At 40.6% G+C, this 72,089-nt stretch overlaps 1 pseudogene; it reads left to right on the top strand.

The window, feature by feature from the left end:
• Positions 1-22,562: 22,562 nt before the first annotated feature.
• LOC132403737 (alpha-1,4-N-acetylglucosaminyltransferase-like) lies at positions 22,563-62,024 on the top strand (annotated as a pseudogene).
• The last annotated feature ends 10,065 nt before the right edge of the window (positions 62,025-72,089 follow it).

Genomic DNA, 72,089 nt, shown 5'->3' with positions numbered 1-72,089 from the left:
CTTTGGAAGCAGGAACAAGAGGGCAGAGTATTGTCTGAACAGTGTAGAGTTAGGTAAGGGAGAAATGCAAAGAGACCTAGGAGTCCTAGTTCATCCGTCAATGAAGGTGAATGAGCAAGTACAATAGGCAGGTAAGAGGGCAAATGGAATGTTGGCATTTATTACAAGGGAAATTGAGTACAAGAGCAAGGATGTCCTTTTGCATTTGTACAGGGCCCTGGTGAGACCACACCTGGAATATTGTGTACAGTTTTTGTCTCCAGGTTTAAGGAAGGACATTCTGGCAATTGAGGAAGTGCAGCGTAGATTCACTAGGTTGATTCCTGGGATAGCAGGGCTGTCTTACGTAGAGAGATTGGAGAGATTGGGCTTGTACACGCTGGAATTGAGGAGATTGAGAGGGGATCTGATTGAAACGTTTAAGATAATTAAAGGATTTGATAGGATTGAGGCAGGAAATATGTTCCAGATGTTGGGAGAGTCCAGTACCAGAGGGCATGGATTGAGAATTAGAGGTCAGTTATTTAAAACAGAGTTGAGGAAGAGCTTCTTCTCGCAGAGAGTTGTGGAGGTGTGGAATGCACTGCCTCGGAAGACGGTGGAGGCCAATTCTCTGGATGCTTTCAAGAAGGAGCTGGATAGATATCTGATGGCTAGGGGAATCAAGGGATATGGGGACAAGGCAGGGACTGGGTATTGATAGTGAATGATCAGCCATGATCTCAGAATGGTGGTGCAGACTCGAGGGGCCGAATGGTCTACTTCTGCACCTATTGTCTATTGTCTATCTATTGTCTATTGTCTATTAATGATGGACACTAACTTTCTGAGGTACCACTCCTTGAAGATGTCCTGGATACTACGGAGGCTAGTACTCGTGGTGGAGCTGACTAATTTTATAACTTTCAGTAGCTTCTTTCAATCCTGTGCTGTAGCCACCCCCCATCGCCCCCCATACCAGACAGTGATGCAGCCTGTGAGTAAGTTCCCATGTAGAGTTTTTGAGTGTTTTAGGGGACAAATCAAATCCCCTCAAACTCTTTATGAAATACAGCCGCTGTCTTGCTTTCTTTATAGCTGTATCATTATGTTGGAACCAGGTTAGATCCTCGGAGATAATGACACCAGGAACTTGAAATTGTTCACTCTCTCCACTTCTGATCCCTCTATAAGAATTGATTTATGTTCTCTTATCTTACTCACCTACTCAGGTAGAGAGACTAATAAGTCATAAATGTAACTGAGTCCTCTTGCACCTTTATGACATATTTAATGGCACTATGTATCTATTTATCACTTCACTAGAACATTGCATGGTAGTAACCCTGAGATTACAACCCTGCTATTTATCTTTTTACCTAGCTCCCCAAAATCATTTTTTAGGGCCCCATCCATACTCTTGCCTATGTCATTGGTACCGAAAGGGATCACAGCTCCCAGGTGCTCTCCCTCTTTTCTCAGAATGTTCTGTAGCCCCTGTGTGACCTGACACCAGGGAGGCAACACACCGTTCTGGTGTCTTGACTGAAATCCTCTGACTGGCAGTTATGCACATGCTTCAAGTAGTAAGTTGGATGTAGGGGACCTCATACCCCAGGAGACAGAAAAGGCATATAGGAATGCAATGTCACAATGATCATAGGGAACTTCAATACACAAGTAGATTAGTGATAGAAAATCTACAGCACAATACGGGCCCTTCGGCCCACAAAGTTGTGCTATCAGGTCTGTAGCAGAACACAGGATAATGAACTTGTGGGATGGGCTGGCTTTTAAGAGAAGCTCGTGGTAGAGACCAGTAGGGAACAGACATTTCTGGATTTGTTGTTGTGAAGTAAGACAGACATGAATAGAAAGATTTAGGTAAAGGAAATGTCTCATCCTGTTTATCATCCATATCCTTCCATTCCTTTCATGTTCTCTACTTATCCAGAATCTTCTTCAACTCAGTTGAATTGCCTGATTTCATTACTAACCCTGGCAACCCCTTCCAGACAACGCTCACTCTCTATGTAAACAACTTGCCCCTACATCCCCTCAAATCTCTCCCTTTTAACCTGAAATGTACGTCCTCTGATGTTTGAAATTTCTACCACTCAGGAAGAGTTTCAAACCTCTACCCTAGCTCTATCTCTCATAAGTTTAAAAACCTCATTCAGATATCTACTTAGCCTTATCATTTCCAGGAAAACAACACTAGTTGTCCAAATTCTCTTTATATGATATAATGCCATCTAATTCCCTTTCATCCAGGCAGCATCCTGTCAACCTTTTTGAAACCTTTTCCACAATCTCCACATCCTCCCTATAAAGGAGTAAGCAGATCTGTACACAATACTCCAAGTGAGGTATGACTACAATTTATAAACCTTCAGCATTACTCCTTTACTTTTATACTCAGCACCCTGCCAATGAAGATATGCATGCCTTACATCCTCTTTACTGCCTTATCCGCTTTTGTAGTTACTTTCAGTGAACCCCCAAGATTCTTCTGTTCTTCAGTGCTATTAAGGGGTCTAGCAGTAAGTGTGTGCTTTCTCCTTTCATTTGATCTTCCAAAGTAGAAGACTTCATATTCACTGGGATTAAACTCATCTGCCACTTCTCTGCCTGTAACTATAACTGATATATATCCTGCTATATTATCTGATGGTCCTTTACATGTCCACAATGTCACCTTGATTCCATCCCAGATTTCCAAATCTATCCATTTACACTTTCATCCAAATCATCGATAATTATCACAAGTAACAGGATCCTTGTAGAACACCACTGGTTGCTGACTTCCAGTCAGAAAAGCAAACTTCCACCCCTACCCACTGTCCACTGTGGCCAGACCTGCTCTGAACTCAAAGGTGCAATTTATTCTGGATCCCAGTTGTCTTTAATTTCTGAATCTACCTGCCATGAGGAACCTTGTCAAAAGCCCTATGAACGTTCATGTAGATAACATCCACTGCTTTAAATTCATTGAGTGTCTTTATCATGAATGCTAATGCTACGAGACTAATGCTATGTGTAGACTATCACCGGTAAATCAGCATTCAAGAACTTGATCATTTTGCCATGTTCATGTTTTTTGTGTCTGACCCTTGTTTCTTTTGAGATTTTGCCTTCTGTATGTGTTTTTTTTAAATGTTTAAACCACTGGGCTAACTCTCTCCATGAAACCTTTGTAAATTTTTTTCCCACACAATTCCACAATATGATCTGATTCCCTTCCCCCACCATCAACATTGCCCTCAGCTGCAACTCTTCCATTTCACATAGGCTGATTGTGCTGCCTCTATGGCAGTTGTTTAGTTTATAATATTTTCACTTAGTAATTCATTTGTTAGCATTCTAGTTAAAGTTAGGATTGTTTAAGTTGTCTGTGAGATATCGCGGCATGTGATGACGTCACATCCGGTTTCGCTGCGTCCTGTGGGAAGATACCAGTTTGGGAAAAACGGAAAGGTGGGGGTCGAGACATGTGCGAGCGCAGCAGCGCCAGCAAAGTTTTCTCTCTACGCACCAGAAACATTGCGAAAGCAACGCTGTGAGTTATGAGATAATTGATATGTTGAATTAAAATGTTAACGCCGAAGCAATGACGGTCGATAATGTTTATGTTTTCGTTAGTTAAAGAGTTGTGGATAGCTTGCGTTGAAGTGTATTTAAAGCAGTCAATGGCGTAGGTAGACTCTGACTGTATGCTGCACTTTAATGTAATGTAGTTGTTGTAGTTTTACCTTGCAAGTATTTACGATGTAATTGTAATATCAAGAAGGAAACAAATGCTGTACAAATCTTGTATTGTTTTGTCAACAGTTTTCACCATACATCAATGTGGAAGAGTGAATGGTAAACGGTTAATCTTACTGTGATCCTGTCGTTATTGACAAAGATTTATCTCGGTGTTTAGTTCGGTGCTCTGTTACACCCGAGTGAGAACATTACACTGATCTTACCCCATCCTTCTGCCGCTCTGTGTTCCTCTTGTCATCACCTACCACTCCACCAGTCTCCAGATCCAGCACATAATTCTCCAAAACTTCCGCCACCTCCAATGGGATCCCACTCCCAATCATATCTTTCTCTCCCTGCAACTTTCTGCTTTCCCTACGCGACTCCCTTGTCCATTTGTCTCTCCCCACTGATCTCCCTCTTTGCACTTGCAAGCAGAAGAAGTGTTATACCTGTCCCTACACCTCCTCACTACCACTTAGGACCCAAAACAATCCTTCCAGGCAAGGCGACATTTCACCTGTGAGTCTGTGGGGGTCATGCACTGTGTTCGGTGCTCCCAATGTGGCCTCCTGTATATCAGTGAGACCTGAAGTAGGTTGGGAGACTACTATTCAAACACTTATGCTCTGTCTGCAAGAAAATGTGGGATCTTCCAGTGGCCATCCATTTTAATTCCACTTCCCATTCCCACTCTGATATGTCCATCCATGGCCTCCTCCACTGTCATGATGAGGCCAGACTTAAGTTAGAGGAACAACACCTTATATTCCGTTTGGGTAGCCTCCAATCTGATGGCATGGACATTGACTTCTCAAACTTCCAGTAATGCCCCAACTACCCCTTCACCATTTTCCATCCCTTTTCCCTCCCTTACTTTATCTCCTTACCACCTTCCTCTGTTGCTCCTCCCCTCTATTCTTTCTTCCATGGCCTTATGTCTCTTTCACTAATCAACTTCTCAGCTCTTTACTTCATCACTTCCCCTCCTGGTTTCACCTGTCACCCTATGTTTCTGTATCCCCTGCCCCCACCTTTTAAATCTACTCTTCAGATTTTTTTTTCCAGTTCTGCTGAAGGGTTTTGATGAAAAGGAATATTTATTATTGAGGGGAATGGTCACAGGCCATTGCCACAATCTGTCCACAAATCTCATCGTTGTCACATCTTCCATTCATGAAGCTGATCATCGTAGATGTTCTTGATCTTGGAAGTATCAATGTTCTTGCATTGATTGATATTGGATGTGTCAGTGCTCAGATAATTATGTTATGCCCTGTTCAGGTTAAATTTGTGAACTTGTTATAAAACAGACCTGTGAAGCATTTGCTAAGTACTGATAATGCATTTACCTTATGAATCCTGACAAATCAGATCTCACTGGATTGCTTTGCTTAAGGCTCTAAGGAGGCAATCAGGTAGTGCGACATTACTCGATTGTCTAAACTGTTGGGTCAATATCCAGTTAAGGACTTAATGTCCAAGTCATTGCCGCAGACCACTACTCACTTGGGTGTCTTGCACAAACTCCTAAGTCACTCTGCACCTCTGATGTTTGAACCTTCTACCTGTGACGAGATCTGAAGGATTATTAAGTATGGACTGTTCCTTTAAAAAGAGAGAGAGAGAACATGTGTGCTATTTCAGAGATGAGAGAGAGAAATGAAAGCCTGTGAGTTGCCTTGGAAATGGCAAGGCAGAGTTATATAAAGGACAACTGGTGTTCAGCAGTTGTGGAATATATACAAGGTCAACTGGCTTTGTAATCAGACACACCAGAGACACACAGAAGACATGGATACTGGTTGAGCTTTGAGTGCCCACGACAAAGGTGGGGTTTTTGCTCACAGTGTGGACAAAGGGGGTGACCGGTGGAAAGCTATTGGTATGTTTAACCCTTGCTTGGGTTGATAGCTTTACTGGGTGAAAATAGCATTCTCTTTTGTGTGGTTACAGTCAGTGACTTTAACAAGTTTCGGGAGCAGGAAGATGAAGTGGAAGATTCGACGGCATCGACACTGGGAAGACAAAACAACTCTCTCTCTCTCTCTCTCCAATCTACTCAATTCAATATCCAGAACTGAACAGACATCATACCTATACCATCGTAGAACTGTATCATTTATCACCTGAGCTGGGAGAAGTTTGGGAACTTTATTTACTCACTTATGCATATACTCTGTTAACTTGCTTGCCTTACCTTGCTTTATATTACTTTAGCACATAGTTACTAATAAAATAGTGATTATAACGGAAGAATCAGACTCCAGGTGTGTCCATTTCTGCTGGTTCTTTTTAACCCATCACAGGGTACGTAACATACCCATATTGATAATAGTCTGTACTATTGTTCCTTTTACCAAGATACATTATCATATATTTCCCAACTCTGTGTTACATCTGCCACATTTTTTCCCTTTCTTCCCACCTGTCCTGCTGTAATTGTTGTAACTGCTGCAATTGCATTGCTTCCTCAGCGCTGCCTACCCCTCCACCGATCCTCACATAATTTGCAAACGTTGCCACAAAGCTATCCATTCCATCATACAAATGACTGATGAATAACGTGAAAAGTAGCGGTCCCAATTCTGAACCCTGAGGGAAAACATTGGTCACTGGCGGCCAACCAGGAAAGATCCACTTTATTCCCACTCGCTGCCTCCTGCCTGGCAGCCATTCCTCTATCCATGCCAGTACCTTTCCTGTAACATCAGAGACTTTTATCTTGTTAAGCAGCCTCATGTGTGGCACCTTATCAAATGCCTTTTGAAATTCCAAGTAAATGACATCCACTGCCTCTCTTTTGCCCACCCTGCTGGTTACTTCCTTGAAGAACTCTAACAGTTGTGTCAGGCAGGTTTTCCCTTTACAGAAACCGTGCTGACTTGGAATTATTTTACCATTCGTCTCCAAGTACCTCGAAACCTCAACCTTAATAATAGAATCCAACACTTTCCCAACCACTGAGGGTAGGCTAATTGGCCTATAATTTCCTTTCTTTTGCCTTCCTCCCTTCTTAAAGAGTAGAGTGACATTTGCAATATTCCAGTCCTCTGGGACCATGCCAGAATTAAGTGATTCTTGAAAGTTCGTAACCAATGCATCCATTATCTTTTCAGCAACTTCTCTCAGGACTCTGGGATGTAGTCCATCTGGTGCCGGTGACTTATCCAACTTAAGACCTTTGAGTTTGCTCAGCACCTTTTCCTTTGTAATAGCAATGACACTCACTCCTGCTCCCAGACACTCATGGACCTCTTGCACACAGACAGTGTCTTCCCAGTGAAGACTAATGCAAAATACCCATTAAGTTTATCTGCCATTTCTTTGTCCCCCATTTGTCCCCCTCACCAGCATCATTTTCCAGTGATCTAATGTCAACTCTCACGTCCCTTTTACTCATTATATAGCTGAAAAAACGTTTCGTATCCTGCTTTATATTATTGGCTAGTTTGCCCTCATATTTCATTCTTCTCCCTTCTTATAGCTTTTCAGTTGCCTTTTGTTGGATTTTAAAAGCTTTACATCGTTCAATTTCCCACTCACTTTTTGTTACCTTATCTGTCCTTTCCTTGGCTTTTACAGTCTTTAACTTCCCTTGTTGTATACTCCTGCCTTTTGAGAACTTCTTTTTCCGTGATAAGTATCTATCCTGCACATTGTGAATTATCCCCGAAACTTTAGCTGTTTCTACTCTGTCGTCACCACCACCACCACACCCCCCCCTCCCCCCACAGGCTCGTCCTTCATTCCACCTGAGCAAGCTCTTCTCTCATGCCTCTGTAATTCCCTTTATTCCATTGTGATACTGATATATTTGAGCTATGCTTCTCCGCCTCAAATTGCAGTATGAATTCAATCATATTATGGTCACTACCTCCTAAGGGTTCCTTTATGTTAAGCTCCCAAATAAGATCTGTGTTATTACACAACACCCAAACTAAGATAGCCTTTCTCCTCTTTGCCTCAAGCAGAAGTTGCTCTAAAAAGCTATCTCATAGGCATTCAATAAATTCCCCCTGTTGATATCTGACATCAACTTGATTTTCCCAATCCCCTTGTATGTTGAAGTCCCCCATTACAATTGTGTCATTACCTTTATTACATGCCTTTTCCAGCTCCCTTTGCAATCTCAACCCCACATCTTGGCTATTACTTGAAGGTCTATATATGATTCCCATAATGATTTTTTACACTTGCAGGATCTTAACTCCACGCACAAAGATTCAATGTTCTCTGATCCTTTGTCACCTCTTTCTAAAGATTCCATCTCTTACCTAGAGAGAGAGACACCTATGATTTCTTACCTCTCCTTTTGTCACAAAGCATATTCTTTGATGTTAAGCTCCCAACTACGACCTTCTTTCAGATACTGTACTCACTAATTACTAATTGCGCCACAAGTTCGTCCACCTTATTCCAATGCTACACACATTTAAATATACTACCTTTAGTTCTGCATTCTTCGCGCTTTTGCATTTTTACTCTGTAGTACAATTCAACTCTTTGCTCTGTCTGCATTTGTACCCAAGCATTGACTTGTCCTTCCTTACAGTCATGTTACACCCATCATCTACTTGTAAACCTGCTGGCTGATCCTCAATTCAATCAGACTTGCTCCCATCCCCTCTGCCATTTTAGTTTAAACCACTCCCAACAGCTCTAGGATATCTGCCTGCAAGAATATTGGTCCCCCTCGGATTCAAGTGCACCCTGTCCCTTTGGTACAGGTCCCATCTGCCCCAGAAGAGGTCCCAATTATTCAGAAATCTGAATCCCTGTCCCCTGCTCCAATTCTTCAGCCACACATTTATCTGCCACCTCATTGTATTCCTATCCTCACTGTTGCATGGCACAGGAAACAATTCTGAGATGACTACACTTGAGGTCCTGCTTCTCAGCTTCCTTCCTAACTTCCTGTATTCGGTTTTCAGGATCTCCTCTATTTTTCTTTATATGTCGTTGGTATTAATATGTACCATGACTTCTGGCTGCTCACCCCCCCCCTTTTCGGTTTACGGTGGGTGCATTCAGAAACATCCTGGACCTTACACCTGGGAGGCAAACTACCATCTGTGTTTCTCTTTTGTGTCCACAGACTTGCCTATCTATATAGTGCTCTATTATTGCTGCCATTCTCTTCGGTTCCGTACCCTTCTGGGCCACAAGGCCAGACAGTGCCAGGGACATGGCCACAGTTGCTTCCGTTGTCCTCCCAACAGAACTCAAAATGGAATATTTACTGTTGAAGGGAAGGGCCACAGGCCGTAGCCACAAACTGTCTCCGAATCTCATCATTGTCTCATCTTCCACTCATGAAGTTGATCATCGTAGATATTCCTGACCTCAGAACAGTTGATGTTCTTGCATTGATTCATATCAGTTTTGTGAGTGTTTGGATAATTATGTTACGCCTTGCTGGTGTTAAATTTGTAAGCTTTGTACAGAACAGAGCTGTGAGGAATTTGTTAAGTACTGATGATGCAATTACCTTGGGAATCCTGACAAACCTGATCTAACTGGTTTGCTTTGCTTAAGGCTCTAAGAAGGCAGTCAGGTCGTGTGACATTGATCCATTGTCTAAGCTGTTGTGCCATTATCCAGTTAGGGACTAATGTCCAAGTCATTGCCGCAGACCACCACGCACTTGGGTGTCTTGCACAAACTCCTAAGTCGCTCTGCACCTCTGATGTTTGAATCTTCTACCCACTTAGATAATAGTCCACAATATAATTCCTTTTACCCAGTTACATTATCATATATTTCCCAACACTGTATTCCATCTGCCACTTTTTTGCCCATTCTTCCAACTTGTCTAAGTCCTGCTGCAATTGCATTGCTTCCTCAGCACTGCCTACCCCTCCACCAATCTTCGCATCATCCAAAAACTTTGGCACAAAGCCATCAATTCCATTATACAAATGACTGATGAATAATGTGAAAAATAGCGGTCCCAATACTGACCACTGAGGAAAACCATTGGTCACTGGTGGCCACCAGGAAAGATCCACCTTATTCCCACTCGCTGCCTCCTGCCTGTCAGCCATTCCTCTATCCATGTATTGGAGAATAACATTGCAGCATTTGCTGTGTGACCAGAACTATGTGGCCAGCCTTGTGTTTGCTATTTGCTATGTATCCAATTTATTGGCCAGAATGTAATCTTTGTATCGTCTCTGTACTATTGAACGCATCAGTGCCTTAAGAATGTAGCTCACAGTGAAAGTAAGTGCAGTGCCTTAAGAACATAGCTAACAGTGAAAGTAAGCATGTAGCGAAAACGGTGGTAGACGGGATCGTAGAGTGGTGTGATGGAATGGGGACCAGTCAAAGCCGGTAAGAGGGACACATGTTCCAGGGACTAGACTAGAACAAGTATAAGCTACTGAACAAAATATTGGTGGCGAATCGAGAAGCTAATGTGCTGGTGATAAGTGTTGCAAGCGGATAGGTTATGCTAATTTAACTGAGATAGGAGACGAGTGTATGCTAAAGAAACTAAGATAAGAAATTACTATAAAGAATACTGTGTACTAGGCTCGTCAGGCAATTGGTGACACACTCATTAATTGTCTCAGCTTTTGTTTGCAAATAAAGGCTTACATTTCTCGAAGAATCATCTGCGTCTCCTGGTTATTTCAAGAAACCACGACACATGCCAATATCTTTCCTGTAACATCAGAGGATTTTATCTTGTTAAGCAGCCTCATGTGTGGCACCTTATCAAATGCCTTTTGAAATTCCAAGTAAATGACATCCACTGCCTCTCTTTTGCCCACCCTGCTGGTTACTTCCTTGAAGAACTCTTTACACTTTTATGATTTTTTACACTTGCAGGATCTTAACTCCACGCACAAAGATTCAATGTTCTCTGACCCTTTTTCACCTCTTTCTGAAGATGCAATTCCGTCCCTTACCAAGAGAGAGACACCTATGACACCTATGAGTGATCCAATTTTTTTACTTTGGGAAAGTAAAGGTATTAATTTTTTTTGGATTTATTTAAAGAAGGCAGGTTGATGTCTTTTGAACAATTAGTTGATAAGTATTCTTCTCATATTCGCACTGTTTACAATATCTTCAAGTTTTTTAACAAAAATATTTAAGTAATTTTCCTTACATATTGGAGGCTGACTTTTTAGATACTGGTATGAATATGAACCCTTCTATGGAAGAATTTATAATTTATTATTACAATGGGATAAGTGTCCTTTACTTAAGATTAAACAGGACTGGGAGAAGGAACACAATTTGACTTCTGTATGGGAGGATTGGACACGGATTCTGAAGCTGGTTAATTCTTCTTCGATCTGTGCTAGTCATTCACTGATTCAATTTAAAATTGTACATTGTTACCATTTGACGAAGAAGAGACTTTCTAAAATATTTCCTAATGTTGACAAGTATTGTGATAGATGTAAAACTGAGATAACTAGACTGATACATATGTTCTGGTCATGTTCTATATTAAAACAGTTTTGGAAGTCAGTCTTTTCGACAATTTCTAAAGCACTCAGAATCAATTTACAACCTAATAAATTGATTGTGCTTTTTGGAATAATTCCCCAAAATATCCATGGTAATTCTGTGTCTGACCAACATGTTATTGCGTTTGTTACATTGATAGCTGGGAGGGCCATTGTGTTGGAATGGAAGGCAGTATCAGCTCCTACTTTGGTTCTCTCAAGTGATGCTGTGTCTTAGCTTGGAGAAAATTAGAAGTAAAACCTTTGAACCTTTATTTGATTTTCAGAAGAGATGGGGCTCATTTGCTTGTTATTATCATTTCAGTTAACTGATAGATTTCCTCCAGGATCTAAATGTAATTTTTAAAATATGTATCTTTCTTTCTTGTTGGCGGTTTGATGTTTATTTTTAGAAGCTTTTTGTATGACGCATGGCTCCGAGGTTGTACCTCCAATGGGTTTCTTTTTTTTCCTCACTTTTCTTGCTTAGTAGGGTTTTTTTTATTCACAGAATTTTCAAACCTTAAGATAATTTCCTCTTTTATGAGGGATTGTAAGTGTTGTTACTTTGACGTACTTGTGCAATTTTTGAATAATAATAATAAAAAGATTTGAAAAGAACAGAGGAATTAGGGAATACAGATACATAAATCCCTGAAAGTGACGTCACAGTTAGATAGGGTCGGAAAGAGAGCTTTTGGTACATTGGCTTTTATAAATCAAAGTATTGAGTATAAGAGTTGGAATGTTATGGTGAGATTCTATAAGACACTGCTGAGGCCAAATTGGGAGCCACCTCTTTGTATTCCTATCTTTACTGTTGCATGACACATGCAGCAATTCTCAGATGACTACACATGAGATCCTGCTTCTCAGCTTCCCTCCTAACTCCGTGTATTCAGTTTTCAGTATACCCTCTATTTTTCTTTATTGGTACCAATATGTACCATGACTTCTGGATGTTCACCCTCCCTTTTTGGTTTATGGTGGGGACATTTAGAAACATACTGAACCTTACACCTGGGAGGCAAACTACCATCTGTGTTTCTCTTTTGTGCCCACAGACTTGCCTATCTACATAGTGCTCTATTATTGCTGCCATTCTCTTCGGTTCCGTACCCTTCTGGGCCACAAGGCCAGACAGTGCCAGGGACATGGCCACAGTTGCTTCGGTTGTCCTCCCAACAGAACTCAAAAAGGAGTATTTACTATTGAAGGGAAGGGCCACAGGCCGTAGCCACAAACTGTCTCCGAATCTCATCATTATCACATCTTGCATTCTTGAAGTTGATCATCATAGATGTTTTTGACCTCGGAACTGTCGATGTTCTCGCATTGATTCATATCAGTTTTGTGAGTGTTTGGATAATTATGTTACGCCTTGCTGATGTTCAATCTGTGAACTTTGTATAGAACAGAGCTGTGAGGCATCTGCTAAGTACTGATGATGCATTTACCTTTGGAATCCTGACAAACCTGATCTAACTGGATTGCTTTGCTTAAGGTTCTAAGGAGGCAGTGAGGTAGTGTGAAATTACTCAATTGTCTAAGCTGTTGTGTCATTATCCAGGTACGGACTTAACACCCAGATCATTGCAGCAGATCACTCCTCACTTGGAAAAGTAGACATAGGGGCTGATTTCCACTTGTTCTTCTTTGGTGTGTTCCCATTCTCTCTATGACAATATTTATCATCTCCTCATAAGGCTCCAGGATCCTTACTTCCCACAGGAATGCACATCAGTGGTCTTTTCTCCTGTTCTGCTCACAACAAGCAGGATAGACAAAGGAGAACTGGTCGATGTTGTGTTCTTGGATTTTCAGAAGGACTTTGACAACATGTCACTCATGAGGCTGCTTAACAAGCAATGAGCCCTTGGTATTACAGGAAGGATTCTAGCATGGATAAAGCAGTGGATGATTCGCAGTAGGCAAAGAGTGGTAATTAAAGGGAGCCTCATCTGGTTGGCTGCAGGTGACCAGTGGTGTTCCACAAGGGTCTGTGTTGGGACCAATTCTTTTTACGTTATATGTCAGTAACTTGGATGATGGAATTGATGGCATTATTGCAAAACTTGCAGACAATATGAAGATGGGTAGCGGGCAGGTAGCTTTGAGGAAGTAGAGAGGCTATAGAAAGACCGATTAGGAAAATGGGCAAAGAAATGTCACATAGAATACAGTTTTGGGAAGTGTATGGCCATGCACTTTTGTAGAAGAAATATAAGGATTGACTATTTTATAAATTGAGAGAAATGCAAATAAAGGAGGTGCAATGGGACTTGGGAGTCCTTGTGCAGAATTCCCTAAAGGTTAATTTTCAGGTTGAGTCTGTGGTGTGGAAGGCAAATGTGATGCTAGCATTCCTTTCATGAAGACTAGAATATAAAAGCAAGGAAGTAATGTTGAGGCTTTAAAAAATACTGGCGAGACCTTACTTGGGGGGGGGGGGTGTCAAATGTAATGGGAAAACCAACAATTAAATGCCTTATTCTGCTCAGAGAGATACTCAGGTACTGCTTGTGGCTGAAGAAGTCTGTAACAGGTTCAAATTAGCCCAACCATAAACTGTTGCCTTTCATAAGCATGTTCTGAGCCAGCTGAAAATATATTCCTACATTCCTGGGCAAATGTTTGCCTTTGTACATACAAGTTATAATCAAAGCTTCTCATAGCTCATATATCACATATTCACTGAAGAATTACACTGCAAAAGGCATACCTCACACTCTGTATACACAGCACATGCAGGGTCTAGATTGGGGAGGGGGGAACGTAGTTAAAAAATAGTCTATGTAAAGTGAAAACTTTAGATTGGGGAGCATTTGTTCCAGAACAGGTGACTCCCCTGATGATGTCAGCTTTTAATAAAGGGAAAGTTTGTTCTGATAGTACCCTGAACTTCATGTTAATTTTTGTTTGTCTACAAAGTATAGAATGATAAGTCCATGAGTAAAAGAGCCCAGAAGATGAGAAAAAGCAGACCAGGATGTAATGGGCTGATTAAATCAATAAACTTCTAATTAGGCGAACTAAGCCATGAGAGAAATTAGAGGTGAATGAGAAAGACAGACATTCATAGAGGATCCACTGGAGATCAAAAGAGATAATCAGTTCCTGATCATGCATGAATGACAACTGAATTCTACAATAATATTAAAAATTGATTAAATATTTGAAGCTGCAGTAATCAAAAGTTACATCTTATTGAGTCCTACAGTGTAAGAAAAACCCCTAGAAATATCAGTTTTTGTAAAGTCAACAAAAAGGTAAGCAAGCTTTGTTGATATGGCTGAGACTCTCACTGCAATCAGTGCAGTGACGTAGATGTAGAGAGCATTGTATTTCTCATCATTTCCACAGAGACACAATATGCATGGTGCCATTTATAAAAGGTTAATTGTATCATATCATATCACCTTATTGACTTCAATCAGTTCAGAGGATTTAAGGGGAGAATGCTACACTGTGGAGAGCAAAGGGATCCAGGCTCTGGATTCTGCTAAAAAAGCAAATTTCCTGACATATGTGAGTGATAATGATGTGCGTGAACCTGATTCCAATAATGATCTCTATTGTGGATGAGAGTGGAGGGGGAAATAATAAGAGGGGAATCATGATTGGGAAAAGGGGAAAGGAGAAGGGAGGGAACACAAAACACCAGAGAGAAATTCTGTAATGATTAATGAAACCAATTGTTTGGAATCAAATGACCTTGCCTAGTGTCTCATAACCTCGTCACTCGTCCAGCTCATGTCATTGGTACCCACATGGACCACAACTTCTAGCTGTTCACCCTCCCACTTAAAAATGCTGAGGATGCGATCTGAGATATCCCAGACCCTGGCTCCCAGGAGGCAACATACCATTGGGGAATGTTGTGCTCACCCGCAGAACCTCCAGGCCATTCCCAAAACTAATGAATCCCTTATCACTACGTGTCTATTGTAGGAACACTCAACCACAGACAGTCACTTGCAAAGGCAAGGAGTGAGAAGAAAGGAATTTCTTTTTAGATTATACATTCCTTGATCTCAGATGTCCCAAGTGATTACAGTAGTGTGCTGTTGTGAAGTATGATCCTTACTGACTGCACGAGTACAGAATAAAGTTCCAGAACAAACTGTCCCTCTCACAAAGTTGAGAGTATGAAGGACTGAGTGAAGGCTGATACTTAATTTGTACCAACAACTACAAAAGTTTGAAGAATGTGATTTTGTCACTGACAACAAACTGAATGTGAACCTGTTGCTGCGAAATATTTTCTGTTTTCACTGTTTTCAGCCCAGACTATGTTGCAATGCATGATTGGAGTGGACCCAAGTGCAGGACACCAACACATAGGTAGCATTAACAGAAGTGAGTTTGTTAATAGTTGCAATTTTTTTTCCCCAGTACCAGATAGGAAAGAAAAGCTGTCAAGGAAAAATTACGTGCAGGCATTTTACAACAAGCATAATTAAAATCATGCAATTTCTTAAGTTTAGTTTGGGAATGGATTATTTAAATTCTGTAATATATGATGCTAGTGGTGATGGAGGTGGATATTGTTATCAAAGTTGCTTTGGTGTCTGTGAACATTAATATGCCCCTCATGGCCATCCCCTGCCATGCCACCATCCCATTTCCATGTTTGTCAGGATGAAAGGACTGTATTTTGAATTTATTTCACATTTAGAATAATATTATCTGAACAACTATGCTGTTCAAAATAAAAGCTACTAGTCACAGGTGGGTCACATGACCAATATGTGTATAAAGCAGGTAATGTTAAAGGTTGAAGTTTACCATGAAATTTTAAGCAAAAGGTAATGATCAGCCATATTGTGGCCACTGTAAATTTCGTTAGATATAAAACAAAGCTATAAATTAAAATAATATTTGTATTGTATAGGAGAGCTGTCACAATACCATTAGAACAATGTACAATACTGCCCAATGGCTACGTGGAGCACTGTGAAATTCTCACACAATTATTGTTTCCCTTCCCCTTAATATCCTGATGCTGTAATTATTTTTGCAATATTGTAAAGCATTCTCAATTTCACTTAACTCTCTCATCTCACGCAAATAACAAGATATTTAATCTAGGTTGTATTACATTTATTAAGGCAGGGTCCTAGCTTGTAGTTAATCCAGATACTTTTGAAAATATTCATGCACACTCCTACTTATTCATTGACATCCTTGTTTTCTGTCCGACACCCAATTTTTATGCCAATCTCTGATTTTTTTAATGGTCTCATCTGGCTGTTTTTATATTTCATCTCTACATTGGACAATCACAGGTTACCCTGCAGTTTTCACCCATTTTCCTTTCTCTAGCAACATGTCTGCAATATTCACCTTGCCCATTCCACCACACATTCAGCACCTCCACTCTATTCGCCCAAAAGAAGTTCCTGGTAGCCAAACATTTTAATTCCAACGTGACATGTCAGTGCATGGCTTCCTCTTGTGATCTAATGATGCCACCTGCAGCATGGAGGAGCAACACCTGATATTCTGCCAGTGTAGCCTCCAATCTGATAGCATGAATATCAATTTATCCTTTCGGTAAAACAAATTTCTCTCATCGTCCCTTCTTCTTCTGCTCCGCTCTTCTGGACTCTTATCTCATCTCACCTGTATATCACTTTCCCCTGGCTCCCCTTTCTCCCATAGTCCACTTTCCTCTCCTATCAGATTCCTTCATCTCCACCCCTTTATCATTCCTACCCACCTGGCTTCGCCTATCCTCTTCCTCCTCCCTTCTCCTTTTTCTTTCCAGTCCTGAAGAAGTGTCTTGGCCTGAAATGTCAACTGTTTATTCATTTACATAGATGTTGCCTGACCTGCAAAGTTCCTCCTCCATTTTGTGTGTGTTGCTTTAGATTACCAGCATCTACAGAATTTCTCCTGTATACAATATAGTTCTCAATATATTTAATGCTTTCTGGTCCATCAAGTACAAACAGGCATGTTAGCAGAGCCCTTTCAAGGTCCAGGGCAGAGGACTTACATGCTACCATTCACACACACACACACACACACATACAAGGTACACACACACACACACACACACACACACACACACACACACACACACACACACACACACACACACACACACACACACACACACACATGGATACACACACTTTGGAATTCCTTTATTTTAATAACACACTTACCAAATTTTCCTGTGCTTCATGTGGAATTCCAACCCTGCCACCAGCAACACCATATACAGGAATCTAACCCAGGCCCACGGCAGCACCACATGTGGGATTTCCACCCGACACACAGCAACACCTCACGCCGGACTCCAAACTAGTGCTCAGCTACCTGATCTTTTTTTAATGCTGCAGATTTCGTATGCCAGTGACTAAGGTGGTGTAACTTGACTTCTCCTCACAGGAGGAAATTTGTGTTCTACTAGCAGACTCAGTCCCTTGCTCAAATATATGAGCAGCCTCAGATTTAGGGGAATCTGTTAGTGGGGTTGAATTCTTTTCTCTCATATAGCAAAGCCAAAGGTTAGCCATCTCTGTAGAACCTCCAACTGTCAAAGTAAGTGTTGCCACCGATAATAAGATAAAGTAATTGAGTCCAGAACACACGGGCTCTTGCGACTCTAAACACTTTTTATTTACTTGTGCACAGGGAGAAGTGTGGCCCCTGTCACTCACACTATTCGGAAGTCTGAACGGAGAACTGCTATTTTTATCCAGAACTGGCTTATTGGTTACAGATGCTGACCATTGTAAATTATATGTGTTTGGATTTCTTACTCACAAGATCAATTGCCTTTTACAATAGAGGTAGTGAAATGAAATGAAATAGTAGGATGGAGGATGATCTTGAACCTGGGATTATGTTCTCGAGCTTTTGTATCTCCTGCCCAAGGGGAGATGAGAGAATGACTGGGTTGGGAGGGGTCCTTTGTAATGCTCAATGCTTTCCTGTGGTAGTAGGAAGTTCAGACAGAATCAGTGGAGAGGAAGCTGGTTTTCACGATAGTCTGGGCCAACTCACTGCAATTTCTTGCAGTCGTGGGCAGAGTCATTTCCATACCAAGCTGTCGTACAACCAGAATGAATGCTTTCCATGGAGGATGGATTAAAAACTCTGAGAGTCACAGCTAAAATTGTTAGCCTTGTGAGGAAGTAGTGGTGAAGGTGTGCTTTTGTGAACACAGTATCTACCTAGCTGGGCCAGGACAAGTGTTTGCTGATACTTTGAGACACTATTGGGGTTGCTGACGGTGAAGTTCTAAACGCAAATGAACAAAAGCCCTATCAGATATAAATAGCCATTTGTACCCTCACTAAAAGATGTGGGAACCATGTATCTACTTTCTGTCTGTCTGTAATGCATTTTGTGTTACGTGATTATTATGAGTAATCTATCACATGGTTTGAGTGCGATAGTAGGAAATGAGATTAGTGACATATTCACACTTTGTCTTTAGTTCCATTTAGTCCAGTTGAGAGTTAGAGGCAGCCAGGATGATACTTCTTTTTGTTGATTGCTATCAGTTAGTTCTGCTACATTCTGTATTACACTATTAAAAATGTTTAATTACTATCACATCATTATTGGACCAGTATTTGTCATGTTGTATTTTTATCACTACAAATTTATTCATCTTTGCTGGCTTCTAAATAAAGGATTGAATGTACTCTTTTGAACTTTGGAACTTTGTTATTGTGGATAGAGTATCATGCAGTGTCAACTCCTGTGTTTATTCTCTGAGCAGTTTTGGATCATTTCAAGTAACTGCTACATTTTCTCAACAAGATAAATGGCTATACCAAATGAACACCAGCCTCAGACCTGATGGTGAAATTGTAATTGTTACTCTGGGAAGCCAGAGCAGCTTGTGGTGAGTAAATGAGCTTTTGTTGGTTCATGCTGTGTGTTTGTGGCTTGAACACTTATTTGAATGATTAGTGTCACTGGACCATTGGGAACAGTTTGCATGAGGGTTCATTGCTTCGTTTTATTGAAATGCTGAAATATTCCAGTTACTGATATTTGAACTTGAAGGCTGTTTACTCAGTCTAGTTTAAGTGCTGTGGTTACATGGACAATTTATTTATTGACTATCTTTATTGAAACAAATATCGTTGGTGTATTCTGCAAATGTGCTGCAGCTGAACAAAGATTTAAATTGCAAGTGGTGCAATAAGGTAAAGTAGCATAAGTGAACTGAAACAGTAAACAGACCCTTACACAAAGGGCAAGAAAAGAGGAATTAAACTTACTTTGAAAACTTTGCAGGTAGAATTGGAAGTCTTCAAAAGGAAAATAAGACAAATGTGAGCAAAATTAAACCTTTAATACCATCATTTAAGGATCTTATGTGGATAAAAGAGTTTTCCTTTCAAGAACAATCTTATTTGGAGGACTTGACTTGCCTCTGTTAAGCTGATGCTCAGTAACATCGCATGTTGTTGTCAATACTTCCCAAGTTCAAGCAAGAAAAACAGATCTGGTGTTTTTGAAATATAGGATGCCTTTAGGCTGCATTTATAGGGGATGTTAAGCAATGGTTAGTTCAAACAGGTTCTATTGAAGGTCATGTTGTTGTAACAAGTGAACATGTTTCTCAAATTTCAAGGCATGTTTTGACTACTCATATAGCAGAAGAGGATCCAAAGGATGACATGAAACCAAATGACACTTTGTCAAGTGTCAGTGCTCCAAGTTCTCCTGCAGGTAGAACATCTGTAGTCATCTGCACACATTAAAATTGAGGTTGATTTAGCTGAATTAGTTACAAGTCCGCAATTATTGAAGGACAAGTATGTGCTGGAAGAGCTATATATCTAGGAACAACTATAGCAAAGGAAAAAAGTAGTTTAAGTTACAGGAAGAAATTGCTGCACAATTGGCCAAAGTTAATGTGATACGGATTTCAAGTGTGGCAAGTTCTAAAAGTGCTCCAGCAGGACAATCCTAAGGTATGGGTTCTGATATTAATAAGGCACAGAGAAAAACAAAAATGTTCAATCTCAGTGTTGATTCATTTTTCCTCAAACATTTATGAAACATGAGTTATACCCACAGGAGATAGCTCATGGTGTTCACTCTCACAAAAGGTGCTCTCTGAACCTATATCATGTCCAGCAGCTCAAAGTGCTCACTGGGACATTAACTTGCAGCATGGAAACACTCTTGTTTTATACAATAGAGGTCAAAATAATACTATTGATATCACAAGGAAGCAAAATGAACTAAGAAGCTTATTGATACAACAATGCAATAAGCCAAATTGTGAATAAAACACAACTCTGAGCTAAAAGAAGCATCTTTGACACCAGTGTGACTACTGTGAGAAATAAAGCTCAAACTGAACCTAGAACTAATGGTAGGGAAATAGTCTCATCAGTAAAGCGGCTTCGTCTGTTCTGTGAGGGTGAACACTGTCATGGTCCGGTCCGTGAAATCCGCATTCATGTTCATGGTCCAGTTCATGTTCCTTATTCCAGGTTTTCTGAGTTTCCCCAGTTTCTGTTGAGGCACCTGATTCTAGTTTGGGTTGGCTTCAAAAATAGCTTCAGGATTCAGCCTCTGGCTGCTGGATTGTTCCTGTCTTAACCCCTTGTCTGTATCCCTTCTCTTTACCTTCCTGCCTGGAGCCTCACCTCGCCTCACATGTGTCTGGCGCCTTGTCCTGATTGGAATTGTCTGTCCACGTCCATACCTTTGCTAGCTACTTGCTATTACCTAGTGTTGGGAACTGTCTTGTCGTGTTTAGTGTTCTGTGTAATGAGTCCTGGCCCTATGTCCTGTACCCAAGGAGGGGTCCCAGCTTGGTGTTCCATGTCCCTATTTCTCTGTAGGCTCTGTGTCCTTGTCATGTCCATGTGCCTCACCCAGCACAGGAGTACCTTACCCAGCCTGGTGCTGGGATTCCCTCGTCCTGTGCTGGGGTTCCCTTGTCCAGGAGTCTCACATCCAGTCCTGTTGTCTCTCCCTTGACCAAGGATCTGGGTTCTCGTCATGTCCATGTGTCTCGCCCAGCACAGGAGTACCTTGCCCAGCCCCATGCTGGGATTCCCTTGTCCTGTGCTGAGGTTCTCTTGTCCCGTCCTGTGCCTCTCCTTGTCCCGTAGCCTCATCTTGTCCTTGCCTGGTTCTGGAGTCCAAGCCCGAGTTAAGACTCAGGTTCTGGGTCCTTGTCCAGTCTTCGGCTCAAGAGTCCAAGACCAGGCTCCTAGTTCCCAGTTCCATGTCCTGGTTCCTTATCCTTGTCAAGTCCTAGCCCAGGCATGGAGTCATTGTCTTGTCCAGGGCCTGTGTCATGTCCACCATCCTTGCTTCTTTCTCACGCCTAGTCCTGCTCCTGGTAGTTCAGTGTCTGTGTCTTGCATTCGGGTCTGCTCCCAAAGCCCACGTTATGACAAACACACATTGGATTTGTGCCTTCAGTGGAAGAAAAGAGCTCATAGTAAGAAAATTGCCTTCCTAAAGAGAAATAGTATCTGCTTTGGGTGTTTGTGTACAGGACACAACAGCAAGTATTGCAGAAAGCATCTTTCTGCAAGGTATGCAGTGACAAACATACTTCATGGCCATTCTGGTAAAATCAGAACAAGCCAGCAAAGCATCAAACACAGCAGCAACTTCACATTGATTACTGCTCATCATTTACATTTATGATCTGAGGACTGATTTCCTTTTGCAACCAGAAACTAAGCAAGCAATTAAGAGGTTTACTTACAATAATTTTAATTTTTACAAGTGACAGCTGTTATTTAGAATGTAAGCTTAGCAAACATGAAACAAGAAACAATTTACAACAAAGAAAAGTTAAACTCTTAACCATTTCCATGTTAGCACAGGAGAGTGTATTGTGCCTTATTCTCTGAAGTCAACGACTAACTCTGTTTATTTTGTTGACATTGAAGGACAGGTTGTTGGCTGAACACCATGCCACAAGGCTCTTTATCTATCTTCTATACTTTATCAGCTATTGAGATTCAGTGCACTGAAATATTATCATCTACAAACTTACAAATGAAGATAGAGCTCAGGGGATCTGGTCATGGTGTTGAGAATGTTCAGTGGGTGAAGTTGGGGGCTGAGGACACAGACTGGTGCAGCAGCAGTATTGAGGATAATTATCATGGAGGTCTTGCTGCCTATCCTAACTGATCGTGGTCTGCTGGAGAGGAAGTCAAAAATCCGTTTGAAGGAGGAGATGCAAAACCCTAGGTTGAGGCGATTGAAGATTAATTTGTTTAGAATTAAAGGTAGATCTATAGTCAATAAATTGGAGACTGACATAAGTGTCTCTTTCCTGATGTTCCAGAGATGAATATATGGCCAGGGATATGGCATCCAACATGGACCTTTTTTTCAGTGATGACTTCTGGCAAGATGGCAGCACACTTAGATGCAATGGGCTCTCAGGTGCCAACCAAAGATGTTTTCTTTCTTTGTTACATGACTTTTTGCAAAAGCAAGACAATGCTGAGCTACATGTCTACCACATTAGTGAGCTGCTTATTGGCAGAGTGCTGAACTGGGAGCAGACCTTGTTGCTTCCAGTTGCGGGAGAGCGTTGAAGGCATCGAAGTTGATGCATAAAGGCAGTGTGCAGTGTAACTGTCGGTGATCCTCTTGGAAGTTTCTCCTGCAATAACATGACACTGTTGGGCAATGATAATGTAAGGTGGCGCAGGCTTGTTTCCCTGATATGGTGGGGAGACAGATGGTGGGGGAGCTGCATGGTCTTGGTTGTAGTGAAGACTAGGCCTCAAGCCATGGGCTTGCCTGTTGCTGCAGTCTAGGAGAGGGGCCACCAGGGGTGGTATAGCTTAACATCCATGCTCTGATGGGGGCTGGCCTCTCCTGTCGGTGCTGCCCCCAGTGTTTGATCCCTGGATAGACATGCTGGATTGCATGCGTATGCACACTGTCAGGAAGTTTACCATCAATTGCTTTGCATGACTATGTTTTTTGCTCATTATTTTTGAACTGAATGAATTGAATTGAGTTGACTTTATTACTTACATGTGGAATAAAAATCTTTACGTTACGTCTCTGTTCAAATGTGCATTGTGCAATTATAGGCATTTATGATAAATATGTACAACAGGATAGTCAATATGAATTAAGGAGTCTGATAGCCTGGTGGAAGAAGCTGTCTTGGAGCTATCTGGTCCTGGCTTTTATGCTGTGGTGTCATTTCCCGAATGGTAGCAGCTGGAACAGTTTGTGCTTGGGGTGACTTGAGTTCTAAATGATCCTTCAGGCCTCTTTTACACATTGTAAGTGTCCTGAATAGAATGAAGTGCACATCTAGAGATGCACTGTGCTGTCTGCACCACTCTCTGAAGAGTCCAGTGATTGAGGGAAGTACGGTTCCGATACCAGGCAGTGTTTCAGCTAGTCAGGATGCTCTCAATCATGCCTCTATAGAAAGTTTTGAGAATCTGGGGACTCATACCAAATTTCAACCGTCTGAGGTGAAAGAGGTGCTCTTGTGCCTTTTTCACCACACAGCTGGTATGTACAGACCACGTGAGATCCTCGATGATGTTTATGTCAAGGAACTTAAAGCTGTTCATCCTCTCAACCCCAGATCCTTTGTCGTTTATAGGGGTTAACCTATGTCCATTCCTCCTGTAGTCCACCACCAGCTCCCTTGTTTTTGTGACATTGAAGGAGAGATTGTTTTCTTGACACCACTGTGTCAGGGTGATGACTTCTTCTCTGTGGGCTGCCTCATTATTATTTGAGTTTAGACCAATCAGTGTAGTATCAAAAAAGTTAATTGGCAGATTGGAGCTGTGGGTGGTGACACAGTTATGGGTATACAGAGACTAAAGGAGGGGGCTTAGGACACAGCCCTGAGGGGCTCCTGTGTTGAGGGGCAGAAGGGCAGAGGTGAGGGAGCCCACTCTTACCACCTGCTGGTGATCTGACAGAAAGTCCAGGATCCAGCTACACAAGGCAGGGTAAAGGCTGAACTGTAGTCCAAGGACAGCATTCTCACGTAAGCATCCTTCTTCTCCAGATGTGTAAGGACAGTATGTAGAACAGTGGCTATTGCATCATCTGTCAATCGGTTGTGTCAGTAGGTGATTTGTACGGGGTCCAATGTGTGTGGTAACAAGCTGCAGATGTAATCCTTGACCTGCCTCTCAAAGCATTTGCTTATTATTGAGGTGAGTGCAACAGGATACCAGTATTCCAGATGTGTTACCTTGGTCTTTTTAGGTACAGGGACAATGATGGATGTTTTGAAGAAGGAGAGGGAGAGATTAAAAATGTCTGTAAACACACCTGCCAGTTGTGCCTCACATCCTGAATACTCACCCTGGGATGCTGTCCAGTCCTGCAGCCTTGCGACTGTCCACTTGTTGGAAACACATGCGTACTTTGGCCTCAGAGATGACCAAGTTGTCGGTCGTATCATCTGCAGGTCTCCTCAGGGGCTCAGTATTGGTGACATTAAACCAAGCTAAGAAAATGTCTTAGCTCATCAGGAGAGGGGTATCGATGTTGGAATCTCCACTGCGTTTAGCTTTAAAGTCTGCGATGGTGTGCAGACCTTGCCATAAGCTGCATGTGCAGCTGGTGGAAAATTGAGTCTGAATCTTGACTCTGTATTGTTGATTAACTGCCTTGATGTCTTTGTGCAGATCTCAGCTACATTTTTTGAGCTCTTGTTGATTACCGGTAGCGTAAACTCTGTCTTGCATGGTAAGTGCTGCTCGCGCAGAACTGTTGTTACAGTGTTTCTGATTCGGGAAAACCCTGACCGATTTCCGGGAGGCAACATCCTCAGTGCATTTCCAAATGAAGCCCATGGCCCCTTCCGTGAACTCAAAAACAGGGAATGAACAAGGTGGGCTGGTTGAGGGATGACATCATTCCAACCTGATTGACATCTGAGACCCCGTGAGCAAGGATAAAAGAGGGTCTGGGGAACAACCCCTTTAGACACACCAGGAGAAACGCTAGAAATCCCGTGACAGCGTTTAATAGCGACAGCCGGTTCAGGGCCCACGTGTGTCCTTTCCTGTTGCTGGGATTGGGGCCTTACCACGGAAGACGGCTTAGCTAAAGAAGAGATCACCACCAATGAAATTTCGAAGGATCAACATCATAAAAAGGAAAAGCTGGCAAGTTCTAAAAATCTGTCTTTCTCCAACCAAAGGCTACAGCCTGAATGAACTAAAGTGACTTATATATTTCCATCGGACAATACATTAGCCCCTAGACAACGATAGAGCTATTTCTTATTGATTATTATTATACCCGCACTTATAGATTTAGTATTGACGACGAATATTATCTGTATGATTTGATATTATGTTTGTGTATTTTTATCAATAAATACCGTTAAAAATAGTACCATCAGACTTCAACGGACCTCTCTATCTTTGCTGGTGTACAATGTCCTGTGTATGTTAGTCAAAATGGCTGCTTTGGTTTGTTACGAGCAGGAATGCTTCTTTGTTGGATAAGTGTTTCTCTCGCCGTTGTTTCGCTTTAGAATGGCTGATATGGTAATTGTATTCATTTGTTAATCAATGGGGAATGTTATTGTGTCTTATGATGCTGGGAACTTGGGGGAGGGGTTTTCACGGGTTTTTGGTGTGAGGGAGAGGCTGAGGAAGACTCCGAGGAAGGTGGACGTGTGCTGGACTGCTTGTAAGACCACTAGGGTGGTCCCAGGTGCGACAGCGTGGCGGTCGGATGGGTCGATTGGTTCGTTGATTGAGCTCCAACGAGTGCACTAAACAGACTGATCTTTGATAAGTTGGCGCCTTTTGTTTTTTTCCTTTTTTATATATATATATTGTATTGCCTACTACTCTTTTAATTTTAGTAAACTCTTTAAAGTGTATTTCATAACGGTATTTGTTGTGGGTTTGATACTGTTGGCGGGCGCGAGGCATAAACTCGATTCTCACAGCACCTGCGTGTACGGGAGGTGGGTTGGTGAGTGGCTGGATCTCCATTTCCCCTAGACATATACCAGCCTTTTGGGTAAGTGTTACACTGGTAAGTGACCCAGTTACGAGGTATGTAACAGTAAGCATTGTGGAAGGAGGAGTAGTAGTGGATGAGTATGATATCTCCCTATATGCACACCTGGATGTGTTGGCAAAACTTCGGAGGGACCTTAATCGGCGATGCTCTGTTGAAGTTCCTGGTGGCAATTTTGAATGATTATTAAACTTCAATTTGATTTGATTTGACAGGTGATTTGCAGTGGGTTGACATTACCTGGGAAGCTGAAGCTGGTGAGTGTCCCAACCACAAGCAGCCTCTTAAAAAATTCATGGTGATGGATATCAGAGCCACTGGGTGGGAGACATTAAGGCACGTTAACTTCTTTCTCTTTAGCACTGGATTGATAGTGATCAGCAGGTTTGGAAACTTAGATTAGTGTAGGGAGTGATTCAAGATGTTTGCATTTGTCAGAATGTTTACTGGAGCTCAATATGATGATTGAAGAGCTTAGTTCATTATTTCTAGCCAATATTTATTGAGATTGATATTTATAATCTGAAGAAACAGGACATGAATAAAGGATGTGATCACGGATGCACAGAACACCTGTCTGTAAACAAACTCAGTCAGTAACAGCTGGTGTGTTTTTCCTCCAGTTTCCTCCTCGAGCCCAGAGATATGCAGGTTGGCAGATTAATTGGCCACTGAAAATTGTGCCTGGGGTCTGGTGAGTAGTAGAATCTGGGACAGTTGATGGGGATGTGGTGAGAATAGGTTTCGGGGTAATAGGATTTTTCAGTAAGCTGGTGACAGACCCTGTCAGGCAAAATGGCCTCTATGTCGAAGGAACTACTGAAAAACAGTTCAGGATTGCAATGGAAATGCGCCAGTAAATAAGGCAAAAAGGATGTGGGAATGGATAGAGAGAAGCAGGTGTCAGATACTTCTCAGCAAAACAGAGTACGTGCAACGTTCAGCCCATCTATCATAGCCTTTCCTCTTCACACACAGTGGGACACCTTGTATTTTTAAATCTTTTTATATCTTTAGGCAATCAAACAACCTTTCCAAGTGAGGTAGTGACTTACTTATTTTCCCAGTTCAGTGTACCGCTGATGATATAATCTGCTTTGCACTGGAGAAACCCAACACAAACTATTAAACACTTATCAGAGGGCTGAAATTGTATACAATTACAGAATCCCTCAGCACAAAAGACATCTGAACTCAACTTGTTCATGCTGACATACTGACTGATACACTAATACTATGGTCTGCATCCGAGGGTTCTAAAAGAGGTGGCTCAGGAAATTGCGGATGCATTGGTAATCATTTTCCAATGTTCCTTAGATTCAGGATCAGTTCCTGAAGATTGGACAGTGGCTAATGTTATCCCACTTTTCAAGAAGGGAGGGAAGGAGAAAACGGAGAACTATCGCCCTGTTAGCCTAACTTCAGTCGTGGGGAAGATGCTTGAGTCCATTATTAAGGACGAAATAGTGGCACATCTAGATGGCAGAAATAGGATTAGGCCGAGCCAGCATGGATTTACCAAGGGCAAATCATGCTTGACTAATCTGTTGGAGTTTTTTGAGGGTGTAACAAGGATGTTAGACGAGGGTAAGCCAGTGGATGTTGTGTATCTAGATTTTCAGAAGGCATTCGATAAGGTGCCACATAGGAGATTGGTGAGTAAAATCAGAGCTCATGGCATTGGGGGCAGGGTTTCAACATGGATAGAAAACTGGTTGGCAGATAGAAAGCAAAGGGTAGCAGTGAATGGGTGTTTCTCGGACTGGCTGGAGGTGACTAGTGGAGTACCACAGGGCTCTGTATTGGGACCACAGCTCCTTACGATTTATGTCAACGATTTAGATGAGGGCATTGAAAACTATATCAGCAAGTTTGCTGACAATACTAAACTGGGTGGCAGTGTGACATGCGAAGAGGACGTTAGGAGAATACAGGGAGACTTGGATAGGCTGGGTGAGTGGGCAGATACTTGGCAGATGTTATTCAATGTGAATAAATGTGAAGTTATCCACTTTGGAAGCAGGAACAAGAGGGCAGAGTATTGTCTGAACAGTGTAGAGTTAGGTAAGGGAGAAATGCAAAGAGACCTAGGAGTCCTAGTTCATCCGTCAATGAAGGTGAATGAGCAAGTACAATAGGCAGTGAAGAGGGCAAATGGAATGTTGGCATTTATTACAAGGGGAATTGAGTACAAGAGCAAGGATGTCCTTTTGCATTTGTACAGGGCCCTAGTGAGACCACACCTGGAATATTGTGTACAGTTTTGGTCTCCAGGTTTAAGGAAGGACATTCTGGCAATTGAGGAAGTGCAGCGTAGATTCACTAGGTTGATTCCTGGATGGCAGGTCTGTCTTACGCAGAGAGATTGGAGAGATTGGGCTTGTACACGCTGGAATTGAGGAGATTGAGAGGGGATCTGATTGAAACGTTTAAGATAATTAAAGGATTTGATAGGATTGAGGCAGGAAATATGTTCCAGATGTTGGGAGAGTCCAGTACCAGAGGGCATGGATTGAGAATAAGAGGTCAGTTATTTAAAACAGAGTTGAGGAAGAGCTTCTTCTCCCAGAGAGTTGTGGAGGTGTGGAATGCACTGCCTCGGAAGACGGTGGAGGCCAATTCTCTGGATGCTTTCAAGAAGGAGCTAGTTAGAAATCTGATAGATAGGGGAATCAAGGGATATGGGGACAAGGCAGGGACTGGGTTTTGATAGTGAATGATCAGCCATGATCTCAGAATGGCGGTGCAGACTCGAGGGGCCGAATGGTCTACTTCTGCACCTATTGTCTATTGTCTATTGTCTATTTACCTGCATTTGGGCTTATATACCAAGTACCTGTCCAATTACCTTTTAAATATTGCAATTGTATTTGCCTTTACACATTCACTGGAAGCTTGTTCCAGATAACTTTTGTGAAAACTTACCCCTCCATTATACTTTAAATTTCTCCGCTCTCACCTTAAAAATATGCCCTCCAATTCAAGACATCCTGCCCTGGGAAAAAGTCTCTGAATATTTTTCTTATCGATGACCCAATAATTTTATAAATCTTAGATAGGTCACTCCAAAGCTTTACATCTACGGCAAGCTTGAGGAAAAGTATTCTGCCTCCTGACTAGACATTTTATAGCCGTTCATAATCAACACAGAGTTCACAATTGTAAATAACCGTTCTTTCCACTTCACAGCACAAATGGTCAATCCTCAAATGGTGAAAGTCCTCATTTATTTAGTGCAATCTCAGTTTTACTCTTCACTCCAATGCCGGCTGGTCTTTTGAATCTTCTAACTGTTTTTTTACGTCCGCTGTATCTCACAGTTCTTACAATTACTTTCTTCTGTCCTTCTCTCATTGAACATTATTTCAGCAATGATTAATTGGCATTTGCCAACTTCACTCAGCAGGTAATATCTCCTTTTATATCACACAATCTCTCTTGGTCTCCATTCTGTTGTGTAAGTGAGTAGTAGACAGATTCTTGGCTCACAGCACAACAGAGATGTAGGGGGATGTGCATGTATAGAGATAAATTGGGTGATGGGGAGGAGTGAGGGAAGTTAACACCATTGGTATCAGGCAGAGAAAATCTGTAACAGGCTCGATGGGGCTGAGCCACAAACTGCAGGCAGAAGTGAACTATAGTGAACTCATACCTCACTATTAGGCTAGCAACAGCTTCATAAAACTCCTGGAAAGAAGCTTGCCATTGTACAGAACTGCACACAGCTCACATGGCACGTATGTACACTGCACAAAGCTTATCTCTTGCTACATAAACACTGCACAAGGGATACTCATGGCTGGGGTGGAGTAGGACGTAATGAAAAGTTTGGATTGGGGATAATTTGTTCCAGGATATTTGATCCCTGTTGATTCCAGCTTGTAATAAAGAGGAAATTTGTCCAACACACACAAAGTGCTGGACGAACTTAGCAGGTCAGGCAACAGCTATGGAGAGGAATAGTTGATGTTTTGGGCTGAGAATCTTCATTGGGACTAGAAAGGACAGGGGAAGAAGTGAGGTAGGGATGAGAAGGAGTTCTAACTGAAAGTTACCAGGAGAGACCAGCTGTGAATTGGGGGTCGGGGGTGGTAAATGAAGTATTAAGCTGGAAGGTGATAGGTGGAAGAGTTAAAGGGCCGAAGAAGGAATTTACTAGGAATGAACAGGGAACCACGAAGAAAGCCAAGGAGGAAGGGCCCCAGTGGGTGACAGCCTCTCCTCTTGTAGGCTTATCTAAATATTGTCAAGAAATCTTCTTGAACATACCTAACAAACTCTACCCCATTTAATCCCCTCTTTCTAAGGACATGCCAAACAGTATTTGGGAAATTAAAATCTCCCACCACAACCACCCTGCTATTATTACACTTTTCCAGAATCTGTCTCCCTATCTGCTCCTTGATGTCCCTGTTACTATTGGGTGGGCTGTAAAAAAGACCCAGTAGAGCTTTAAATATAGTATTAATGACAAGACTCTTGAGAGTGTGGAGGATCAGAGGGATCTTGGGGTCTGAGTCCATAGGACACTCAAAGCTGCTGCGCAGGTTGACTCTGTGGTTAAGAAGGCATACGGTGCATTGGCCTTCATCAATCGTGGGATTGAGTTTAGGAGCTGAGAGGTAATGTTGCAGCTATATAGGATCCTGGTCAGACCCCACTTTGAGTACTGTCAGTTCTGGTCACCTCATTACAGAAAGAATGTGGAAACCATTGAAAGGGTGCAGAGGAAATTTACAAAAATGTTGCCTGGATTGGGGAACATGCCTTATGAGAATAGATTGAGTGAATGAATACTTACAGTGAATACTGAAGCAAAGTATTCATTAAGTATTCATTCTCCATGGAGTGACGGAGGATTAGAGGTGATCTGATGAGAGGCATTTATCGTATGAATAGTCAGAGGGATTTTCCCAGGGCTGAAATGGCTAACACAAGAGGGCACAGTTTTAAGGTGCTTGGAAATAGGTACAAAAGAGATGATAGAGTTAAGTTTTTCACACAGAGAGTAGTGAGTGTATGGAATGGTCTGCCGGTGATGGTAGTGGAGGCGGATATGATATGGTTGTAGCGGTGTGCTACATGCAACACTAAAATTACGACACGGAGTCGGTAACTGCAGTCGAAGGAAAAACTTTATTCGAAATCCTCAGCCTCACTTTTAAGCCTCCCTCAACCTGCCCCCCATGGCGCAAAGGCTCCAAAGCTCTGTGCTTGCAAACCCCCGTAGGCTTTCTCCCTTAGCCAGAAAGCTGGCTAATTGTGAGCCGGTTCGGATGTGCCAGGAAATGGGTCACCACATGGTCTTTTAAGAGACTCCTGGATAGGTACATTGAGCTTAGGAAAACAGTGGGCTATGGTAATGTTAGGTAATTTCTAAGTAAGTACATGTTCAGCAGGTTGACTCTGTGGTTAAGAAGGCATGCGGTGATTTGGCCTTCATCAGTATTGGGATTGAGTTTAAGAGCCAAGAGGTAATGTTACAGCTATAAGGGACCCTGGTCAGACCCCATTTGGAGTACTGTGCTCAATTCTGGTCACCTCACTACAGGAAGGACATGGAAACCATAGAAGGGATGCAGAGGAGATTTACAAGAATGTTGCCTGGATTGGGGAGCATGCGTTGTGAGAATAGGTTGAGTGAACTTGGCCTTTTCTCCTTGGAGTGACGGAAATGAGCGGAGACCTGGTGTGGATAGTCGGAGGCTTTTCCCCAGGGCTGAAATGACTAGCATGAGAGGGCACAGTTTTAAGGTTCTTGGAAGCAGGTACAGAGGAGTTGTTGAGGTAATTTTTTTACCCAGAATGGCAAGTGCATGGAATGGGCTATCAGCAGCAGTGGTGGAGGCAGAAACAATAGGTTCTTTTATGAGACTCCTGGATGGCTACATGGAGCTTAGAAAAATAGAGGGCTATGGGTAAAGCCTAGGTAGTTCTAAGAGAGGGACATGTTCAGCACAACTTTGTGGGCTGAAGGGCCTGTATTGTGCTGTAGGTTTTCTGTGTTTCTATGTTTGTGTGTTTCAAAGGAATCAATCAAAGACCACACAAACTTGGGTGTCCAACTCATATGCAAAAGAGAACAAGTGGTGCAAATACAAAAAGAAAGAAAAAATAGGAATAAATAAATAATGAATAGATATCAAGAATATTTCAGATTAGATTAGATTGGATTCAACTTTATTATCATTGTGCCAAGATACAAAGCCAATGCAATGAAATTAACACCTAACTAGAACTGCAAAAGAATAGTGTTATTTACAAAATAACTGTGAATAAAAAGTAAGTGCTACAGCATACAAATATAAAAGTACTGAGGCAGTACTATATGAGTGTAATATTGCTTAGCGCTGGGATGAAAAGTCCTTGAAAATGAGCTCATATGTCATGGGAAATTACAATGATTGGACAAGTGAAGTTGAGTGAAATATTCCTGTTTGGTTCAAGGGCCTGAAGTTTGAGTGGTAATAACTTTCCTGACCTGGTGGTGTGAATTCTGTGGCACCTGGACCTTTGTCCTGGTGACAGCAGCAAGAAGACATCATAACCTAGGTGGTGGGGATCTGTGATGATGGATCCTGCTTTCCTGCAAAAACACTTTGTGTTGATCTGCTTAGTGGAGGGGTCATCTTTACTCATGATCGACTGGGCCGTATCCACTCCTTTTTTTGTAGGATTTTCCATTCAAGGGAATTGGTGCTTCCATACTAGGCTCTGATACAGCCAGTGAACATGTTCTCCATTACATGTCTATAGAAGTTTGTCAAAGTTTTAGATGTCATGTGAATCTTCACAAGCTCCTAAGGAAGTAAATACACTGCCATTCTTCCTTTGTAAATGCAGTTACATATTTGATCCAGGTCAGGTCCTTTGAAATCATAACACAGAAGAATTTAAAGTTGCTGACCCTCATCATCTCTGATGAGAAATGGCTCATGGACCTCTGGTTTCCTCTTCCTGAAGTTAATAATCAGCTGGGACTTATTGACGTCAAGAAAGAAGTCGTTGTTATGGCACCATTCAGCCAGATTTTACATTTGTCTCCTATATGGTGATTCCTGACCACCTTCGATTCAGCCTACAGCAGTGGTGACATCAGCAAAAACTTGAAGATGGCATTGGGGCTGTGCTTGGCCACACAGCATAAAGTATAAAGTGAGTAGAGCTTTACACTTTGTTTCTCATCTCTGGGCCCATTTTGATTCTGTGATGTCTCCATTTTCCATTGTTACCAATCTGAATTGATTGGAGTCTTCAAGTGAAGAAATTGAAGATTCAATTACACAAGGAGGTATTGAGGACATGGTCTTGAAGCTAATATATTATCTTTGAGGGGATAACAGTATTGAATGCTGAGCTGTTGACCATAAACTGCATTCTGATTCAAAGGATTCAATAATACATTTGTTATCGAAGTATACAACTCTGAGATTCTTCTTCTCCAGAAATCAAGAAAAAAATGACAACACAGTCATCAACCCCCAACCCCCCCCCTCCCTGCATGAAATACAACAGGAGCATCAGTCCCCAGTCAACCCTCTCCCTACAAAAAAACAAATAAAAATGCAACAAGAAAAGTGACCCCCACATGAAACAGAAAAAGATCATCAATCCCCAATCTACCCTGCACAAAAAAAAACTGAAAGAAAGGGCAAAAAACACGAAATATGAAAAACTTTTCTTTTTCAATCTTTTTATTGAATTTCATATTTAAAAAACATATTGTAATATTGAATAGGTTATGAGTACATTAGACTTAAAGTTGAATTAGTAATAAAATACCAATATCTTATTAAAATATCAGCAAAAAAAATACATTAATCAATCTAACCTATATTAATTATACATGAAAAAGAATAAGAATAATCATCAAAAGAAGAAAACAAATTTAAAAAAATACAAGAAAAAAGAATATATATTGAAAAAAAAATTAAACCTAAACTAAACTAACATGGGCAATAATAATAGTTTATAAGTATATGATAGTGTCAAAAACTCTGGAACTCCATACCAGAACAAGAATAAAAAGAAAAAAGGTCTGGAAGAGACCAAATTAATTCATATGAAAATGTCGAATGAACGGTCCCCAAGTTTCTTCAAATTTAATTGATGGGTCAAAAATAGTGCTTCTAATTTTTTCTAAACTCAAATAAGAAATAGTTTGAGAGAACCACTGAAACGTGGTAGGAGGATTTACTTCTTTCCAATTTTGTAATATAGACCTTCTGGCCATTAATGTTACAAAGGCGATCATTCGTCTAATTGAAGGGGAAAACCGGTTACCATCCTCATTTGGTATACCAAAAATTGCAGTGATAAAATGAGGTTGTAAATCAATATTCCAAATTGAGGAAATAATAGCAAAAATGTCCTTCCAATAGTCATGTAAAGTGGGTCAATGAGGCTACATCTAAATGACATTTGTCACATTGAGGGTTAATATGAGAATAGAATCGAGCAAGTTTATCTTTAGGCATATGGGCTCTATGTACAACCTTAAATTGTATTAAAGCATGTTTAGCACATATAGAAGAAGAATTAACCATTTGTAGAATTTTTTCCCATTTTTCTGTTGATATATTATATTGAAGTTCTTTTTCCCATTCTTGTTTAATTCTACCTGATATTTCTGGTTGTATCTTCATAATCATATTATAAATAAGAGCCACTAATCCCTTCTGACAAGGATTCAAGGTAAAAATCATACCTGAAAAATCTATTAAAGTTGAATTGGGGAAGGATGGTAGAACTTTATGTAAAAAATTTCTGATTTGTAAGTATCTAAAAAAATTAGATTTAGGTAACATAAATTTGTTGGAAAGTTGGTCAAAAGACATCAAACTACCTTCAAAAAAAAGATCTCGAAAACATATTATACCTTTCCTTTTCCATATGCTAAAAGCTTGATCTGTCAAAGAAGGTTTAAAAAAGAAGTTAAGTAAGATAGGGCTATCCAGAACAAAGTTTTTCAGAGTAAAAAACTTACGAAATTGAAACCAAATTCGTAATGTGTGCTTGACAATAGGGTTGGATAACTGTTTATTGAATTTAACTAAATCAGTCAGAAGAGAAGAACCAAGAACAGAGAATAGAGAATATCCTTGTGCATCATTGCATTCTAAATTTACCCACTGTGGGCACAATGGGGAATCCAAATCTAATTTCCAATATATTTAGTTTCGAATATTATTCGCCCAATAGTAAAATCTAAAGTTAGGCAAAGCTAAACCACCATCTTTTTTAGATTTTTGTAACTGCCTTTTACATAACCTGGGGTTTTTATTTTGCCACACAAATGAGGAAATTTTTGAATCAATGTTATCAAAAAAAGATTTAGGAATAAAAATTGGTAAGGCTTGAAATAAATATAAAAATTTCGGTAAAATCATCATTTTAATAGCATTAATCCGGACAACTAATGATAAGGATAAAGGAGACCATCTTGTAGTAAGTTGTTGAATCTGATGAAGCATAGGTAAAAAATTCAATCTGAATAAATCTTTATATTTCTTGGTAATTTTTATACCTAAATAAATAAAGTTATCAGTAACAACTTTAAATGGTATCCTGTCATTCAATAAAGTTTGCGCATTTAAAGGGAATAATTCACTCTTATCCAAGTTTAGTTTATAACCAGAAAAACTACCAAATTGAACCAACAAGGATAAAATAGCGGGAATAGACCTATCAGGATCAGAAATATATAGCAACAAGTCATCAGCATAAAGTGATAACTTGTATAACTTCTCATTACGGGTAATACCAAAAATATTAGGGGATTCACGAATAGCAATGGCTAAAGGTTCTAATGCAATATTAAATAATAAAGGACTTAAGGGACAACCTTGTCTCATACCATGAGATAATTGAAAAAAAGGGGATCTGTAATTATTTGTAAGAACAGAAGCAACAGGTTTATAATATATTAATTTAATCCATGATATAAAATTAGGACTAAAATTAAAATTTCTCAAGGCATTAAATAAGTATGTCCATTCAACTCTATCAAAAGCTTTTTCAGCATCTAATGAAATAACACATTCTGAGGTTGTGGGTGAAGAAGTGTAAATTATATTAATCAATTTTCTAACATTAAAAAAGGAATACCGGTTCCTAATAAAACCAGTTTGGTCTTCTGAAATAATTTGTGATAGTAACTTTTCTAATCTAATAGCTAAAATTTTTGTAAGAATCTTAGAGTCTACATTTAATAGCGATATAGGGTGATAAGATGCACATAGAGTAGGATCCTTATCTTTTTTAAGAATTAGAGAGATAGTAGCTTCATAAAAAGACTGGGGTAGTCTCTTCTTAGTAAATGCATCATTAAAGATTTCACATAACCAAGGGGAAAGCAAAGAAGAAAAAGTTTTAAAAAATTCTATAATATAACCATCAGGACCAGGAGCTTTCCCTGAATTCATTGATGAGATAGCCTCTCCTATTTCAGCCATAGAAATAAGAGCATCGACCAAGCTCCGATCTTCATCTGTCAGTTTAGGAATATTCAAATTGTTAAAAAAATTATCCGTCATGGACAGATCACCATCAAATTCTGATTGATATAAAGAATTATAAAAATCTTGGATATTATTATTAATTTCTTTATGATCAGTAGTCAGATTACCGTCTTGTTTACAAATTTTAATAATTTGTCGCTTAGTCGAAATAGCTTTTAATTGGTTAGCTAACAATTTACCAGTTCGATCACTATGAATATAAAATTGAGCCCTGGTCTTAATTAATTGATTCTCAATTGAAGAAGATAATAATAAACTATGGTCCATTTGAAGCTCAACTCTCTTCTTATAGAGTTCTTTGGTAGGAGTCACAGAATAAATCTTATCAATTTCTTTAATTTTATCCACTAATAAAGCAATATCTAAATATCTTTGTTTTCTTTTACCGATGGAATATGAGATAATTTGTCCACAGATAAAAGCCTTAAAAGAGTCCCAAAGTATTCCTCTGTCAATCTGTTCGGTATAGTTTGTTGAAAAAAAACAAGTCAATTTGCTGTTTTATGAAGGTGATAAATTCTGGATCTTGAAGCAAAGTAGCATTAAGTCTCCAAGATCTAGTATTATTGAAAGAGTCCAAAATCTTGATAGATAACTTCAAAGGTGCATGATCCGAAATGGCAATAGAGTCATATTTACAATCAGTAACATCTGTTAATAAATGATGATCAATAAGGAAATAATCAATTCTAGAATAATTGTGATAAACATGTGAAAAAAACGAAAATTCTTTATCATTAGGGTTCAAAATATATTTCAGTAATTCCCGAATCAACCATAAAGGAATTAATAAGTAAGGCTGATCTATTCGGAAGAATTCAAATAGGTTTAGATCTATCCATTGAAGGATTCAGACAACAGTTGAAATCTCCACCCATTATCAGCATATATTCATTTAGATTAGGGAGGGAAGTAAATAAACGTTTAAGAAATTCAGGGCAGTCAAAGTTTGGAGCATAAATATTAACTAGAGCCACTTTTCGATTAAAAAGTGAGCCAGTTATCAACAAAACTCTGCCCTGTGAATCAGAAATAATTTCATGATGTGTAAACGAAATTGAGGGGTCTCTAAAAATAGACACACCCCTAATTTTGGCGGTACAATTCGAGTGAAATTGTTGACCCTTCCAGAACCTAAAAAAGTATTGATTATTCTCCCTCCTAATATGGGTCTTCTGTACAAAAATAATATTAGCATTTAGTCTATGGAATACTTTAAATATTTTTTTTATGTTTAATCGGATGATTTAAACCATTAGTATTCCAAGAGATAAAATTAATAAACTTATCCATCATGCCAATACTAATTGTATATATCATAAAAGGTTAAAAAAATACATAACCCATAATTCAGGAAGAAGGAAAAATGTTTCAGGAGCAACTGGAGAACATGACACCTCAACAATATTAATAATCTAAAGTTGGCCCATAAACTAAAAGCAAAAAAATAAAAAGCAAAAGCATGAAAAAAGATCCCTCCCCCCTCCCCCAACCCCACAAAAAAAAACAAGCGGCAGGCGCACAAACTAATACTAATATTACCCCCATTTCAAGATGGCAACTTCATGAAAAGAAAGAAAAAAGACTATATAACACCCAGATATAAATACAGGGTTGTAAAAAGAAAGAATATATCAATCAAAATGAAAAAAAATATAATAAAGCAAAAGAACATCAGTAAAAAAGGATAAACATTAAAGTTTAAAATAGTGTAATATGCCTTTAAAAAAAGATTCCATATTCAGATACAAGAAAATGATGTTTCAAAAACAGAGACTTATGGGGAGAAGAAACAACATTTTGAAAAAGCCATATTACAGAATATAAGTGACAAAATATGAAAAACTATAAGACTGAAAAGAAATCCATAGACCATAGTCCGAATCCATATCCAAAATGCAATAAACCTCTGTAACATTCTCCAGGGACAATGACAGACCACACATGCTCTCCCCTCCGGCAGCAGAGCGATCCCACCAGCAACCAGAAGGCAGCCAGCAGGTGCTCACCTTCCACATTCACCTTGATGTCTCAATCTCCCTCATTGCATTAACTGGCAAACAGTGGAAGCTTTCATTGGCAACATGGAGTAGAACATTGGAGTTGATGTATCCTCGCCTCAAGGCCTGTGGTCACTGACATCCAGAATCCTCTCAGAGACAGTAAATCGCTGGATCACCCAAATGGTCTCCAAACTGCAAATCACAGGTTCCAACAGTTCAGAAATACAATCAAGATGAAAAACTGATGAAGCAACCACAAAAGAAGTGAAATAAATAGTATTGTGGTCTATCCAGAAGATGTCGACCATGGGAGCATTGTCTGCAGGTGCCATTTTGACAGGACGTATGCATTGTTGCTATCCAGATGTTCCAGTGTTGAGTGACAAGCCAATGAGACGGCATCTGTTGTGGACCTATTGTGCAAGTAGGCAAAGTGGAGAGGATCCTGCTTCTCAGGCAGGAGCTGATGTGTTTCATCACCATGGAAGTAAGTGCTGCTGGACAATAGTCTTTGAGACAGGTTATCCCATTCATTTTAGCACTGGTATAATTGAAGCCCGCTTGAGCAGGTGAGTACTTCAGACTGCCAAAGCAAGAAGTTAAAGATCTCAGTAAACAATCAATCCAATTGGTCAGCACAGCTCTTTCGTATTTAGCAAGGTGGGCCCAATGCTTTTCCTGGGTTTACCATCTTGAAGGCTGCTCACTATTTAGCCTCAGAGACAGAATCACAGATCATCAGGGGCTGTGGGAGGTGTGTTGGTTCCTCCATGTTTTGACAGTCAAAGTAAGCATAGAAGGCAATGAGCTCATCTGGAAGTGAAGTTCTTGAATACCTCTGATTTGGCACTCTGCAGATTGCAGATCTCTTAGTTTATCCAGGGCTTCTGGTTGGGAAGACTCTAAATGATTTTATCAGGACACATGTATCTACAACTGGCCTAATTCTGCTCCTATGTCTTATGGTCTAATAGTCTTACGGTGTATTCATGCAGATCCACAAATGAGTCCTTGAACATGTGCCATTCCAACAATTTGAAGCAATCCAGTAGTGATTCTGCCACCAGCAATGCTGTCCTAATCTGCAGAGGTTTGCTCTTTAGCCTCAGCCTGTATGTAGGTAGGAGAAGAACAGTCAAGGGATCAGATTTTCCAAAATGTGGTCTGCGTATGGAACATTGCCATTCCTCCTTTCAACAAAACCAACATATACAAGTGCCACTGAGAATTTATCATGCAACGCGTACCTTCAGCTTTTGCCTTTTCCAAATCAGCAGTTTGGTCCATCCTCTGAATCAAGATGCTTTGGGTCTGATTGTTGTATCTGGTGTGCTGGGAATAAGTCATGTCTCATTCAAACACAAAAAACAATGATCTCCCTTTTCCCTCCAATACAGCAATCTTGCCCTCAGGTCCTCAATTTTGTCCTCTAGTGACTGCAAGTCTGCTAACAAGATGCTGGGTAGAGGGGACCTCATTTCTCTGTTTTTCAGTCTGGCTAGGAGTCCCCACACCCCATCTACCACCTTGCTTCTGGAAATGGTAATGAATGTTCATCTGTTTAAAGGTGCCATACTTGCTTCCTGGAAAGTTAAGACTGCCAAGTCCTTCATGAAATCATGAAATCTGTAAATCATTAAATAGATTTAAAAGCACATTGCTTAAAGTGAAATTACATGCTGCAGATTGCAGTGAGAGTAACTCAACAGAGGTATATTTAGAAGTGTTATATGTAGCCTGCAGATCGTCATTGAGTTCCCATGCACCATCTTCAGCAGCTAGAGTTTTATATTTGATGTAAATACATGTTGCTATTCTAACATTAAGGGAAAATATACAAATAGAGGATGAATATTTAAGATCAGAAATAAATTTTGTCCTTAAGGGACCAATGCTTGAAGACATTGTGGTGAGTATTAAGACCAGTCTCTAACTTAGCTGTTTGTTATAATTTTACCTAACATTAACCATTTTAATTTCTCTGCTTCATAGATCCTTGGTAATTTACTCAATTCTTGAATTAAAGCTTAAGAGAAGTTTTCATAGGTACACGGGTGAGAGGGTTATGGAGAATAGGCAGAAAACAGGTCAGGTAGATGGGACTAGGCAGAAAACAGGTTATCACAAACTAGATGGACTGAAAGGCCTGCTTCTCTGCTGTTGTTCTCTAAAACTCCATGGCACCAAAAAAAATGTTCCAGGTTTCCAGTTGTTCTAATCTATTTCCTAAAAGTATCAGTTTCAACTTCTCAATTTAAGTACACAATCATCATCAATTTTCTCCAAAATGTGAATAAATAATTGGCAATTTGCTTACTAATGTTACTCAAGATATCATGAACACTTTTGTTTTCAGGCCCTCCATACAAATCATTCTGTACATACTAGATTCAGGTTGTCAAAAGGAAAGCAACAACACTATATACTGTTACAATTGCAGTGAACGTACAGTGCAGGTTGACAGATGAAGTGGAAGTTCATTATAAGATAGACTGAGCGATCAAGCATTAATCTTTTTGTATAATAAGTCTTTTTAAGAGTTTTATACTAACAGACAGGAAGCTGTCTTTGAGCCTGGTGATGCATGTTCAGAAGCTTTTGAATCTTCTACCCAATTGAAGATGGAAGAAGAGAGGTTGACCAGGATAGGTTGAGTCCTTAGTTATGCAGGCTGTTTTCCCCAAGTCTGGAATGTGCAATGTGAATCTACTCTCTCTTTGTCTGTCTCTGAATCTCTCTTTATTGCTCTGCGTAAAAATCCAGAACAAGATTTATCTACTCTTATTTGTGGCAACTAGTAATTGATTCCTCATTGTCACCTTTACTGAAACACACTGAAAAACTTTATTCTGAATACAATCCATATAGATTAATTTCAAGCCATAAATACATTGTGTACTACAAAGGGAGATGCAAAAAAAGCTTGTTGCATGTTCTGTTTCCGTTTCAGTTACTGATAGGGTGCAGGAACGTAGACAAAAACATGCAAAGGCACAATGTAGACTGTGAGGTCAAGCTTACATTTTTGTTGAATAAAAAGAATAGCAGGATAGAAGCTGTCTTGGTGTGTGGTTTCAAACTTTTGTATCTTCTGCCCAATCCAAAGGGGAGAAGAGAAATTGACAGGTGGGAGGTGTCTTTGATTATATTAGTGGTTTTCCTGAGGGTGAGAGAAGTATAGGTAGAGTCATAGAGTTATAGAGAAGTAAAGCACAGAAACAGGCTTCTTCAGTCAATCAAGTCCATGCTGACCCATTATTCTGCCTTGTCCCATCAATGTACACCTGGACCTTAGCCATCCACACCCTTCCGATCATTGTATTAATGAAAACTTTCCTTAAATGTTGATATTGAACTCAGATCCACCACTAGTGCTGGCAACTATTTCCATACCTCATCACCCTCATGTTCCCATTAAACATTTCACTGTTCACCCTTAACCTATAACTTATAGTTTGTAGACTAACTCAACTTCTGTGGAAAAAGTCTGCTTGCATTTGCCATAACTATACCCCTCATAATTTTGTAAACCTTAATGAAATCTCCCCTCATTCTTCTACAAATCAGGGAATAAATTTTCATCCCATTCAATCTTCTCCAATAGCTCAGGTTATCAACTCCCAGTTACATCGCTGTAAATTTTATCTGTACTCTTTCAGTCTAATTTGCATCTTTCCTGTAGGTGGGTGACCAAAACTATGCACAATACTTCAAATTATGCCTCAACAACATCTTGTACAACATCAGCTTTTCATCCATCTCCACTGAATACTTTGATTTATTAAGGCCAAGGAGCCAACTCCTCCCTTCATGACCCAGTATACCTGTGATGCCACTTTTACTTATGGATCTGTATCTCATGTCCATCAGTTCTAACACAATCTTCAGTCCCCTATGTTCACAAGGTAAACCTAAGCCTGGTTTGTCTTCCAAAAGTGCAACACAACACATATGTCTACATTTAATTCCATCTACCATTTATCAATCCATTTTCTAACTGGTCTAGATTCCACTGTAAGCTTTGAGAGTCACCCTCACTGTCCAAATCACACACCCAGTCTTGGTGTCATATGCATATTTGTTGGTTTGGTGTACCACATAATGATTCTGATCATTGCTGTAGATGACAAACACGAAAGGATGCAGTACTGATCTCTAGTCATAGGCCTCCAGTCAGAGAGGCAGCCATCTACTACCACTCTCTGGCTTCTCCTGTGAAGCCAACGTTGAATCCAATTTACTACCTCATCTTGAACTCTGAGTGACTGAACCTTATTGACTAATCTCCCATGTGGGACCTTGACAAATGACTTTCACCTGCTGCTTTTCTTTCATCAACTTTACTGGTAACATCCATGAGAAATTCTATCAAATTGGATAGACATGATCTACATCACACAAAGCCATATTGACTATCTCTATTCAGTCCCTTTCTGTCCAAATACTTATATATTCAGTCCTTTAGAATACTTTCCAACAACATACGCTCTTCTGATGCCAGGCTCAATGGCCTTTAATTTCCTGACTTTTTCTTAGAGCCATTCTTGAACAACAGAGCTACATTAGCTTTCCTCCAATCCTCCAGCACCCAACTGTGGCAAAGGAAGTTTAAAATACCTGTGACAGGGCCTCTGCAAAGTCTACACCAGCCTTCCACAAAGTCAAAGGAAGCACCTTGGCAGGGCCTAGGGATTTATCCGCACTAGTTTGCCTCAGGACGGCCGGAAACCCCTCCTCTGTAATCACTATCGGGTCCAAGACCTCACTGCTGCTTTTCCTCAATCCTGTATTCCGTGTCTCTCTCCAGAGTAAACACAGATGCAAAAAGTTCATCTGACATGTCCCCCATCGCACTTGTCTCCTGCATAGACAACCAAGCTGGTCTGCAAGAGGATCAATTTTGTGACGATATCATTTTGCTCAACGTATCTGTAGAAGGCTTTAGGATATCCTTTCACATTGTTTACTAGAGCAACCTCATTTTTTCAGCCCTCCTGATTTCCTGCTTAATTATTCTCTTGAATTCCTTATATTCCTCAGGTACCTCACTTGTACATTGCTGTCTGTACCTACTATACATCTCCTTGACCACACATGAATACCCATGAATACAGCCAAAGAAAACATTGTTACTCTGGGGTCAAGGCACAAAATACAGTATGAACAATCACACAGCAAGCACATATAAAATAGAGTGCAGCTATATCAGTAATATACAGTAACACAAAAAAAAAGCCGAAGTCCCTGAGTCCACGAATGTTGCAGCAGTCTGCAGTTGAACATAACATGTCTTGTCTACTGCCAAGTGAACACTAGGTGGGGGCAGAGGGCAACATGACTCCAGCTTGGATACTGTGCCACATTGTTCCCGGAACTCCAATTCAGTGCACCAATTCCAATGCCTCTCTCTGGAGCAGCTGTAAACAGGTGACAATAAGGCTTAATGCTTATTCCTCACTTTGACCGAGACCACACACCTCTCCTGTAGTCTGCCCCTGTCATCTGTCAATAAATTGGTGAATTGGACTTGCAGCATTCCACGTTAACGATGTCCAACAGAATCTTGCAATCACAAGAAAAGTGACAGAGAAGTTCATTTGCGTTAGACTGCACACCACTTTCATGCTCCAAATTCTCCAAACATCTCTGACCCAGGCAGCAGCACAATCCACTCCTTCAGTTTCTCTGAAAATGAGCAACTCGGTAATGGAACAGACCTGCAGTACTTTCCATTCCTAATGTCCAACAAGGTCTTGAGATTGTTAAATAAATACATTTACAGAAGATAATATCACTTTTTGGTGGGTGAGTACAAGCCACTGTGTCCAAATATGCCAATGTCTTACTCAAAGAGAAAGTAACCAGGCCTTCCAGATCTTTTGAAAACTTAAGATTCCCTAAATCTGTTAACCTTGCCTTTAACCTGAGAAGAAATCCTTCGAGAGAAGTTACTTTCTGTAATAGATAGAGCAGTGTCCACAACTCTCTGCAATTTCTTGAGGTCTTTAGCAATTCAGTTGCCATACGAGTGTGATGTATCTGGGTAGGATGCTTCGTCTGGTGCATCTGTTGAAAATGGTGATGGTCAATGAGGGGGTGATAAATTTCCGTAGCCTTCTGAAGATTATAGGTGCTGTTGCACATTCTAGGCCATAGCATCTACAGGATTATACCAGGACAAGCTATTTGAGATGTTTGCACTTAGGAACTTGAAGCTCTGGACCATCTCCACCTCAACCCCATTAATATGTATAGGGACATGCACTCCACCCCAAGTCAATAATCAGTTCTGTTGTCTTGCTGACAATGATGGAAGGATTGATGAAATTACACCATGCAATGAGACTCTTTATGGCTTTCCTATACTCTATTTCTTTGTTATTTGAGATCCTGCTCATAAAGGTGGCCACACCATAATCAGCGTATGGGTAATAAATTTAGAGGACTGAGGATGCAGTTTTGTGGGGCACCAGTATTGATGATAGTTGTGTTGGAAGTGCTGCCTTCTATCCTTATGGATTTTGGTCTGTTATTTAGGAAGTCAAAGAAAAAGACAGCTGCAGGAGTTTTGAGGTGAATAGGCTTGGAAGTATAGTCTTGAAGGTGATACTGCTGTCAAAAAATAGTAGTCTGTCATTGGTGCCTTTGGTCCTTCAGAGATAAATGGACAGCTACGGAGATGTCATCTACTGTGGACCTTTGTTAGTCTTCTCTGGAAGGCTGGAGTTGATAAGTGCTATGAGTTATCTGAATTGTGTTAAGACTATCTCATTTTGTAAGAGGGGCTGAAGTGAAGTTCTGATGCTCATCAGTTCACTGTGACCCTGAGCCTAGAGGCAATGGACTGAGAGAGGATTGAGGTCACTGCTGGAAGCTGAGTGCGCTGCAAAATGCGGAGGTGCCTCCCAGTCAATGAGAAGGACTCCCTGCAATTTAGTCATGGGGGAGAAGATGTCAGTAGTATCTAAGTTCTCCATCTCCACTTCCTTTTATTACTATACATTGCATAGTGCGGACATGATAGAAAATTTTTCATGAGCCATAGCTGAGCTGCCGGATGACTGGAGACATCAATGCCTTATATCCAGGGTAGACTAACTATTGGAAGATAATTCTAAGCATGAGAACCATCTGCAGTTTGGTAGGTCAGATTGATTGGAGATGGTGAATATGACTTTGTTCACAAGAAATCCTATCTTGCTAATTTGATAAATCTGATGAAAAGATAACAGATCACATTGTGGTAGTTTTTGTCTACATGATCTATATTTGAGGCTTTTGACAAAGTCCTGCGTGGAAGGCTGGTTCAAAAATTACAGGCCCATGGGATTGAGGCAAATAGCAAAGTGACCTTAAAACTTACTGCACTAGATGAAGCAGAAAGTTGTGGTGGAGGATTATTTTATGATTGAAAGTTTGTGAAAGAGATTTGACAATTAAAGACTCCGATGTGAATATCAGAGATATGGTTCATATGTTTGCAATTGATATGAGAATGAGTAGTGTGAGTGATATGGAGGAGGGTTGTCTAAGGCTACAGCAAGTGGTAGATCAGTTGGAAAGTTGGTCAGAGCTGTTGCAGATGAAATTTAATCCTGAGAAGTGTGAGCTGATGCATTTCTGGGAGGTTAATCAGGGCTGGGCATGTGTAGTTAATGGCAAGGCGCTGGAAAGGGTTGTTGAACACAGGCACCTTTGGGTAGCGTCCTAAGCTCCTAATAGCTGCAGAACAGAGTGATGGAGAAAATAAGGTGAAAGTAAATAAATGAAGAACTGACATTTTCAGCATCTTATAGAGTACATACCTGGAAGATTGCATGCAATTCTATCCACACACTACAGGATGTATGTGATGGTGCTGGTGAGAAGACAGGGGAATCGATCTGGTTGGATTGGAGTATTTCCGTGATCAACAGAGATTAGACAGGCTGTTTCACTTTCCCTGAAATGGAATATGTGAACGGGAACCTCATGGAGATTTACAAATTCATGCAGTAGGATGGCACCCAATTAGTGAACAGGAGCACAAGAATAAGTAGCAAATTCACATGGTTCTGAGATTGAAGATTTTAAAAGGCTGCATTTTGTGGCAATTATTGGAATTGGACTACACCCATTTAGTGACTGGAATTCATGAGAAATAGGAAATAAAAATAAGGCAGAGGCAAGTGGAATGGCCTTTGTTTGAGTGGGCCAATGTTTGAGTGGCTTTGGCTCATCAGGCTTGGCCAAAGTAAGTTTCTTCTTGTTTATTCTTTATTCCTTATCTGTTGGGGCACAGTAAGTGCAGTGACATTTCTCCAGGAACCGTGCTGTCTTCTTTTTGTCCGATGTGTGAGATCTCTGAATACCTCCTGGCTCCCGGACATCTGCATCAGGTGCACGGAGCTGCAGTTCCTCAGAGAACGTGTTAAAGAACTGGAGCTGCGTCTCAATGATGATTAGCTTATATGGGAGACTGAAGAAGTAATAAATAGGAGCTACAGGGAGATTGTCACCTCCAGACTGCAGGAGGCAGTTAACCATTTAACTGTCAGGAGAAAGAAGGGAAATGGACAGTTGTGCAGAGTACAACTGTGGCCACTCCACTCATAATAACTATGTTCTGGACATTTTTGTGGGTGAACAACCCACTGGGGAGGACACAGTGAACGGGCACTGAGTCTGGTGCTGTAGCTCTGAAAAGAAAACAGATGAAGAGGACTGCAGAGGTGAGAGGAGATTCCATAATTAAAAGAACAGAGATGAGATTCTATGGACATGATGTAGAAAACAAGACTATAAAACCATGAGAAATGGGAGCAGAATTAGGCCATTCAGCCCAGCGAGTCAACTCTGCCATCCCACCATGGCTGACTATAGATCCCACTCAACCCTATATACCTACTTTCTTGCCATATCCTTTGATGCCCCGACCAATCTGGAATATATCAACTTTAAATATATGCACGGATTTGTCCTCCACTGCAGTCTGTGGCAGAGCATTCCACAGATTCTCGATTCCCTGGCTAGAAAAATTCTTCCTTACCTCTGTTCTAAAAGGCCACCGCTCAGTTTTGAAGCTGTGCCCTTGAGTCCTGGGTGCCCCGCTATTGTAAACATCCTCTCCACATCCACCGTATCTAGTCCTTTCAACTTTCCCTTGGTTTCGTTGAGATCTTCCCTGCAATCTTCTAAATTCCAGTAAACAGAGGCCCAAAGTTGCCAAGTTCACCTCATATGTTAACTCATTCGTTCCCAGAATAATCTTCGTGAAACTCCTCTGAACTCTCTCCAATGACAACACATCCTTTCTGAGATACGGGGCTCAGAACTGTTGACAATACTTCAACTGTGGTCTGACTAGAGTCTTATAAAGTCTCTGCATTATATCCTACTGTTATATTCTATTCCCATTGAAATAGATGCCAACAGTGTATTTGTCTTCTTTATCACAGATTTAACCAGTAAAAAAACCTACCGAGAGTCTTGCAGAAAGACTGCCATGTCCCTTTGCACCTCTGATGTTTGAACCTTCTCCCCAATTAGGTCATCGTTTACACTATCGTTCCTTTTGCAAAAATGTATTATCATACATTTATCAACACTTTATTCCATCTGTCAATGTTTTGCCCATTCTTCCAATTTGTCTAAGTCCTGCTGCAATCGTATTGCTTCCTCAACACTACCTACCCCTCCACCTATTGCATCATCCTCAAACTTTGCCACAAAACCATCAATTTCACTATCCAAATCATTGACAAAGAAATTAAAAAGTAGTGGTCCCAATACTGACTCCCGGGGAACACCAGTAGTCACTGGCAGCCAACCAGAACAGGCCCCTTTATTCCCACTCACTGCCTCCTGCTGATCAGTCATTCATCTGTCCATGCCAGTATCTTTCCTGTAACACCATAGGATTTTATCTTGTTAAGCAGCCTCATGTGTGGCAGCTTATCAAATGCCTTCTGAAAACCCAAGTAAATGACATTCATTGCCTCTCCTTTGTCCTCCCGCTTGTTGCTTCCTTGAAGAACATTAACAGATTTGAAGGCAAGATTTCCCTTGGCAGAAAACATGATGCCCTTGACTAATTTTATCATTGGTCTCCAAGTACTTCGAAGCCTTCTCCTTAGTAATAGACTCCAACACTTTCCCAACCACTAAGGATAGGCTAACTGTCCTATAATTTCCTTGCTTTTGTCTTCCTCCCTTAATAAAGAGCAGATTGATGTTTGCAGTCTTCCAGTTTTCCAGGACAATGCAAGAATCAAGTGATTCTAGAAAAGTCATAACCAATGCATCCACTATCTTTTCAGCAACCTCTCTCAGGACTCTGGGATGTAGTCCATCTGATCCAGGTGACTTACCCACCCTAAGACCTCTGAGTTTGCCTACCACATTTTCCGCTGTAATAGCAATGGCACTCATGCCTGCTCTCTGACACCTACGGACTTCTGGTACACTGCTCGTGTCTTCCACAGTGAAGACTGTTGCAAAGTACTTATTAAGTTCATCTGCCATTTCTTTACCCCCCATTACTACCTCACAGGTATCATTTTCCAGTGGTCCAATATCAACTCTCACTTCCCTTTTATTCTTTATATAACTGAAAAATACTTCTGGCATCCTGCTTTATATTATTGGTTAGTTTGCCCGCATATTTCATCTGTTCTTCTCTTGTCACTTTTTTAGTTGCCTTTTGTTGGATTTTGATAGCTTCCCAATCATCCAACTTCCCGCTCATTTTTGCTACCTTATATGCCCTTTCCCATGGCTTTTATGTCATCCTTAACTTCCTTTGTCTGCCATGGTTGCCTACCCCTGCCATTTGAGAACAACTTCTTCTGTGGGACTTATCCATCCTGTGCCTTTTGAACTATTACCCAAAATTCCCACCTCTGCTCTGCTGTCATCCCTACCAGTATCCCCCTCCAATCTACCTGGGCAAGCTCCTCTCTCATGCCTCTGTAATTCCCTTTATTGCATTGTGATACTGATACATGTGAGTTATGCTTCTCCCTCTCAACCTGCAGTATGAATTCAAACATATGATCACTGCCTCCTAAGGGTTCCTTTATATTAAGCTCGCTAATAAGATCTGGGTTATTGCAAAACTCCCAACTTAAGATAGCCTTTCCCTGAGTTGGCTCCAGCACAGGCTGATGTAAAAATCCATCTTGTAGGCATTCACCAAAGCCCCTCTTATGATCCAACCCCAACCTGATTTTTCCAAACCCCTAGCATATTGAGGTCCAGTACAATTGTTACCTGCCTCTTTCAGCTCCCTTTGCAATCCCAGCCACTCATCTTCTCTACTATTTAGAGGCCTATATATGATTCCCATAACATTTTTTTTTCATTCTTGCAGTATCTTAAATCTACTTAAGATTTAATTCTTAAATCATTGACAATGTTTCCTCCTTACTGATCATCAACACAGGTGCACTTGATGCTTAGATACTGCTCTTCTCTTTGCACACACTACAGGTTCAACATCATTTACAAATTTGCCAAAACACCAGAGCTGTCTGAATAACTTTTGAGTGTTTCAATTGCAACAAATGGTCCCTCACTTGTTGAGCTGTTCCAGAATTTTCTGCTGTTATTTCAGTTTGACCAAATCTGTAGGTTTTGATTTTCATTTTTTATTTCTTCACTTCTAACTACGAATTCCTTTCACTCTGATCATTCCCTTTTAACATTGAATCATTCCTGGTTCCATGGGATCACATCCTTTTGTGTTTTACTGTCCCTAGTCTTTGCTTCCCACCTCTGGGCCGATTTTAAAATAGCGATTGCTCCATCTATTGAATCACAGATGTCAGAAAATCAAATTTAAAACTGCAAATACTAAAAATCCTCAGTGATCACAGAACTTCCTAGAGTTAGTGTTGGAAGTCACTAATCTTTCATCAGTATATATTTTTTTCATATTACCAACTCTATTGGACTCTATTTTCAGTGCTGGGTTTTCACTTAACCATTAACTTTTTCTGATTGTCACTTTATGTGACTGCAAATTGTTATGTAGTGTTTCCTGGTGGTATCACACCTAGGTAATTTAAATAAGTTCAACATTCTGAACATAAAATTAATAACTCTCCTTTCAAACATACAACCAGAGTCAAAGAACGGACTCACAGAGTAGCATTACAAATTCAGCCACGTTACTACAGGTGGGTAGCAATAGTTTTTAAAATCTATCCCTTGTCATCGTGATGAGGTTTTCATAATATTTTGGGTAAATATGTTTTACTTGTCATAATATTTTGATGCTGTCAACTAGAGGGTGAATACAAAATGGACATAGCTTTAGGTTTAGCAACACACACAAAATGTCGACATTTCGGGCGGAGACCCTTCATCAGGACTAACTGAAAGGAAAGATAGTAAGAGATTTGGAAGTAGGAGGGGGAGGGGGAAATCCAAAATGATGGAAGGCTGGAGGGGGTGGGGTGATACATTTCTCCCATTTCCCGCACATCTGCCCTCACCTCATCCGCCCACCACCCCAGTCGGGATAGGGATCCCCTTGTCCTCATCTATCACCCCACCAGACTCTGGGTCCAACGTATAATTCTCTGTAACTTCCGCCACCTCCGACGGGATCCCACTACCAAGCACATCTTTCCCTCCCCCCCCTTTCTGCTTTCCACAGGGATCGCTCCCTATGCGACTCCCTTGTCCACTCGTCCACCCCCATCCCTTCTCACCGATCTCCCTCCTGGCACTTATCCTTGTAAGCGGAACAAGTGCTACACCTGCCCTTACACTTCCTCCCTCATCACCATTCAGGGCCCCAGACAGTCCTTCCAGGTGAGGTGATACTTCACCTGTGAGTTGGCTGGTGCTCCGGGTGTGACCTTTTATATATTGGTGAGACCCGACGCAGACTAGGAGACCGTTTCGCAGAACACCTACAGTAGGTCCACCAGAGAAAGCAGGATCTCCCAGTGGCCACACATTTTAATTCCACGTCCCATTCCCATTCTGATATGTCTATCCATGGCCTCCTCTACTGTCAAGATGAAGCCACACTCAGGTTGGAGGAACAACACCTTATATACCGGCTGGGTAGCCTCCAACCTGATGGCATGAACATCGACTTCTTTAACTTTCGTTAATGCCCCTCCTCCCCTTCTTACTCCATCCCTGTTATATATAGTTATTTCCCCCCTCCTTTTTATTTCTCTTTTTCTGCCCATCACTCTGCCTGTTCTCCATCTTCCTCTGGTGCTCCCCTCCCCCTTTCCATGATCTTTTCCCTCCTCTAGCTCTGTATCCCTTTTGCCAATCACCTTTCCAGCTCTCAGCTTCACCCCAACCCCTCCGGTCTTCTCCTATCATTTTGCATTTTCCCCTCCCCCTCCTACTTCCAAATCTCTTACTATCTTTCCTTTCAGTTAGTCCTGACGAAGGGTCTCAGCCCGAAACGTCAACAATGCTTATCCCTATAGATGCTGCCTGGCCTGCTGCATTCCACCAGCATTTTGTGTGTGTTGCTTGAATTTCCAGCATCTGCAGATTTCCTCATGACAGCTTTAGGTTTGTTACTTCAAGTATGTTTATCATTAAAAGTGTGAAGGAAATCAACAGGATCAGAAATACTAAAACAATATTACATGTTAAACAACAGTTTAAAACACTCATGTAACTTCATATAACTGAATAGGATTAGAACATTGTGAGACAATTTTATTTCGGAGATAATTTACTCCACATCTGATCTAAAGGTTTTATATTAATTAGTTGAGTGGGGCAGATCGGGACTGGGTGCCGGTGTAACAACTGTCAGCCACCAGTCAGGGATAATAAACAGGTGCCATCTGGATTACACAAATTGCACAACATATGGTGATGATAGTAAACCTAATTCTGGTTCTGACGTCTCTCACAGAGATGCCATCAAAGACAAGGAGTGATAAGAGAAAAATTTTTGATTGCACCTTCCTTATCTCATGGTTTCCCAAGTGACTCTCAGGCAGTAATTGTCTTTGAAGTCAGGTCTGCGGCAGTGGCAAAGAAACAAAGTAATGTCCAAGAAATAATCTTTGTCCTTTTAACTCATGCGTTGAGAGCATAAAGGACTGACCAGAGCCCAGCAATTAATTCAGTACCAATAATTGCTGAAGACTGAGAAATCTGATTTTCTCTCTGACAATAAACTGAATGTGAAATGCTCGCCAGAATGCTCCTTTTCACAGTTTTGTTGCCCAGATTGATCCTGGAATATTCCATTTGCTGAATTCAGGCAGCATCTGTGAAAAGAGGAACAATAAATTAATGTTATAGCCTTGTACCAGAATTACTCCACTGTGATACAAAATCAAAGATTGAGGACCTGAAATTGTTGAATTCACTGTGGAGTAGCAAAGGCTGAAATGCCTCTCGCGATAAAATGAGACCTGGCATGTTCTTGAACTTTTTCTGTTTTTTAGCAACTTCATCAATATCAGCACCAAACCTGCACTCCACATTTCTCCTCTTCCTTCAAAGCCAAGTTTGTAAGACTCGATGACTGTTCAATTGTTCTTGTTCTCAATTAATAGATAGTAACACACTACAGGATCATTGCGTTTCTGTTTGTTTGTTTGATTTGAACATCAAAAAAGGATTCTTGCTTATGTAAATAAATTCAGCTGCTCCAAGCAGACTAATTGTATCAAATACAAGTTGTTTCAAAGTCTAATGCAAATGTTCCCATGTCAATTCCTGGGAAAAGACAGCCGCCTTCTTGTTGCTGGCAGTGAACATTTTGAATAATATGGGCAATGCTTTCAAAGAATTTGCATCTTTTATTCGCAGGACTCTTTGAAAGAAAATCTCAACCCCACACCATGACCCTCATGAAGAAGGGGAGTCTCCTTGTCTTGGTGTTTGCAGTTTCAGGTGTACTATACAGTTGTTGGGAATTGGACCTATATTATTCCATTCAAATCTACCTCTCCAAATAGCCCAGATGAAAAACAAGTTTGGTATAAATGTTTCTGATCCCGCATCCCCAAACAAGAAACCGGGATTATGTTTGTGGAGTCGACTGACAACGTAGAGCCGACACCATTAGTGGTGTGTTCAGTGGAGTCTGCTGCTCTCCGAAACCCAGACAAACCAATCTATTACTTCATGAAGGGATTCAGTGGCAACTTGAGCCAGTATCCACAGCCTGAGTACAAAGTCATCCCATTGCTCTCCTCAGTGAGGAATGTCACCATTCTACCCTTGAATGTCACAGAACTGTTCAAAGGGACTCCATTGAAAAGCTGATATCAAAAGCTAACCACTAACAAGGTATTATTTCATTTTGATAAATTAATTGTTTGACTCAGATTATTTTTTCACAATAGTACCATTAATGCAGTGTGTCTGTGGTAATTATGCGAAATGCAATGTTCTCGACATTTCCTGGTCAGAAATACAGAGGCCTGAAGGTCTCAGGTACATGGATAAAGAATGCATATCTTTTTGTTAACTCTTTTGAAAACTGTTGTTAATTTACTTTAAGCTTATCTTTACCAAAGAACTTAACAAATTAAAATTCAATTGGTATAGATGTGGAAAGGATGTTTTCCATGGTAGGGGAGTTCGGAACAAGAGGCACAGCCTCAGGATAGAGGGGAGCCCATTTAAAACAGAGTTGTGTAGAAATTTCTCGAGCCAGAAGGTGGTGAATTTGTGGAATTTGTTACCACAGGAAGCTGTGGAGGCCGGGTCATTGGGTGTAAATAAGGCAGAGCTTGATCAGTTCTTGATGGGACATGGCATCAAAGTTTACAAGGAAGCTAGTGAATGGGGCTAGGGAGGAGAAGAAGGAGCAGCCATAAATGATTGCAAAGAAACATTTGTTTGTAACAGCATCAAGTGTACATAACACCTTAAAATATAGGAGCAGCATTCAGCCACTCTGCCCACAGAGTCTACTACGCCATTTCATCATGGCTGATCCATTTCCCTCTCAACTCCATTTTTCTACCTTCTCCCTGAAACCTTTCATGCCCAGATGAATCAATCTCTGTCTTAAATACACCCAATGACCTGGCCTTCATAGCTTCCTGTGGCAACAAATTCCACAGATTAACTACATGCTGGCAAAAGTAATTCCTCCTCATCTCCATTCTAAGTGGACGACCCTCCATTTTCAGTTTGTGCCATCTAGTCCTAGATCCCCCCTGATAGGAAACGTCCTCTTCACTTCCACCCTATCTAGGTCATTCAACGTTCCTTGTCCCCCATTACTACCTCTCCAGCATTGTTTTTCTGCTCTCTGATATTTACTCTCACCCCTATTTTAATTTTTACGTATCTGAAATAAATTTTGGTATCCTCGTTTCTATTATTGGCTGGCTTACCTTCATATTTCACATTTTCCCTCCTCATGGCTTTATAGTTGCCTTCTGTTGATTTTTAAAAGTTTTCCGATTCTCCAAGCTGCCACTAATTTTTGCTCTATTAGATGCCCTCTCTTTTGCTTTCATGTTGGCTTTGACTTTCTTTATCAACCATGGTGGAGATATCCTGCCTTTAGAATACTTCTTCTTTGGCGAGAATCTATACCGTGTGTTCTGAATTGCTCCCAGAAACTCCAGCCCTTGCTGCTCTGCCATCCTCGCTGCTTGTGTGGGCTTCCAATCAGCCATGGACAACTCCTCCATCATGCCTCTGACATTCACTTGACTCTACCGTACAACTGATGCATTTGACTTTAGCTTCTCCCTATCAAATTGCAGGGTGAATTCTATCATAATATTGTCACTACCTCCTAAGGATTCCTTTACCTTAATCTCCCTAATCAAATCCAATTCATTACACTACACCCAATCCAGAATATCTGACCCCCTAGTGGGGCCAACCACAACCTACTCTAAGAAGCCATCTTGGAGATATTCTACAAACTCCCTCTCTGAGGATCCATCACCAAATTGGTTTTCTCAATATACTTGCGTATTGAAATCCCCCATGCCTATTCCCATTCGCTGTGCCAGATTAGATTAAATCCTCCCCACATTTCAAGCACACCTGGTCACAGGATTTTTGTCCCCCTCAGATTCAGGTGTAGCACATTTCTTTTGTACTTCTTATACCTTTCCCAGAAGAGATCCCAATGATCCAGAAATCTGAAACCCTGCCCTCTGTGCCAGTTCTTCAGCCACTTATTCAAATGCCAAATCATCCTATTCTTACGATCACTGGCACGTGGAACACACAGTAATCCGAAGATTACTACCCTAGTCATCCTGGTTTTCAGCGTTCTACATAGCTCGTCAATTTCTCCATTCAGGACCTCCTCCATTTTCCTAACTATGTCTTGGAGCCAAAATGTACCAGGATACCTGGCTACTCACGGTGCCTTTTAAAATGCCATGGACCAATCAGAGAAGTCCCTGACACTGGCAGAAGGAAGGCAATATACCATCCAGGTGTCTCTTTTGCATACAAAGAATCTTGTCTCTGTTCCTCTGACACCACTATTGTCCTTTTCTCCCCACTTCACTTCGAGCCACAGAGACACACTTAATGCCACTGACCCTGTCACTGTGGCTCCTCCCAGGAGGTTCTGCACTCACAGCAGTATACAAAGTACTATACTTACTATTGAAGGGAATGGCCACAGGGGTACTCTCTACTGGCTGCCCATTTCCTTTCCCTCTGCTGACAATCACACAGGTACCTGCCTCCTGCAGCTGAGAGATGTCTATGTCCCTGTAGATCTTATCTATCACCTCCTCAGTTCCCCATATGAGTTGAAGATCATCGAGCTGCAGAGTCATTTATTAAATGATCTCTGAGGAGCTGCACCTCAGTGCAGCTGGTGCAGATGTGGCATCCGGGTGGCTGGAGGTCTCCAGAATTCCTACATCTCACACAAGGAACACAACACAGACCCTGGAGCCATTCTCTCTACTCTAACTGTTAACCGACAGAGAATGAAGAAAGAACAAGAGAAACTTAAATGTAAATAGTGGGCTGCCACTTAATTGGCCTCTTTCTCTATCTCTACATATGATTGTACTCACTTGTCTGACTCTATTCCATCTAATTTGGGTTCTGACAAGTCTAATTCTATCAAGTCCTCCAAATCTCTCATGGCTCTTCCGGTCATAAGTCTGTTGGTGTGTAACCTGTTGATGAAGCCACTGTATTCCTTGTTATCATCAGAATATAAGGCAAAACCACCTGCCTTGCTGTTCCATTTTCTTGCATCATGTTGGCTATATGTTTTAATGTTCAGTTTGTCCTTTACAGAATTCCAAAAGACTGTGGTCTATAGGATATAACAATATCTGTTTGACCCCTAAAAGTGGCATGACTTCTTGCATTATGAGGGAGGACTAAAACTGTGCCTTGATCCAATTCTATACACTGAGGTAATCCCCAATGAGTGAAAGCACATTCCAATAATATTTTTTCAGTGGCTTTGGCCATGTTTGTCTTCTTCAGGAAAGCTTCCAGCTACCTGGTAAATAATCTACCAAGCCAAGACTCCTGTATCCTCGGTGGGTAAGAAAGGTCCAACGTAATATCTCTGCAAGTTCGACCAAGATCCCTCTGCTGTTCTGGTTGGTCAGAGGTCTCCTTTTTCACATTTCTGTCAGGATTGTATTGTGCACAAATCAAGCAATTCTTGACAAGGTGCTCCACGCATCCTTCATCCTTGGCCACCAACACATCTCCTTTATCTTTTCCAGGATGCTATTGACTTCCTGGTGTTCCCATAGATCATGGTTCCAATGGATCGTTTGATTTCTCCCTCCCTCTGGGACCACAAATTCCCCTCATATCAGATTACTTGTCCTTAACATGTACATCCTTTTGCTCGTTATACATTTCTGACACTGCTCCTTCCAATACGTTTTAAATATTTCTTAACTTTCTCCTGCTTCTCAGTTAAAATTGTTCAACAAAGCAAAAATCAGTGGGTAGATAGAGGACTGGGAAGTTTTTAAAAACCTGCAGACAGCAACTAAAAAAAAACATTAGAATGGAAAGTGTGAAATATTAAAGCAAGCTAGCAAATATCAGAGTGGACAGTAAAAGTTTTCTCAGGCATGTGAAAAGCAAAGGAGAAATCAGAGTGATGGAGAACCGCTAGAAAATGAGGCAGGAGAAATAATAACAGGGGACAAAGAGACGGCTGATGAACTAGTTGAGTGTTTTGGTTCAGTCTTCACTGTGGAGGACACCAACAGCATGCCTGATGTTTCAGTGTGTGAAGGATGTGAAGTCCCTGCACTTACTATTACAAGAGAGAAGGTGCTCAAAAAGCTGAAAGACTTAAAGGTACACATGTCACCCGGACCAGATGAACTGCACCCTAGGGTTCTGAAAGAGGTAGCGCTAGAGACCGTGGTAACATTAGAAATGATTTTGCAGAAATCATTAGACTCTGGCATGGTGCCAGGAGACTGGAAAATTGCAAATGCCACTGCACTCTTTAAGAAAGGAAGAAAGCAGCTGGAAGTAAATTATAGAGGAGTTAGCCTGACCTCAGTGGTTGGAAAGATGTTAGAGTCAATAGTTAAGGATGAGGTGAAGGAATACTTGGTGACACAGGACAAGATAGGATAAAGTCACTATGGTTCCCTTCGGGGAAAATACTGCCTGACGAGCCTCGTACAACTCTTAGAGGAGATAACCAGCAGGATAAATAAAGCGGATGCAGTGGATGCTGTATATTTGGACTTTGACAAGGTGCCACACATGAAGCTGCTTACCAAGTTAAGAGCCCATGGTATTACAGGAAAGTTACTAACCTGGTTAGAACATTGGCTGATTGGTAGGAGGCAGTGAGTGGGAATAAAATGATCTTTTACTGGTTGGCTGCCAGTGACTAGTGGTGTTCTGAAGGGGTCAGTGTCAGGTCCACTTCTTTTTATGCTGTATATAAATGATTTAGATGATGGAATAGATGGCTTTGTTGCCAAGTTAGAAAATGAAATGAAGATTGGTGGAGAGGCAGATACTGTTGAGGAAACAGGTAAGATGCAAAAGGACTTAGTCAGACTAGCAGAATGGGCAAGAAAGTTGCAAATGAAATACAATGTTGGAAAATGCATGATCATGCATTTTAGTAGTTGAAGTAAATGTGCAGACTAAATTGCAAATGGGGAGAAAATCCTAAACTCTGAGATTCAAAGGGACCTGGAGGTCCTTATGCAGAACATTCAAAGGGTTAACTTGCAGGTTGAGTCGGTGGTGAGGAAGGCAAATGTCATGTTAGCATTCATTTCAAGAGGAGTAGAATATAAAAGCAGGGATGTTTTGCTGAGGCTTTATAGGCAATGCTAAGGCCTCACCTTGAGTATTCTGAAGTTTTAGGCCCTTCATCTTAGAAAGAATGTGCTGATATCGGAGAGGGTTCAGAGGAGTTTCACAAGAATGATTCCAGGAATGAAATGGTTTGAGAAATGTTTGGTGGCTCTGGGTCCTTACTCATCGGAATTCAAAAGGATGAGGAGGGCTCTCATTGAAATCTTTCAAATGTTGACAGGCCAAGACAGGGTAGAGGTGGAAAGGATGTTTCCTATAGTGGGACAGTCTTGGACAAGAGGGCACAGCTTCAGGGTAGAGGGGCACCCTTTCAAAATAGAGATGCGGCGAAATTTCTTTAGCCAAAAGGTGGTGAATTTGTGAATTTGTTGCCATATATATTTGTGGAGGCCAGGTCGTTGGGTCTGTTTAAAACAAAGATTGATAAGCTCTTGACTTGAGATGGTGACTAAAGTTATGGGGAGAATGTCAGGAACTGTGGTTGAGAATGAGCAAAAAAAAGTATCAGACACGATTGAATTGTGGAGCAGACTCAATGGGCCAGATGACCAAATTATGCTCCTATGTCTTATGGTCTTAAATCAATGACCTTAAAATGTTGTTCCTTTTGTCTTCCCATCTCTGCAGCTTCCATCCCTGCCCATTTAAAGTTCCCTGCTTCGCTAACTCATCAACATTCCCATTCCCCACAGCGAATATTTTGAGTGGGCTTTCATCTTTATAACTTCCTATTCTTCCCCCTTTTTGTTGTCATATCCTGACACCCACATGGTTCTCCATTACAATAAAGATTATCTGCAAGGAAGGTAGATACTTTATTACCTTTACAGCTACATCTCAACCCTGTAGTGCCAAGGCTGACTGACCAAACATGCTGACCAAGCATACCGAAATGCTGTTTGGACCAGACCAATATTCAAATTAAACTTCCACACACACTTTACAAAACAATGCACTGTTTGCTTCAAGACTATTTTTACAAGGGATCTCAAACTCAAAATCAATATGTCAAAAGACTTGAGCAACATTTTTTATATTCTGCAAATTGGTGCAGTTTTGTTAAAAAAGCAACTTTTAGAATTGCTCCCCAAATTTTCCAAACATCCTAAAACGGAAAATACAAATTTCACATTTAACTGTCCACCAATGAGCAATGCATCTGAATGCCCATCGCCCTTTGAAATGTGAACATCACATATTCAGAATAGAAATGCACACATTTCCATCTGAACCTGGATTATACATGTCCAGTGTTGAATCCAGGTTTGCCTAAAATTAATTCCATGGAAATCAAATAAAGAAACACAAATCAAAAACACAGACAAGATAAAACACAAGAAATCCCATGCTTGCACTGTTCTTCCTTCAGATCCTTCTACAAGTAACTGCAAAACTTAAAACAAAGAGTAAATTCTCACTATAAACGACTATTACACATTTTCCAAAGATCTAAACAGAAGAAAAAAATACTGCCTCATAGGTCTCCCAACACATTAACACATCGATACAATCTCTTAAGGATGCTATCTCTTAAAACAGCTCTTGCTCTCTCTTTCTCTTTCTCTCTCTCACACACCACACACACACACACACACACACACACACACACACACACACAGATTCTTTCAAATGAAACCTTTGCTAAAGTATTGACAAAATGTGTTATTCCAACACTTTAAAACAAAGAAATGTTGGAAATTATTCAACACGCACTAGTAAACAACATTTAACAAGTTTAAAGCATGAAATCCACATTTCATTCCACATGTTACCATAATTCCAACATAATCTGACCCTTCTGTAGCTCAGTTCTCTGATCTTTGTTAGGATGTAATTTAGATCAACAGTCAACTGTACAGTTCTGAGCATAAAGACCCATATAACCACTTATGAAACTGCAGATCTGAGTGTTGTACTGCCCCTGACAACAGCTTCCCTATTTGGGTGAAAATGCATTCCAACACTGTGTTACTTTCCATTTACAATCTCTCTGCTGGCGTCTGTCCTGACCTGCAATTCCCTACACAACATCCCATGTATTTTGTTGAGGGGAAAACATTTGAGCTGCCTCTGGAGTGTTCTGCAAGTTAAATCTAACTTCCGCACCTCCTTCTCCCATGCCTCAGTATATGTAGGATCACTGGGATGAAACAGTTCCCACATTATTTTAGGCTTGTCAGTGCTTAAGACACTGATGTTCATAACCATCTATTTATGGGTTCTGGCTCTAAATGATAGTGATCTAATCTTTCCTTGTAACAGTGATCAGAGAGGCAAAGAGTGTAGTACCTTTTTTGTCTAAATGGAAGAAGACATGAATTTATACAATTGACACCTGTGTGCACAACAAATAAGTTTTTCTGACCTTCCATGAACAGTCAAATAATGGAAAATATAATACCAGTTCAAAGTGAATTTCTTCTGCTTAACATGATAAATCAAAATTTCTTTTTTTCATTATACCACAGGTAAAACCAGAGAAGGAGAGGTATTGGACACATGTACTTGCTGATGGATGCAGATTGGCTCTTCTCTGGAAACACGGGGGAATCTACTTGGATACTGACATTATATCACTGAGGTCTATGCCATTTGCTAAATATGCATGTCCTCAGAGCACAGAAACTGTCAATAATGCAGCATTCAGTTTCCAGCATAAGCACCATACCTTTCTGTGGAATTGCATGGAAGATTTTGTGGTCCATTACAACAAAGATATTTGGTGTCAACAAGGTCCTCAACTGTTGACTTGTGTGCTGAAGAGATGGTGCAATACTAGTAAACTAGCCACCTTCATTGGCAAGGAATGCAATTGATCAGAATTTGTTTCTGTCCAGTCCAATATCCAGCATGGGGAAGGTACTATGTTCACTGGGAAAAGGGAGATATAGAACGGGCCTTCTCAGCTACATATGGAGCATATGTCTGGAATCATGTGAGTTCCAGAAAGAAAAAAAGATATTGTTGCTGGAAGTGGATCAATAATTGAACATTTTTTTTCCCACTGCATTGTCCAATTGCATAAAAAAATTAATAAAATCCATAAGAATTACGGTGTGATATAGGACTTGATATTGTAAAATGATTGATAAAATGAAGCAGACACATTTCCCAAAATTTCACTTTATAATTTATATGAAAATCCTTTGAGTATAATTGCAATCCATGAAACATTTATTGTCATTCATAGACTTCAAAGTACATCTCATCCAATCTAGATACCATGCAGTTTTTTTGTTGAATATCAATCAGACAGAAATACCAGTTTCACACTGCTGGTTTGTAAATTGCAATCTTGCATTGAGGGCAGATGGCAGTGACCATGCAGGAGGTGTCTCACATTTCAATCAACACAGATCAGAAAGCAGCAGTATTTGACAAAACATTCATGTGAATCAGTTACAAGATAAAAACTTTGAGAAAATCAGGCACTGTGTTTTGCTGCATTTAGATTTGACATAATGGGAATTGTTTTTGCATTTGGAAAAATAATAATTTTGTCTGTGTTCTGACGGAGTAGAGAGTGGCCAAGCACATTGGAAGAGGCCCATGATGAACAATATGATATTTCAATCGTTGAATCATTTCTTGTAATATCAGAGAATGTACATTATACAGTTACAACCTGAAATCCTCCCCTCCCCCCACTTCCTGCTGCAAAAGCATCAGTTCCCCCCCCCCCACTCACACCACCCACCATGCAATGGCAAACTCCCAGAGACCATGATCTAGAGCCTATCAAAACCTACTGTTCACTCCAACACTTCAACATCTCACTAACGAGGGAGTGGGAGAGATCTCACTCCTACCACAGTGAGAGGGGAGGCCAACTCAATGTTACGATCTTCAGTATTGTTTATTTCAGTTCCCCCAACTCAAGAATCATTAAACTCTCTCTAAAGCCAGAACTTACTAATAGGGACAAATTATAAAATTAAGTTTTCTGCATTGGAAGTAAGTATTTTTGCAGAGGAAAGGTCTGATTAATAAAGAGATTATTTTCAATTTTGTGATCTGGGGACATGATCTGAGAGGACGAAGAACATCAAATCACTGGCCTCCAGTTCATTTCAACTTACTTGGCAATCTCCAGATATGAATGTCTGTTGGTGGCCATCGCACAGAATTTCAACAGTAACAGGATAAAGTGACTTTAATCTTTTTTGTCCATTGCTGCATGCTTATGCTTGATAATGAAACTTACCAATCATCTCTTATATGAAGTGTAACAGTTCATGTCATTGCTGCAAATCTGGAACTTTTGCAGTTTCATCTAAACTTCAAAGGGTTAATATGACATTTGGAAACTTGTAATGGAAAATTGTAAACTGTTATTGTCTAATAACAAATGTAATAATATTGTGACGCTCGGTTGCAAATGGTAGGGATGGTGTGGACCAAATGTTCACCACAATATGAAGACTTCGAAGTACTTTAGTGTTCACTCCAAGAAACAGTGGAGTTGACATCTCCTTCCACTAGTCAAAGTGTGGAAACAGGCCAGTCACAGCTGTGTTTTCACCCAGTTAGCCATTGGTCATTGAGCTGCAGCTCCAGTTCCCTAACACAGTCTGTAAGGAGGTGCAGCTATGTGTACTTCAAGCAGATATATAGCAGCTATTAGGGTGACTGGGAATCTCCCTGATATCTGACATATCACATGAAGAACACACCACTAACCCTGGATCCATTGCTACAACTCTAGCTAAGCAGTAACAGTCAAAGACAGAAATAAACTCTGCATAAGCTTACCGTAGCCGACACCTCTTCTTGCCAAAGACCCAAGTACTCCATCTAATTCGGTGTACTCACACAATGGCTGTTCCACCGAAGCTCATCAAATAGTTTTGAAAGGCTTCACACATGCTCACCCCCTACAAATATCCAGATATAAAGCTCCAGATATCTCAAACCTACTATAAAGTTCTGAAAGGTACCTCTTGGGTCCTAAATCTCTATTTCACTCTCCACAAACATGCGACTGCTCACTATATCTCACACTCACTGAGAAGTTTCAAAATTGCCCACCGACTTTTCAAATTTTGTGCTCACTCTCAAACACATGAGTGCCAAAAATCACCATGGATCCCCACCATCCAGGCCATATGCCCTCTTCACTCGTACAGAGTTTGAAGTCCTACTTCACCTGATTTAGGAGCATCCACTTTTTTATACCATTAATTTCTTGAACCAAGAAGACAGCCCTAATCCTGCCTCAGTGTTGGGTACTACAGACCACTTCTTGCGCTCCATAGACCTATATTTAGTTGATTCTTTTTTACCAATTTATGTAAATTTATGCAGTAACTCTTGTCTGATCTATGGTTCTGTGAAAAGATTTTTATTGCATCTGCATTTCAATGTGCTCGTGCAGTGAAGTGTATATTAAACACAACATGATTTGACTTGACTTTAGTGTTTTCAAAGCATTCAGTGGGATTTAACCATAGATGCCTCTTTGTTCAGGCTGTGGATACCTGGTCAGGTTGCCATTGAACCCCTTCATGAAGTAATAGAATGGTTTGTCTGGGTAGCAGTCTCCAATGAACTATGTTGTCATCTCTATGTTAGTTCACTCCACAAACATGATATTGAATGTTATTGAAACCTTTGCACCAGTTGTGAATATTACCTGGGACAGTTTCTAGATATTGCTGTTATTGGGTTGAAAGTGTTTGTAGTATTCACCCTGACTGTCAATGTGAAATGACCAAACCACATTTTTCCAAAGAAGACATGATCTGGGTTTTAAAATGTCTTCTTCAAGGATTCTGAGAAATCAATTGCAGGATATATTTTCCACCTGGATCACATTGCTCACAGAATTATGTTTTGACAGCTGAAAAGAAAGAGATCAGTCAGAACATTGTTCCAGTTTTGGCTCTTTGTATGAGTAATCCAATCTCTTGCCATCGCTGCAGAGCCCTGCAACTTCTTCCCCCTTGGTGATTTATCGATCTCCCCACATATGCTGGAGTGGAATCTACCTTCATGACTTCCCTGTCAGTGACTTCCAGACCACACACTGGAGAGCATGCTTCCTCGTGAATGCAGTTAATAATTATTCTGAAATTAATCAGAGATCCACATTGTTATTGAAAGAACATAAAGAGTTTCTCCCTGATGTCTGCAAAGCTTACTATCATGATGCACAGAGGGATCATAGAATCACAGAGTCATTGAACACTGCAGCAGAGAATCAGGCCATTTGACCTATCTATTCCATACTGAACTGTTAATCTCCCATGGACCCACACCCGGACCATTGCCCTCCAATCCCCTTCCAGCGATGCACCTGTCCAAATTTTTCTTAAATATTGATTTCGAACCAGCATCCACCACTTCCACTGGCAGTTTGTTTTGCACTCTCACATGTTCACCCTCTGAGAGAAGAAGATCCTGTTCATATTCCTCCCTAAATATTTCATCTTTCACTCTTAACCCATGACATCTACATAGTTTTGTTCTCACCGAACCTCAGTGGAAAGGGCCTGCTTGCATTTACTCTATCTATACATCTTCTAATATTCTAAACTGTATCAAATCAGTCTCCTATGCTTCAGGAAATAAATTCCAAACCTATTCAACCTTTCCCAATAACTCAGATCCTCAAGTCCAAGCTACATCCTTGTAAAGTTTCTCTGCACTCTCATAATCTTATTGACACCTTTCCTGAAGGTAGGTGACCAAAACCGCACACAATACTTCAAGTTAGGTCTCAAGAACATCTAATACAAATACAACATAACATCTCACCTCCTGTACTCAATACCTTAATTTATGAAGGCCACTGTGCCAAAAGCATTCTTTATGACCAGTGTGCCTCTTTCAAGAAGTTTCGTCTTGTTTTCCAATCCCATCCCTTTGTTCTACAGCACTACACAGTTCCCTACCATTCACCATGTAAACTCTACCTGAGTTTACCCTCCCAAAGTGCAACATCTCACACTTGACTGTATTAAATTCCATCTACTATTTTTTTCAGCCCATTTTGCAATCTTGTCTAGATCCTACTGCAAGCTTTGATAGTGTTCCTTGTTGTCTACTGCACCCCTAATCATGGTGTCATCAGCAAATTTGCTGATATAGTTTACCATATTATCAACCAGTCCATTGATATACATTAGATGACAAATAACAACAGACCCAGCATCAATTCCTGTGGCACTGCACTAATCACAGGCCTCCAGTCAGAGAGGCAACAAACTACAACCAGTCTCTGTCTTCTCCCATGAACGCCAATGTCTAATCCAATTTACTGCCTTGTCTGCAATGCTGAGTGACTGAACGTCCTTGACCAAGTTTCATGAGGGACCCTATGAAAGGCCTTGCTAAAGTCCATGTAGACAACATTCATAGCCTTGATCGGCCTTCTAGATATGGTAGTAAATTGGATTACACTTTGGCTTTGCAGTAGATGGCTGCCTCTCTGATCAGAGGCCTGTGTCTTGCGGAATGCTGGACTGATCAGTGCTGGATCTGTTGTTGTTTGTCAACTATGTCAATGATCTGGATGATAACATGATTAACCGGATCAGCAAATTTGACGATGACACCAAGACTGGAGGTGTAGTGCACAGTGAGGAAGACTGTCATGGGTTGCAGTGGGATCTGGAACAGTGGTAGGACCATCCAGGGTAGGTCTTACACAGTAAACGGTAGGGCACTGAGGAGTATTGTAGAACAAAGGGATCCATGAAAATTGAAGATTGAATAGGTTAGTACTCTATTCCTTGGAATGTAGAAGATTGAGAAGAGATTTGGTAGATGTAAAAAAAAGTTATGAGGGTATAGATAAGGTAAATGCAAACAGGCTTTTTTTTCCATTGCAGCTGGGGGAATCATTAGAACTCATGAGTTCAGTATAAAAGGTGAAAAGTTTAAGGGGAACACAAGAGGAAACTTCTTCATTCAAATGGCAGTGAGAATGTGGAACAAGCTGGTGCATGTGAGCTCGATATCAACGTTTGAGAAATTTTATGGATGCCTGGATAGTAGGGATATAATTAGCTATGGTCCTGTTGCAGGTCAATGGGAGAAGGCAGTTTAAATGATTTGACACTGACTAGATGGACAAAAAGACCTGTCTCTATGCTAACTTTTCCTGTGACTCTATGACTATGACATCCATTACATTGCCTTCATCAGCTGCCCTGGTGACTTGCTCGGAAAACTTGAAAACATTGGTTTGACATGATCTAACACGCACAACCCATGTTGACTGTCCCTAATTAGTCCCTGTCTATCTGCATATTTACTTATCTTGTTCTTTAGAATATCTTCCAGTAACTTACCCACCACTGATATCTGACTATAATCCAATAGAAATGTTGTGGAAAAACCTGAAGCAAGCAGTCCATGCAAGGAAGTTCAGCAACATCTGAGTTGAAGCAGTTTTGTAAGGAGGAAAGATGCAAGTTCCTCCAAGCTGACATGCAAGATTGATCAACAGTTATTAGAAATGTTCGGTTGAAGTTTAACAAGGGCGCCACACCAGTTACTGAAAGCAAAGTTTCACATACTTTTTGCAACAAATACGTATAATATTGGATCATTATTCTCAATAAATAAATGAGCAAGTATAATGTTTGTTGTGCTAATTATTTAGTTGGGTTCTTTTTATCTATTTGAGGACGTGTGAAGATTGGATCGTATTTTAGGCCATATTTATACAGAATTGGAGAAAATTCTATAGGGTTCACAAACTATGTAGCACCACCTTAGTTTTGATGTAATAAGTACTTTTCCTTTAAAATGTTAACTACCAGACAGGATTTCTACATCCTAGGTAACAGATATGCAATTGATTTCAAGTTCAGTGTTCCTCCAGCAAAATACTAATGGGAATCAATGGACTGTTGAAAATTTATCATGGGGAAGGGGTAATAAATGGGTTTGTTGGAAGAAAATAAGAAAACTAATAAGTGGAAAGTAAAATGTGAACGGCAAGAGTGCTGAGCGTCAACAGCAACTGATTCCAATAATAAATAAATACAGGCTGTGAACTATTTATGCACCAGCAATAACAAAAGCTCATGGTCTCTGAAGATACTGTTCCCGATGTTTATTTGACTCTGCCGAGCTTCTGGCCTGCTTCCTTCACTCAGGCTTCATGTTTATTGACAGACTCTTGTTCTGAATACTATTTGCTTCTGTTTATGGCTTGCGCAGTTTTTTTTTTGTCTCTGCACATTGGGTGTTTGCCTGTCTACTTTCTGATTGGTACGTTTGGGTTTCTTTGTTTTGTGGCTGCTTGTATGGTGGTGAATCTCAAGGTTGTATAATGTACACATACTTTGATAATAGATGTACTTTTGAAATATACACCCATTGAATTAGGAACAGCTTCTCCCCTCCATCATAAGATTCCTGAGGTGGAGAAAGAGAAAGTGGAAAATCATGGATGTCTAACATTTGCTGTGCTGTTGTTATTAGGATCTGTAACTAAAGACCCCGTGATAGGAAATCATGAAAAGTTTGAGCTGATTACAAAGAGACAAAGTGGATTTGTGAAATCAATGCACACAGTGACAGAAACACTGAGCAAAGTGGGTTGAATAGGTGAGAGCTAATTTACAAGGATCTTGCTGGGACTAGAGGAGCTGAGTTACAAGGAAAGATTGAATATGTTTGAACTTTATTCCCAAGAACACAGAAGATTGTGAGGAGATTTGAAAGAGATATAGAAAATTATGAGGGGTATAGATAAGAGTAAATTTAGGCTTTTCTTATGAGGTTAGGTAAGACTACAACTAGAGGTCACAAGTTGAGGATGAAAGGAGAAACGTTTAAGGGGAACATGAGGGGAAGCTTCTACACTCATATAGGGCCAAGAGCGTGAAATCAGCTGCCAGTGCATGTACTAGATGCAATTTTGGCTTCACCGTTTGGAGATGCTTGGAGAGTTCCACGTTTGCTTGGGTATGGAGGGATGAGGTAGTTTAAATGTTTCAACATAAACTAGATGGGCCAAATAGCCTGCTTCTGTGCTATAGATTTCTATAATTCCACAATGCTCTATAAATTTAAATGTATTTAGTTCTATAAAATGAACGACCACAAAATAATCACATCATTGATGGCAGCAAATAATCAAGGTTGAGAAAGAGAAATTAAAAAAAGTATGGATGTCTGACATTTTTTGTGTTGAAGTTATCAGGACCTCTAATTAAAGAGCCCATGATAAAATTCTATGAAAAATTTGAGCTGAGTACAAAGAGACAAAATAGACTTGTTAAATAAATGCACACATAATGCCAGAAACACACAGCAAAAATGGTTGAATTGGTTAGACAAATATCCCTGTTGGAAGATTTGTGAGTTCTTGGTGGGGGCCTTTAGTGCTGCTGATTAAACTAAAGTTGCAGGGGAATGGAAAAGTTGTTAAGTCTTCATACCAATACAGGACTTGAAAGGCTGAGCACAGCAGGAATAATGTTCTCAGATGTGTTCATGTCAAAGCAGGTTGCATTGTAGGAAAGGCTGTTAGAGCATGGGTCAGCAGGTGGAATTATGAACTGTGAGCAGTGTGTGCCACAGGTATCAGTGTTAGATCTGTTGTTGTTTGTCATCTATATCAATAATCTGGAAGATAATGTGGCAAACTGGATCAGCAAATTTGTGGATGTCACCAAAGTTTGAGGAGGAGTTGGGGAGGTGTTCATGGTGTACAGCGAGGAAGGCTATCAAAGCTTGCAGTGAGATCCAGACCAGCTGGGAAAGGAGACGGTAAAATGGTGGATGAAATTTAATGCTGCCAAGTGTGAAGTGTTACACTTTGGGAAGACAAAATAGGATAGGAATAACTTGCAGAACTAGTTTTTATGCAACAATTATTTGTCCTTTAACATGTTAACTAATAGACAGGTTTACCATATGAGGAACGTCTCGCAGCTCTTGGGCTATGTTCCATGGAGTTCAAGAGAATGAGGGGGGATCACATAGAAACATTCTCAATGCTAAGAGGCCTGTACAGATTAGATATGGCAATGTTATTTCTTTTATCCGAGAGGAGTCTAGGATAAGACAGCACAAATTCAGGATTGAAGGGCGTCCATTTAGAACCAAGATGCATAGAAATTACTTAAGTCAGAGGGTGGTAAATCTGTGGAATTTGTTGCCACAAATGGCTGTAGAGGCTAAGTCATTTGCTGTATTTAAGGCAGAGATAGATAGGTTCTTAATTAGCCAGAGCATCAAGCATATGGGGAGAAGGCAGGAGAGTGGGAATGACTGGAAGAAATGGATCAACACATGATTGAATGGTGAAGCAGACTTGATGGACCAAACAGCCTTCTTCTGCTCCTATATCTTTTGATCTTATGGTATTATGGGCAGGAATTCTGTCTCTTAGAAAACGTATGTGCAATGGGTTTAGAGGGAAGTGTGTCTCTGGTAAAATACGAACACCTCTGAGGGCTTTGCTAAGTTTGCTCAGCTCTGTGTTGATGAGGCTGTGTCCTGCTCCAGCTGCTCTGGACTTCATGTTTATGAACTCACTTTTTTTTAAATGTAATTTGCTTACTTTTATTGTTTGTACGATTTTTGAAGTCTCAGCACATTAGATGTTTGACTGTCTACTTTTTATGGATTCTTTGTTTTGAGGCTGACTGTAAGGAGATGAATCTCAAGGTTGTATAATGTACTGTGGTAAGGATCTATCCTTTAGTGATAATGAGCAGAAAGACACAGAGAGAATCTCTATTTACCAACAAGTAACCATTATTGTCTCGTATAAAACACACACATGTGTTCACAAACCCACTTGGATTCACTGATCATTCATGAACAGTCAATGAAGACAGACGTTATTACCCGGGAAAGGAGTCTACGCTGCTCAGGCTTTCATCATGTTTCTGATCTCCATGCATCTGTGGAGTCTTCCTCATGCTTGATAGTTGGTCTCACATATAGGAGAGTTAACACTCCTTCAAATTTGAAGCTTCTGACTGTTATAGTGTTTCTGATAAGTTCAGCTGATGAATCTCCATCCCACTGGCTCAAGCTAACCTGACCTACCTTGGTTACCTTCTTATCATCTCTGTTCCAGGGCTACAACCAGCACTGATTATTGCTTCTGTCCCCAGCCTGGTGCCTTTGTTCCTTTCAACTCTGACTTGTTCAAACCAGTTAAACTAAGTGACCCAGACACTGAGGCTTCATCCACACTAGACCAGATAAATTTGAAAACGCCGGTTTCACGTAGAAACGATAGGCATCCGCACCAAGCATTTTTGAAAATACCTCCGTCCATATTAAAATGAGTATTTGGGTGAATTTCCTCCTACTGGGCATGTGCAGGACAGAAAACAAGCAACATGTTTGGTGTCGAATCTTGCTGTGAAAGTGTGTGTTTGTGCAGTTACAGACTAGAAAAACTTAAAAGGAAATTGCCAAATGACTGACAGCTGTTGACTCTCACGCAGGAGGACTTAAAACTATAAAAAAACAATACTGGAGCATATGGAGCCAACCGACAGGGATTTCATGGACAGTATGACCAGGCTGATGACGAACTTTGAAAACTGACTAACTCTGTTGCATTAATAAAGCACCTTGTTAAATGTATAAAACATGTCTGCATCAGTGTTTTATTGTAGTTCCATACAATGTTACATTAGGCTGTTACACATCTGTTGTCAGAGAATTACTTGCATAAATAGGTAAACCACCTATTAGACAGAAAACAGGGCAAAGTGAGTATACTTATTTATTCAGTACATTGCTAACCCTTCTGGCTTCAGTCTCGCTGCTGTCTGTTCTGAAATTGTTAGGTTGTGTGGGGATTGCATTCAAGAAAACAATGAAATGCCACGCTGCCGCCACTATCTGTTCTGGCACGTCATAACAGCATTTCTAGAAATCTCTGGTTACCCTGTCCACACTACTCTACCCAAGTGATGTTTTCAAATTTACACACTCTGGAGGGCGTTTTAGAAAAGCTCCATTGTTGGGGAATGAAAACATCATTTCAGTGTGAATGGAGGGTCAAAATGAAGAGAAAAAGCTTTGGTTATGGATTTATCCGGTCTACTGTGGATGTAGCATGTCTAATGAAATTACAGATTGCTTCTCCAGCAAGGCAGCCACTTTACATAATAAATACTCGGCTGAGAATGGTCTGAGGTTTG

This window comes from Hypanus sabinus, chromosome 2, assembly GCF_030144855.1.
Source record: "Hypanus sabinus isolate sHypSab1 chromosome 2, sHypSab1.hap1, whole genome shotgun sequence".
Taxonomy (NCBI): Eukaryota; Metazoa; Chordata; class Chondrichthyes; order Myliobatiformes; family Dasyatidae; genus Hypanus; species Hypanus sabinus.
The sequence above is the reverse complement of the archived record's forward strand: the minus strand, read 5'-3'. Positions and strand labels throughout refer to the sequence as shown.